General features: G+C 49.6%; 1 protein-coding gene across 3 annotated transcripts; it reads left to right on the top strand.

Annotated features, from left to right (window-relative positions):
• The first annotated feature begins 22,268 nt into the window (after positions 1-22,268).
• Positions 22,269-66,942, top strand: MAP3K14 (mitogen-activated protein kinase kinase kinase 14). 3 transcript variants are annotated; one of them, XM_070389979.1, is made up of 16 exons: positions 22,269-22,374; positions 44,819-45,094; positions 46,234-46,303; positions 48,173-48,383; positions 48,487-49,098; positions 50,225-50,362; positions 56,627-56,756; positions 56,986-57,117; positions 57,577-57,681; positions 59,410-59,573; positions 60,078-60,228; positions 61,656-62,030; positions 62,194-62,300; positions 62,741-62,885; positions 63,858-63,958; positions 64,329-66,940. In XM_070389979.1, the coding sequence occupies exons 2-16, from the start codon at positions 44,839-44,841 to the stop codon at positions 64,491-64,493; spliced, it is 2,862 nt and encodes a 953-aa protein (XP_070246080.1). In that variant the 5' UTR covers positions 22,269-22,374; positions 44,819-44,838; the 3' UTR covers positions 64,494-66,940. The 3 variants fall into 3 exon arrangements, with proteins under 3 accessions (XP_070246080.1, XP_070246082.1, XP_070246081.1); XM_070389981.1 differs by lacking the exon at positions 64,329-66,940 and adding an exon at positions 64,096-64,319; XM_070389980.1 differs by lacking the exon at positions 22,269-22,374 and adding an exon at positions 37,400-37,543 and having other exon boundaries at positions 64,329-66,942.
• Positions 66,943-70,821: the final 3,879 nt, after the last annotated feature.

Raw genomic sequence — 70,821 nt, 5'->3', positions numbered from 1 at the left:
TGAAAAGGGAGGACAAGAGGTAGCCAGGTCATATAGAAACTGGCTTTACATTTGGGTGACCCTGAGCACAAATAAGAAATGGGGGCTAGGGGAACAGGGCCCCTCATCTCCATGAAATGCAAACCCAAGGCAGGACTTTTGGGATGTTCAAGGATTTGTGGGATGTTCAGGATTTGTGGGATGCAGAAGATTGAAACAATAATTTAGTGCCTGGTACCCTGGGTAGGTACTCAAGAAATATATGTTGAATGGATAAACGAGTCGGGTCATGTGTGTAGGAGACAAGAACAGAAAGGAAAGCAGGACCAAGGAGTACCAACAGCCACATCTGCCATGCTAAATGTGGACCAAGATGGAAGATCCCAGGGTAATACTAATAGCTAACCCTGAAAGAGTACTTCCCACGTGCCCCAAGGACACTGCTCTAAATGTCAAACCCGCAGTTCTGTTACAATTACCTCTGTTGTACAGGGGGCTTCCCAGGTGCTGCTAGTGATAAAGAACCTGACTGCCAGTGCAGGAGACATAAGAGATGCAGGCTCGATCCCTGGGTTGGGAAAACCCCCTAGAGTAAGAATGGAAACCCACTGCAGTATTCTTGCCTAGAGAATGGACAGAGGAGCCTGATGGGCTAGTCTATAGGGTCACAAAGATTCGGACATGACTGAAGCAACTTAGCACGTGTGCACTGTTTTATAGACAAACTGAGACACAGAGAAATCAAGAAGCTGGCTCAAGTTTTCATAAACCTAAGCATTTCAACCTCTGTGGCCATGTCGCTAACCACTGTGATCCCCTGCCTCTCAGTTGACTCTAGAGAGGGAATACCCTCAACTTTCAGGTAATGTGCTGATTTTTTGATCAGGTATTGTGTTTGTGGCTTTTCTGAAGTTTGTTTAGCTCACAGGCTCTCCTTAAGACTCCTTCACTGGTCTCACCTTTTTGTTGACATTGTCACCTGTCTCTTCAGCAGCTCCAAGCTGTTTGCCAATTTGGTTCAAAATCAAAACAATATCAGCAGTTAGGAAAGAGGCGGAGATGGAGAAACGGAACAGAATGAGGCTCTGTTTTGGAGATCACAGTCAAAGGACTTCCTAATAGTTCAGATGTGGGAGTGAGAATAAAAATTATACCCCCTGGGACTTCCCTGGTGGTTCAATGGTTAAGAGTCCGCCTGCCAATGCAAGACACACGGGTTCAATGCCTAGTCGGGAAGATCCCACATATTGTGAGGCACCTAAGCCCATGCAACCACAACTACTGAGCCAACACTCTAGAGCCCACGCTCTACAAGAGAAGTCACCACAATGAGAAGCCCATGCACCACAACTAGAGAAAGCCCACACAGCAATGAAGACCCACTGCAGCCAAAAATAAATAAGTAAATAAATAATTTTTTAAAAATTACACCCTCCTCACTACAAATCAAATAACGATGTATACAAAGTGAAGGATATAATGACTGCAAAAGCCACCAGTGATGCCCTAAAGCAAAGGAAATAGAGGAAGGGAAGGAAGAGAGCTGGTGATTAAGAGCTTGCAGATTGAACCAGCCCTGAGGTGGTACCTGTTGCCTGGAGCTTCATGCCACCCTGAGCCAGTACAGGGTTCCAGCTGAAACCCCCAGCCGGTGCTCTTGCTGTGGGCACCAGGGACAGCCGGAGTTATGCTTATCACTTGGATAGAGTTGTCATCGAGTCCCTGTGGCAGATGCTGCGAGGTACCATCCAAATCCCCAGCTGTTGGGAAGGCCAACCAGAAGATGCCTTCAGCTGTCAGCCCTCTTTGGGCATCACCTCAACTGAAGGGAACAGTCTCCCCCAAGGTCACACCTCCTTCCAAAGGCCTCCGGTCTCCAGTAACCACTCACCGTTCCACATGATGTTATACAAGCCAGGACCCCTGGCCCGGCTGGCGATGAGGCTGAAGGGCTCTGGGCTCCCTGTGAGGCTGGTTGAGGCTTTCACTGAGACTCTGTCACATCTCAACCTCTCCCTCTGCCCCGTCTGGCTTCTGTTCCTTCCTTTTCACAGGTATTGATCCCCCAAACCCTCCTAATAATCTTTCTGCATGAGATCCAGCCCCTGGCCCCATCTTAGACTCTGCTTCCTGGGGAACTTAACATGCAGCAATCACTTTTACTCTCAGTGGTGTCCTAGTTAGAATACTAAATTGTACGGTCACCCTAGCTCCATGAGACCAACAGGTCACAACTCTTTGTAGTTACTTAATTAGTGACACTAGATTGGAAGCCTCCTGCAGCAGCCAATGTAGAATCATGCAGAATCCAGGACTTGTCATAGCAGGCACTCAATAAGTATTTGTTGAATGGATGGATTAAGGACCTTATCTGAGCGTTTAAAGACCAGGAGAGCTGGGGGGAAGGGGAGGGAGAACGAAGCTGCTCTGAGCCCCTAAAACACAGAGTGGCATCAGAACACATGCACCCACCACCTTCCAACAAAGGTTCGTACAGTCAAAGCTTGCTTTTTCCAGTAGTCATGTCATGTAATCATGTAAAGAAGGCTGAGTACTGAAGAAATGATGCTTTTGAACTGTGGTGTTGGAGAAGACTCTTAAGAGTCCCTTGGACTGCAAGGAGATCAAACCAGTCATTCCTAAAGGAAATCAACCCTGAATACTCATTGAAAGGACTGAGGCTGAAGCTGAAGCTCCAGTACTTTGGCCACCTGATGCAAAGAGCCAACTCATTGGAAAAGACCCTGATGTTGGGAAAGATTGAGGGCAGGAGGAGAAGAGAATGACAGAAGATGAGATGGTTGGATGGCATCATTGATTCAATGGACATGAGTCTGAGCAAACCCCAGGAGATTCTGAAGGACAGTGGAAGCCTGGTATGCCGCAGTCCATGGGATCGCAGAGTCGGACACAACTGAGCAACTGAACAACAACAAGATGACAAGTACTGAATCATAAAAGTGGCCCTGGGTTCAGGGGTCCATTGCTTCCTGGGTAAAGGTCATGTTTGAAGCTGACCCTCTAAAGACAGTGGCCTCAGATTGGTAGCCTGTTCCACACCAGGTAGGCAGAGCGCTGGATGCTGGGTCAGAAGAGAACCTGCCTAGTAGATTGCCCCGCCCCTTGCACAGCAGGCAGCCACCCACCCTCCTGGATGTGGTTCTCAGGAAACCCAGGTCTCCAAAGCTGGAGGTGTCCCGGCCAAGCTGCCTCTCCACCCGCCCTGTCGCTTCCCATTCTTATCTCCTGTTAGTCAGAGGGGCCTTGGCAGCCGCGGGAAGCTCACACACAAAGCAGAATTCCAGGAACTCCAGGCTGAGCAGAGTCCTGGCTGTTTTCTCAGTTCCTTTTTGCTTCTTCTTAAAGGTCTCTGGTTAAGCCCTGTGACCTTCCAGGCAGAATCCTGGTTGATGGTCTTTGTGTTGCCTCCCTCCCTCCCCCACAATTACACTTCTCTTCAGCAGCTTCTGAGAATCCTAGAAGGTCACCCTGCTGGAAAGACCGCATATAGATAGTGAAAGAGGAAGCTGAGAGGCTCCTAAGGAGGCGGCCTCCATCTAACTGATTCCCACCTGCCCAGGCTGCATCTCCCCAGCATCCCCAGCCTCCAGAAATGCAGCCACTAATTAGGTACTAAGTAATACTGGGCACTGGAACAAAAACACCTTCACTCTTGCATGCCTGACCCTTTCTATAAGTGATGATGTAAAAAGGTGGGACAGAAAAGGGTAGAGGGGAGGATTGCTGATAACAATAAAAAGGCTGGGATATGAAAGGAAAAGGCAGAGAGGACTTTCCCTGGCGGTCCAGTGGTTAAGAATCTGCCTTCCAATGCAGGGGATGGGAGTTTGATCCCTGGTCTGGGAACTGACATCCTACATACCGTGGAGCAACTTAAGCCCACATGCCACAACTACAGAGAGGCCTTCACTGCAACAAAGAGCCTGCATCCTGCAACTAAAACCCCACATGATGCAACTAAGACCTACCTGATGCAGCCAAAAGTAAATAAATACATATTTTAAAAAAGAGAGTTCCGCAGCCTACCCCAGCAGCACAAAGGAAAATGGAGATTTTTTCCAGAAGGATGAAGACTACCGAAACTGAGGGTATGAGTGCCAAGTGATGGGAAGATTAGGTATAGGTGACTTTGGGCAAAGAGAGAATGACCTGAATTGCTTTGAGGTTTTGCTGCTGCTGCTGCTAAGTCACTTCAGTCCTGTCCGACTCTGTGCGACCCCATAGACGGCAGCCCACCAAGCTCCGCTGTCCCTGGGATTCTCCAGGCAAGAACACTGGAGTAGGTTGCCATTTCCTTCTCCAATGCATGAAAGTGAAAAGTGAAAGTGAAGCCGCTCAGTCATGTCCGACTCCTAGCGACCCCATGGGCTGCAGCTCACCAGGCCCCTCCGTCCATAGGATTTTCCAGGCAAGAGTACTGGAGTGGGTTGCCATTGCCTTCTCCTTGGAGGTTTTAGGCAGAGACAATTCTAGCTTGTGATTCGTCCTATGATTTTGGTGATGCAACAGTTCAGAGCAAGTGTATATACGTGCATTATAACCCCTTTTCCTTGTCCCATCCCTACTCTTCCCTCTCTGGAGCCACAGAAAAAAACTCTGGGTAGGAGGGACTCATCCTGTCTTGGCATGAAATGTCCATATATTTATTGATTCATTTCTTCCTTCAGCAGATTTTTTTTTTTTAAGCGACTGTTTCAGATCTTGATGAAACTACTGGAACCAAGGTAGATGCAGTGTCTGCCCTCATGTCCAATGGGGACAATTAAATGATTTCACATGGGACTTTCCAGATGGTCCAGTGATTAAGACTCCACCCTCCAAATGCAGGGGGCTCAGGTTTGATCCATGATCAGGAAACTAGATCCCACATGCTGCAACTAAGAATTCTCATGCTGCAACTAAAGATCCCGAATGCCACAACTAAGACCTGGTGGATCTTCTCACAAAAAAATAAGTAAAAAATTTTAAATACACGTAACATAAAAAGGAGTACGTCAAGGCTGTATATTGTCCCCCTGCTTATTTAACTTATACGCAGAGTACATCATGAGAAACGCTGGGCTGGAAGAAGCACAAGATGGAATCAAGATTGCTGGGAGAAATATCAATAACCTCAGATATGCAGATGACACCACCCTTACGGCAGAAAGTGAAGAGGAACGAAAAAGCCTCTTGATGAAAGTGAAAGAGGAGAGTGAAAAAGTTGGCTTAAAGCTCAACATTCAGAAAACGAAGATCATGGCATCTGGTCCCATCACTTCATGGGAAATAGATGTGGAAACAGTGTCAGACTTTATTTTTTTGAGCTCCAAAATCACTGCAGATGGTGACTGCAGCCATGAAATTAGAAGATGCTTACTCCTTGGAAGGAAAGTTATGACCAAACTAGATAGCATATTGAAAAGCAGAGACATTACTTTGCAAACAAAGGTCTATCTAGTCAAAGCTATGTTTTTTCCTGTGGTCATGTGTGGATGTGAGAGTTGGACTGTGAAGAAAGCCGAGCGCCAAAGAATTGATGCTTTTGAGCTGTGGTGTTGTAGAAGACTCTTGAGAGTCCCTTGGACTGCAAGGAGATCCAACCAGTCCATTCTGAAAGAGATCAGCCCTGGGTTTTCTTTGGAAGGAATGCTGCTAAAGCTGAAACTCCAGTACTTAGGCCACCTCATGCAAAGAGTTGACTCATTGGAAAAGACTCTGATGCTGGGAGGGATTGGGGGCAGGAGGAGAAGGGGACGCCAGAGGATGAGATGGCTGAATGGCATCACTGACTCGATGGACATGAGTCTGAGTGAACTCTGGGAGTTGGTGATGGACAGGGAGGCCTGTCGTGCTGCGATTCATGGGATCGCAAAGAGTCGAACACGACTGAGCGACTGAACTGAACTGAACATAAAATTTAAAACAACAACAACAAAAAATACATTCCACAATAGTGTAGGTTAAAGTGCCATGTGGACAGAAAAAAGAGAGAGTGCTAAGGAAGCACAGATAAGGGAAACATCAGAGGGACCTGTGAGTGAGGGATGAAGTCAAGTCTAACCCAACCTAGGGGATGACAATGAGTTCATCAAATGACAATGCCTCAGACTCAGAGAAACTGTCTCCAAGATCATACATCTAGTGATGCTCCCTAGCTGAATCTCATCTCTATTAACTGTGTTTGAATCCTGACTTTGCCACTTTCTAGCAAAGTGTCCTCAGGTAAGTTACTTAATTCCTCAGTTTCCCCATCTGTAAAATTGGGATAATAAGATCCCTGCCTCATTCGACTGTTTGGAAAAGTAAATGTATTAGCAATTCCTAAAGTGTGGTCCAGGGAGCCCTGCAAGTCCTCAGGATTTTGTCTGGGGGTCCAGGAAGTCAAAACTGTTTTCATAGTAATAGTAAAACATTATTTACCTTTATTGCTCTCCAGTGCTTTCCAGAGACCATATTATGTATGACAAGATTGAATGCAGAAGATGTGTGAATTCAGCCATTTTTGATTAAATTAGATGTTACAAAGAATCACAAAAATATTTTTTAGAAAAGAATGTCACCCTTTTTACTAAATAATTTTTTATTTTGGAAAATAACAGTTATTTTTGCAAAGAATGTTATTTATAGCAACATGCAATGGGTTTGTTATTAGTATTTTTAATGAATGCAATTTAAATTTTTCTCAGTTTCAATTTCTAATACCTTGCATGCGTGCTAAATCACTTCAGTCATGTCCAACTCTTTGTGACCCCATGGACTGCAGCCTGCCAGCCTCCTATGTCCACAGGATTCTCTAGGCAAGAATGCTGGAGTGGGTTGCCATTCCCCCCTTGAGGAGATCTTCCTGACCCAGGGAATGAACTCACATCTCCTGCGGCTTCTGCATTGCGGTGAATTCTTTACCGCTGAACAACTAGAGAAGCCCATTATCAGTAAACACTCCAGCGGTGTGCTGGGGTCGGCTTGCACTGGCTTGGGACTGTACTGGGACTTGTTGACTGTGCACATTTCTCCCCATTTCACATTTAGTTATTTCTGGGGGAATCTTAAAACGGGCCACAGTGGAAGAATTTACACCATGGGAATTGGCAAATACTACAAATCAGGATTTTTCTCCCAGAGAACCAGTTATTAAGCATCACACCACGAGATACAATCCACAGAACTAAAAGCTTTTTGGAGGTTCTCAAAAATTTTTGAGTCAGCAAAAAAGCTTGAGAACCACTGAGTTAAGTACTCACAAAATACTTAAATCAGTACCCAGTACAAGATAGGTCTGCAGTAATTAATTATCAATAATTACTCTCCACCAAATCCCAAAGTTCAAGGATTTAAGCGTTAATGGATGGCCTTATTTTTTTGTTTCTTTTTTTTTAACTTTATTTACTGTGACACGCAGGCTCACTGGTTGCAGCAGGTTTAGTTGCTCCTCAGCACGTGAGATGCGAGTTCCCCCCTCCAGGGACTGGACCCGTGTCCCCTGCATCACAAGACGGATTCTTCACCACTGGACAATCAGTTCAGTTTAGTCGCTCAGTCATGTCCGACTCCTTACGATCCCATGAATTGCAGCACGACAGGCCTCCCTGTCCATCACCAACTCCCGGAGTTCACCCAGACTCACTTCCATGGAGTCAGTGATGCCATTCAGCCATCTCATCCTCTGGCGTCCCCTTCTCCTCCTGCCCCAAATCTCTCCCAGCTTCAGAGTCTTTTCCAATGAGTCAACTCGTCGCACGAGGTGGCCAAAGTACTGGAGTTTCAGCTTTAGCATCATTCCTTCCAAAGAAAACCCAGGGCTGATCTCTTTCAGAATGGACTGGTTGGATCTCCTTGCAGTCCAAGGGACTCTCAAGAGTCTTCTCCAACACCACAGCTCAAAAGCATCAACTCTTGGGTGCTCAGCCTTCTTCACAGCCCAACTCTCACATCCACACATGACCACAGGAAAAACCATAGCCTTGACTAGATGAACCTTTTTTGGCAAAGTAATGTCTCTGCTTTTGAATATGCTATTTAGCTTGGTCATAACTTGCCTTCCAAGGAGTAAGTAAATCTTTTAATTTCATGGCTGCAGTCACCACCTGCAGTGATTTTGGAGCCCAAAAAATAAAGTCTGACACTGTTTCCACTGTTTCCCCATCTATTTCCCATGAAGTGATGGGACCAGATGCCATGATCTTCATTTTCTGAATGTTGAGCTTTAAGCCAACTTTTTCTCTCTCCTCTTTCACTTTCATCAAGAGGCTTTTTCGTTCCTCTTCACTTTCTGCCCTAAGGGTGGTGTCATCTGCATATCTGAGGTTATTGGTATTTCTCCCGGCAATCTTGATTCCAGCTTGTGCTTCTTCCAGCCCAGCGTTTCTCATGATGTACTCTGCATATAAGTTAAATAAGCAGGGTGACAATATACACCCTTGACGTACTCCTTTTCCTATTTGGAACCAGTTTGTTGTTTCATGTCTAGTTCTAATTGTTGCTTCCTGACCTGCATATAGGTTTCTCAAGAGGCAGGTCAGGTGCTCTGGTATTCCCATTTCTTTCAGAATTTTCCACAGTTTATTGTGATCCACACAGTCAAAGGCTTTGGCATAGTCAATAAAGCAGAAATAGATGTTTTTCTGGAACTCTCTTGCTTTTTCGATGATGCAGCGGATGTTGGCAATTTGATCTCTGGTTCGTCTGCCTTTTCTAAAACCAGCTTGAACATCTGGAAGTTCACGGTTCACGTATTGCTGAAGCCTGGCTTGGAGAATTTTGAGCATTACTTTACCAGTATGTGAGATGAGTGCAATTGTGCGGTAGTTTGAGCATTCTTTGGCATTGCCTTTCTTTGGGATTGGAATGAAAACTGACCTTTTCCAGTCCTGTGGCCACTGCTGAGTTTTCCAAATTTGCTGGCATATTGAGTGCAGCCCTTTCACAGCATCATCTTTCAGGATTTGAAATAGCTCCACTGGAATTCCATCACAACCAGGGAAGTCCCTTTTGTTTTTCAGTTTCCAAGCTCCTAGGTGCTCCTTTGGGGCCCATATCTCTGCTTGCCCCCACCCCCAACCTCACCCCTCCAGGTGACTGTGGTCCCTCTCAGCTCCCTCAAGAAAGGTTCTCTGCTCCAGGGCCTTGAGGCACCACCCACCCTCTGACTACAGCTGACAACTCTGCCAGAGGCTTTCTACCACCTACTCAGCACACAGAGCCCATTTGTGAAATATACTCTTGTTTACATTTGCAACCACCAAGCTAATTGTCTGTGTCTTTTGCTAACAAACTGTGGGTGATCACAGGCCCACTGGTGTTTGTAGGGATTGTGCAGAAGGTTCTGGCTTTGAGATCTCCTCAAAGGCCTACTTGGGTTTGGTCATTTCCTCATCTTATGCTTTAAGAGCATTATCGAGCAAGTCTCAACCAGATTAAGAAAATCCGACTAAGGGTGCTGTCTGAATCCCCCTGGCAAAGGCATTTCTAAATATCTCCAGAGCAGGCAATGACAAAGAGGCCAGGCATCTGGGGAATTCAAGTGGAAGAGCTTTTGTGAGCGAAAGCAAGTTGGAAACAGTTCATCCAAAAAAAAACAAACAATACAAAACCAAAAACCCTTTCATGACCAGAAGCTCAATGAAATCTAAGCATAAGAATTACCAAGCAGGAACTTCCCAGGTAGTCCAGTGGTTAAGGCTCTGTGCTGCCAATGCAGGGGATGTGGGTTCAATCCCTAGTGGGGGGACTAAGATCCCACATGCCATGATTAAAAAAAAAATTACCAAGCAAGTAGTAAATGATAAACAAATAAGCTGTCTAGGAAGAAATATGGAGGCATGACCATTTCAACACCAAAGATGAGTGAGGATACAAAAATAAACATCGAGTACAGTATAGAAAGCCTCATCTTTTCGCCTTGCTTTGTTTCCATCAGTGCTTCCCAACCTGTCATTTGAATATCACCATCATGGTTTCCCTCCCTCCTCTGAAGTCCCACCTATGTTATTATTTATTTAGCATTCTTCTCTAAATTGACTCACCTTTTTTTTTAACTTAAATTATTTTGAAAGGAACCTTCATACTTTGATTGTAGATGGAAAATATATGTAAAACTATAGCAAATAAGACCAAATATTGTTATTTTAAAATTCTAGCTAAGCTCTGGGATCTGCCAAAGTCTCTAAATCAAGACCAACACTCGCTGTCTTAAAGAGATTAGCAAGTATTAGAGAGTGCATTAAAGACATATTGACACTAAAGTGAGGCTTTCTCACCAAAGTGAGATTCTTCTTGACTTCATTAGAAGAATTGAAAGGAAGTGTGATCCACTTCTAGGAATTTATCCTGTGGCTTTCTGCACTACAGAATGTCACTCCCTGACGTAAGAACTGGATCTGTTGTGCTCACTACTCTACACACACACACACACACACACACACACACACCATGCCAAGAGCTGATCTGGTGCTACAAGAGCTCAGGAAACATTTGTGGAATGCATGGATAGATTAATATGCAAAATGAAATTGGTACAAAGATATTTATTGCAACAATTCTTCTAATAGGAAGTGGGTTGGAAACAAGTAAGTCCATCAATAGGGGGCCAGGTAAATTACATACCAGCTGTACAATAGGATAGAATGAAGCATGTACGATATGGAACTCACTGATACGTGAAGTGAAATAAAGTAAGAGCTGTTGTGTATAGCATGGTTCCATTTATTTTTTAAAAAGAGGACACATGAATTTATGTATTTGTAGATGCATGAAACACATCTGGAAAAATACACAAGAAACTGATTTGGGGAGTTATTTTTGTTTTGTTTTTTTAATATTTTCTTTTTCTTATTCTTTTTTTTTTTTTTTTTTAGTTTATTTTTTGGCCCTACCACATCAGCATGTGGGATCTTAGTTCCCCAACCAGGGATTGAACCTCAAGCTCCCCGCATTGGAAGTTTGGAGTTTTAACTGCTGGATTGCCAGGGAAGTCCCCAAACTGTGCATTTTTGAATGGTTGCTTCAAAAGAGGGAAATCTGGGGGCAGAGGTGGGAGAAGCACACACTTCTGAAATTTGTACATAGTACACATATCAACTATTCAAGGGATAGATAAACCTGAAGAACGAACTGGAAAGAAAACAGCTTTCTCTGCATGGGATCCAGTGACGCTGAGAGCTGTGAGCCACCATGCATTGTCCAGGTCACCACTGGAGAATCATGTGCCCACTTTGGGTCTATAGGAAAGCTTTACCCGGGTGGCACAGATTTCATGAAAGCACTCTCATCTGCTCAGACATCTGCCCTAACCTCTGAATCTTAATGCCTGGGTTTCTCCTACACCTAATTTGAGCATATTTTATCTTGATTGGCTAAAGCATATCTTGGCCTTGACTGGTCCATCAGCAATGGAGTCATGCAGTCCTTGACTGACATTTGCAGCATCTTTTCCAGCTCATGAAGTCACTCAACTCCTTTCCAGGCAAGGTTCCCTTTCTCAGGAAATAGGAGTGGCACTCTCGGCTGACTTGGGCTACAGACCTGTCTTTCTTTACTGTTTCCATGCGTTACACAATCTCTCATAAGCAAATGCTCATCATACATTTAGGCTTTTGACACAGTGTGATTCCAGTCTGGGACTATTTTTCACCATTGGGAATTCTCAAGTGGGATAAATTTTTACCAACCTGGGAAAATGGTTGTAGGACAGTTTCATAAGGTCATCAGGAACTCAAGGCCCACATAGCTTTCGGCTCTCCCGTCAGAGAATGGAGTTTTCACATTTACGCTCAAACTCTGGCTGCTATACCTCCTAGCAGTGAGTATGCATTCTGGACTGAAGAAGGATGATAAAACAAAGGGTATGCGCCAGCTGCCCTGGTCCTCTTTACCAAGTTTTCCCAGGAACCCCACCCAGAGACTTCCATGTACATCTCACTGGCCAGCATTCTGTCGCATGAACTTCCTGGCTGCAAGGGAGTCCAGGAAGCATTTAAAATGAAGCAGGTCGCCACTATGAACAGAATTAGAATTTCAATTTTAAAGAACGACAGACAAGACAACCTGTGAGTGAAAGATAGTGCTATTATTATTATTATTATTATTTTGACTGTGCTAGGTCTTCATTGCAGTGTGAAGGCTATTAGTTGCATCACATAGGCTTTCTCTGATAGCTCAGTTGGTAAAGAATCCACCTGCAATGCAGGAGACCCCAGTTCAATTCCTGGGTCAGGAAGATTCCCTGGAGAAGGGATAGGCTACCCACTCCAGTATTGGGCTTCCCTTGTGGCTCAGTTGGCAAAGAACCCACCTGCAATGTGGGAGACCTGGGTTCAATCCCTGGGTTGGGAAGATCCCCTGGAGAAGAGAAAGGCTACTCACTCAAGTATTCTGGTCTAGAGAATTTCATGGACTTACTTAACTGCAATAGGCTTTCTCTAGTTGTGGCACACGGGCTCTAGAGCATGTGGGCTCAATGGCACGTGGGCTTAGTTGCCCCACAGCCGGTGGGATCTTAATCTCCTAATCAGGGATCCAAACCATGTCCCCTGCACTGGAAGGTGGATTCTTAACCACTGGACCACCAAGGAAGTCCCTAAAAGGTATCATTTTAAACTGACATTATATTAGTTATTATTTCTTGTGTGGCTCAGATGATAAAGAATCTGCCTGAAATGCGGGAGATCCGGGTTCGATCCCTGGATCAGGAAGATTCCCCTGGAGAAGGGAATAGCTACCCACCCCCGTATTCTTGCCTTGAGAATTCCATGGACAGAGGAGCCGGGCAGGATACAGTCCTTGGGGTTGCAAAGAATCAGACACAACTGAGTGATTAACACACTTCACTGCACTACATTAGTTTATTAGTAGGCTCAGTTTATCCATCCTGGTAGATAAGGGGAGGGAAGGCAGAATGGTATAGAGTCGAAATTGAATAAGGAATATATTGAGGGGAACAGCGGGGGAATAAAGTTAGAAGATGGAACCGGGGAAGCCACTAGGAACAGATTTGAAGTGGTGGACAATGGGGAGTCACAGCAGGTTCCGGATCTGAGGAATGGTTTTTGAGCCAATTCAGTTCAACACATATTTACTGAAGACCAATGCATTGCAGTGATGAAAAGCTGCCCTCTTAACAGACAGCCTCAGGGTGCTGTGTGTTAAGAGCTGAGGCAGACACTGAACTGGGAACTGCAGTGAGTGGAGAGGAAGCATTTCATCAGGGCCTTGAAGGATGGGTGTGATTTGACCCACAGAGGCAGGAGAGACGCGTTTCTGTAGGCACGACAGCCTTGGGTCTAGACGCACAAGATGCAGGATGGTCTGGGACAATGGGAGTAGTACAGAAGGGTGTCTGCCGGGAAGTGGGGAAAATTAAGAGCAAAAAAAGGTATGTGGGGGCTGGATTGCAAGGACTGAGAGCCAGATAACACGAGTATACTTATCAGTAGGCAATGGAAAGTTTTGAGCGATAGAGAATCACAATAGACAATAGGAAGGATCATAATAGAAATGACAGGAAGCGAGAGGAAATGGTGGGACATCACGGGGGTGCTGGCGGAAAAGGGGGCCGAAGGGAGGCCACAGGCAGGGCATTATGGAGGCAGGATCCACGTGACTCGAGTGAGCAGGCGAGAGGAGGAGAGGACACTCCTGAGAGGGATGGTGATGTCATCAACAGAACGAGATGCACAAGGCCCAGGTTTGGGGGACTACTTACAGGCAGAGCTTCTCTGATAGCTCAGTAGGTAAGGAATCCGCCTGCAATGCAGGAGACCCCAGTTTGATTCCTGGGTCAGGAAGATATGCTGGAGAAGGGATGGACTACCAGAGAAGGGATAGGCTTCCCACTCCAGTATTCTGGCCTGGAGAATTCCATGGACTCCATCGTCCATGCAGTCACAAAGAGTCGGACATGACTGAGTGACTTTCACTTTCTTTCACTTTTAGAGGCAGCAAGAAGTTGGAAATGCTCTCTGGGCCCCTCGAAATTCCAGTTTGTGGCTCAGGATCAAGGTCAGAGCTGAAGGTGTTCATGTGGAAGTGAACAATCAAAAAGGACAGGGCTAGATGCCCCTCAGATAAAATTAACTGGCCAAAGTTAACACTCCTCTTCCTCCCAGAACCTGTCTCCTCCTACGGCTCCTGACTTCAGCAGTATCAGCACGGATTAGCCGCCCCCATCTTCCATCCACACCTGAGGATCCGACTTACATTCTCAATTCTGAATCTCTCTGTATTTTGCTAGTCTCTCCTTACTCCCCATCCCCTTGCATTGTGGGAGTCCAGCCCCCATCGCCTGTCACCTGGTTTATGACAAAGCCTCTCCCACTGGCCTCCTAGTTTGTAGCCTGCTCCACCACCCCAACCCTTTCACACTGCAGAGAAACATCTCTAAAATTGTGTTCCAGAAATGTCTTTTCCCCAGTCCAGCCTAAGGACACATGGCTGTCTGAAGTTCAGATTGCAGTCTGAGGGGCCAGCCTGAGGCTCTCTCTCTCTTCATCCTTTGCATTCCACACCCAATTCCTCAATGCGCCTTGATGTGCCCCTTGGCTCCATGCCTTTGTACTTGTTATTCCTTCCACCTGAATGTTCTTCCCACTTCATTCACCTGGCTCACTGCTAGTGAACTTGGCAGCAGTCAGCTCCAGTGTCACCTCCTCCAGGAAGCTCTCTAAGCCTTCCTTGATCTCTTCTAAATGTTCTTTCTTCACCCAGGACTTCCTCCACCCTCCACATTGTATTGCAACCTTGTCTGTCTCCTCTTTGAGGGCAGGCCTCATGACTCATACATCCCTCACTGTCATCAAAGGCTTTAATCAAGTGCCTCGCACACACAAGGCACTCAATTAATGCTTGTGGAATGATGGAATCAAGTCAGGAATAGATGAGATCTCCAAAGGAGAAAGTACAGAGAGGTAGGGGGTTTAGCACTGAAACTTGGGGTGTGTCTCAATCTTTAGGAATGGGATAAAGAGGGGATTCCACCAGACTGAGATCCTGCGAGTCACAGCACAGCCAAAAAATAAAAGAATGAGAGAAAGAAATAGAGGCAGAAAGTACAGTATCTGTGAAACCTCAGGAAGAGAATGGGCAGAAAAAATACCATTTTTATTGTCTCCATAGTTTTGCCTTTTTCAGAATGTCATATAGTTGGGATCATATAATATGTAATCTTTTCATAGTCTTTCTCTTAATAATATGCATTTAAGTCTTGTAAGTAATATGCATATAAATACATAAGTAATGTGCATTTAAGTCTTTTCATGTCAGATAGTTCATTTTAGCACTGAATAGTATTTCATTATCTGGATGTATCATAATTATATTTATTTATTACTATGGAGATAGTAAAAACATTAGTGGCTGCCAAGCTTTTGAGGGGTGGTGGGGTGGGAAGAGGGAGGAATGAACAGAGCACAGAGGATTTTTAGGGCAGTAAAAATACTCTGTATGATAAAATAATGATGAATCATACACTTGTCCAAACCCACAGAATGTACAACAGCCAGAGTGAACTCTAATGGAAACTGTGGACTTTGGGTGATTACAATGTGTCGTGTAGGTTCATTGACTGTAAGAACAGAGGTACCACTTGGGTGGCTGATGTTGATAACGGGGAGGCTATGCATGTGTGGGGGCAGGAAGTAGATGGGAAATCTCTGCACCTTCTGTTCAGTTTCGCTGTGAACTTCAAATTGTTCTAAAAAATTGAAGTCTTTTTAAAATACCAGTGATTGCTGGGAACATTTTCTCCTCTAACTCCCCTTCACCCTGCAAATCTCAGCTTAGCTTCTCAGGGATGCCTTCTCTGAATCCCTTTCACTAAGTCAGTCCCCACCTCATCGTCTCCCATTCCACCCCTATGGTGGTCTAGGCTGTTGCCCTCCCAATCCAGTCCTCACCTTCTCTGCTCTGCACTGCAGGTGACTGACCCTTGTAGGGTCTGAGCAGGAGACCAGAGGGTGGAAGGTGAAAGGAAAGGAGAATCTTCGCCTGGCTCAGTCCTGAGCAGTATCTGTGGAAGTGGATTGCATCTCTTCTGTGGTTTCAACTTCTTCCAAGTATCCCTGGCCACCAGCCACTGATTACACTGCTTTCTTTCAAGCCAGGGCTCATAGTGGATTCCTGGTTACCTCGTCATCTCCTCCTGGGCTTCTCAACTCTTCCATTCTCTGTATAACCAATTCCTTGTAGTAAATTCCATGTTTAAAAATTCAGAGTGAGTTCTGCTTCCCTGGCTGGCCCCTACCTGATGCAGTATACTCTGTCCATCCTCTCAACATCCTCATCATCTGAAATGACTTCAGTCCTCATCCGTAGTCACTTGTTCAAGGCCTGCACCCATGCCCCCCACCCACACACACACACACATACACTAGACAGGAAGCTCCCTGAGGGCAGGGCAGGGTCAGGTCTGAAGGTCCCAAACTCCCTCCCCAGGGCCTGATACAGTAGGTGCTCAGAGCATCACAGCAGCAGCTGGCTGCAGATGGGAGCCACAAGAAGTCATCTAACTCTGATGCAATTAGTGAGGGTCTCTGGTGGCTCAGACAGTAAAGCATCTGCCTACAATGTGGGAGACCCCGGGTTCTATCCCTAGGTCAGGAAGATCGTCTGGAGAAGGAAATGGCAACCCACTCCAGTACTCTTGCCTGGAAAATCCCATGGACGGAGGGGCCTGGTGGGCTACAGTCCACGGGGTCCCAAAGAGTCGGACACAGCTGAGCGACTTCACTCTCTCTCTCCAGACAGAAAGGGTGGTGGGCAGAAAGCAACCCGCAGGCAGTACATGCCTTTGGGAGATGAAGTGGACACCAGGAGTACTGAGAAGTGTGGTGGCTAAGAGGGTAAAGGAGGCTGGGGAAGGTTTTTTTTTTCTTTTTTCTTCTTTGTTGGCCTGTTTTTAGGTTGGGTTGAGAAGAAAAAGCCAAAGGGGAGGAACTGAAGGGAAGGAGGTGCATGGATATTGGGGTGGCACACATGACCTTCGGGGTCTCTCAGGAAGATTAAATCTACCGGAAGGGTTAAGGGTGATGTTAAGGTGAGTTAGAAGGGGATAACCAATCAGGAAGTGAGAAAAATTTGAGTCAAGCCTTAGCCCAAGGTTCCCAAAGAAGCCTAGGAAGGTTCCAAGTTCAGGAAGGGTCTTGCGGATGCCCAGGACCTGCTCTTGGGGACGTCATTTTTGCCCCGTGTTCGAGAATCCCCCCACCCCAGGCTCCATCCTTCGTGGAAATGGACACTTCTCTCCTCAGCCACGTCGCCAGGGCTCCTCCTCTTGTCCCATAGCTCTATGGCTTGCCGTGCCCTCTTCCATGTCCCCTTTGAAGCAGAATGTTTAAGGGGCAATCAGAGTCCAGAACCCACATACAATGGTGTGCTGGGAAACGTTGAACAGTCAGCTTGGGGGTAGGTAGCCTTGGTTTATATTGTCTGCCAATTCCCAAGGTGTAAATATTTACATCGTGTCTGATTTCAAGCAACGTGAATTCCTGATGGCAGCACAGGAAGAGAGTCTCAGCACAGCACCGTCTGCATCCATTCCCGGTCCTGCCTCCCTGGCCCCCCTTATACCTCTGGACTGTGTGGCAGCGATGGGGCAGATTCATGCCTGGGAGGACGACATCACCATGGCTGCAGCCGCGGCCAGGCCCGATGGCAAAAGAAAACTGCGTCTCCTTCAGGAACATCCACTGCCACCCCCTAGTCCCCTCTGATCTCAGCCTCATATGCGAATTCTTCTCAAGCATAACTTCAGGATCTCCCAAAAATGTGGGGCCTGAGATCCACAGACACACAGATGATTCACTGGCCAGTTTCTCACTAGACGTGGCTGGACACCATGAACTATGCTGACTAAGGCAATAAAAACAAGAATATAATTTCCTTTCTTCCAAAGCAAACAGAAATGGAGAAATGATTCAAGAATGGCACTCTCTCCCTGATGCACAAAATTCACTCAGTCTTCATCACTCTTCTACAGAAATGATTGGGCAATTTACTTCTTAAAGCCCACGGTGTCTTTGTAGAGTCCCGCATGCAGGAGAGCAGGAGCTCTGGGTCGAATATGGCTTGAAAGCCAGATCTTCTATTACTGGAGTGTTACTGTTCTCTGAGCCTCAGTTTGTTCATCTGTGAAGTGGGGGTGGTAATAACAATAACCTATTCTATGAGGTTAAGGGTTCTCAACTGGGGGTAATTTTGCTCTCTTTGGGACATTTGTCAATGCCTGAAGACATTTTTTGTTGTCACAACTGGGTGTAGGAGGGTTGTGTTACTGGCATCAAGTGGGCAGAGGCCAGAAGAGCTTTTTTTCTTTTTTTAAACAAGGGATATAATCTCCCTTTTTATTTTTTAATTTATCTATTTTTATTTTAACCGCACTGGGTCTTCACTGAGGTGCATGGGCTCTCTAGCTATGGTGCTATGGCTCAGTAGTTGCTGCAAGTATACCTCTAATTGTGTCATGCAGGCTTAGTTGCCCCACAGCATGTGGGATCTTAGTTCCCTGCTGCTACTGCTAAGTCGCTTCAGTCGTGTCCGACTCTGTGTGACCCCATAGACGGCAGCCCACCAGGCTCCCCCGTCCCTGGGATTCTCCAGGCAAGAACACTGGAGTGGGTTGCCATTTCCTTCTCCAATGCAAGAAAGTGAAAAGTGAAAGTGAAGTTGCTCAGTCATGTCCAACTCTAGCGACCCCATGGACTGCAGCCCACCAGGCTCCTCTGTCCACGGGATTTTCCAGGCAAGAGTACTGGAGTGGGGTGCCATTGCCTTCTCCCTGACCAGGGATCAAACCTGAGTCCACCTTGCATTGCAAGGTGGATTCTTAATCACTGGCCCTCTGGGGAAGTTCCCAGAAATGCTGTTAAACATCTTATAATATATATGATGCCCCCCTCCACAACAAAGAATTATCCAATCCAAAATGTCAGGAGTGCCAGGTTGGGAAACCCTGGACAGGAGTGAATATTTAGCGAGGTTATTATGCATACAAAGCATTTAGAGGGACTTCCCTGGTGGTCCAGTGGCTAAGACTGCTGCTGCTGCTGCTAAGTCGCTTCAGTCGTGTCCGACTCTGTATGACTCCATAGATGGCAGCCCACCAGGCTCCCCCGTCCCTGGGATTCTCCAGGCAAGAACACTGGAGTGGGTTGCCATTTCCTTCTCCAATGCATGAAAGTGAAAAGTGAAAGTGAAGGCACTCAGTCATGTCTGACTCCTAGCGACCCCATGGACTGCAGCCTACCAGGCTTCTCTGTCCATGGGATTTTCCAGGCAAAAGTACTGGAGTGGGGTGCCATTGCCTTTTCCAGTGGCTAAGACTACACACTCCTATTGCAAGGGGCCCGGGTTCAATCCCTGATCAGAGAACTAGATTCCACACACTGCAGCTAAAGATCCTGGCACAATAAAAAAAAAAAAAATTTTTTTAAGCTTTTTAAAGCACTTATAAATAGCTGGTTTATTTTCTGTAAGCTCTCATAAAACAGAAGCTGTTATTCGTTTTGGAAAAGCAGTCTTGCCCTTCCATTTCCAGACTTGAAACGGAGGTGAGATGTGGAAATCCTTGACTGCTGAGAATCCAGCTCACTGCTCCAGGTGTGAGTCACCCCACAAATACCAGTTTATTTTATTTCGGGCAGAGCTGAGACTACACAAGTGACTTGGGGCTAGAAACCTTCCCAGGTTGTCGTGACTTAGCTGGCTGGGCTGGAAGGAAGTCATTTTACCCTGAAGCACTCCTTCCAAAAGATGCCAGCATTTCAAGGCCTGGAGTCTCTGTGGAGCTCAGAGTGGATGTTAGGCTGTATCTTACCTCAGCCCACACACAGTGGATCTTGGAAAGGCCTGAGGAAACTAGCTGAAAAAAACCACCAGGCCCTGCTTGCCCCAAATATCTCCCTCACTAGCCTGTAGAGGCTCGCTCTCTCCTGCAACCTAATGTGAAATTCCTTCTTGGAAGTTGCAACTCTGGATCAAGACATTCACTCACTCCCACTAATACACATTAGTGTTAGTGGATAGATTTTGCTGTTGTTGTTCAATTGTGTCCAACTTTTTGCCACTGTTGAGTTTTTGAAAGTTTCTGGATAGATTTAAAGATAGATCATCTTGATTGCGGTGGGGGGGGGGTGGGCGATGGCTGAGGGGAGGGCATCCCACCGACCCAGAGAAGTGTCAAGGGAAGCTGGGTAGAGTACATGGGCACTGGGTGTCATAAAGAAGGAACAGTGAAAGAGGCAGAAGGCTAAGGCGGGCCAGGGAATGTCTGCAAACTCTGGCCCTGTGCCCATGTCTTTCCTGAGAAGCGATATGCCCAGAGGCAAACAGGTGGTGGAAGAGGCAAGCTCTGATTCCAGGCTTGCTGATAGCAACCATCTGGCCAAGCTCCGCCTTTCCCCAAGTCACTGAAATGAAAACCCTGGGGTTGGAAGCAGCTTTAAGGGCCCCCCAGCTTCTTCTTTGCCCAACATCTCCCACACCAGTCAGTAGCAGAGCCAGTTTATGCAACAGAGACTATCCAACTCTGAAGCATGGGCTCTATTGGGACCATAACCCCAAATGTCTCAGTAGCCAGGCAGATGACATAGGTTAAGTGGTTGAGAGCAAGACTGGGGGAGGGAGGTGGGGGTGTGCTGTGAGGAACTCCAGGCTCTGCTCTAAGGCATGCAAATTCAATTTTAAGAAAACATTGCACCAGCCAAACAAAACTAATCTATGGCCTGAGTGAGTGGATGAGGCCCTGAGGTTAAGTTTTCTGCCTGAATAAATGGTCTTTCGTATTCCCCACAACCAAGATGTCTGCTAGAGGCAGATCTCCAGAAACATACATCAAGCTATGAACGACTGTCCAAAAAGTGGTCCTGAGACTTCTCTGGCACCTCCATGGTTAAGATTCCGCACTTCCAATGCAGGGGGAGCACGGGTTTGACCCCTGGTCAAGTAACTAAGATACCCCATGCTGCGTGGTACAGGCTAAAAAAGCAAAACCTGAGCAGGTCTTTGCTCCAAGGCTTCCAGAGATGCTGCTGCTGCTGCTGCTAAGTGGCTTCAGTCGTGTCCAACTCTGTGCGACCCCGTAGACGGCAGCCCGTCAGGCTCCACCGTCTAGAGATGGGGTAATCCTTATTTCTCCAGGCGGCCTTGAATGGGGCCTGCTTACCTCTACCACTAGAGCCGCTTACCTCACTTGCCTGCCCTAGACCACTGATGGGGGGGAGTGCCCAGGTACCGTCATATCTTTTATTTTGCGAACTATTTTTTAAGTGTGGAATTTTTTTCTTTATCATAAATAAAAAACAAGCTCACCGTGGAAACACTGGAAAATTTGGAAATGCAAAAGTTAGAAAATAAAAAATAGCCATACCTCCCTAAACCAACTCCCCAACCCCTTGGCCGCCCCATCCCCATTCAGAGAAGCACTGTTGACACCTTGGTGCATATTCAGACTCCAAGACCTTTTTATACATAAGTAAAGCTCTAGTCTTCTTTCTGGCTCCATAACCTGTAAACCCAGAGAAGAGAGGCTTCACGCAGCGCTCACACCAGGTTACTTCTCTGACTGTGGGACGGGATTGCACCACGCCAGCCGCACGCTCTCACCAGATAAGGGTTTCAACACACAGGTGTAACCTGTATAAGCCTTTAGCTCCCCAAGCTTCTCGAAGGCAGGCACTATAACCTATCTTAGCCTCAGAGACGCTACAGTGTCAGGTTCACAGTAAGTGCTCAATAAAATGTTTCTAAATACACAGCCCCGCCCCGCCTCTCTCCCCCCAACAGCCAACACACCTGCCTCAGCCGCCAAGGCTTGGAGCAAAGAGGAAACACAACCAAAACCTGGGGAGACTGCGCCTCGCGGTCTCCTAGGTAACCAGGTCTTAGGCTGGGGAGTGCCCACGCATGCGCACACTGGCCCTTCCTTCCCGTAACCTCCAGAGGAACGCAACCGGTAAGACTGCCAGAAGCCGAGCGCGCATGTGTGGTTCCACCAACACCCCAACCGCCTCCGCCTTCTGTCAATCCGTCGGCCCAGCCATTTCTTTGCTATAAACACTGTCCGGAAATAGTGCCCATTTCTGGAAACAGGGCCTCGTTAACCAATCGTTGCTTGGGGCGGTAGGAAGGAACTGGATGGGACGCGCCGTCTCATTGGAAGATTGGGGGAGTGGGCGGGGCCAGAAGCTAGGTGCGGCCAAAGCAAGGAGGCGCGAAGCGAGGCAAATTTTCTGCCGCGGGTGGAGGCGTGGCCCCGGGGGCGGCCGGGAAGGCGGCGAGGGGGCGGGGTCCGGGGTGGGGCGGGGCGACCGTGGGCCCAGAGAGCAGCGGTCCGCGACAGGCGGCGGGAGATCGAGGGCGAGGCGAGCGCGACACTCGCTGGTGGGGGAGATCGGCGCTCGGCCGGTAGGTGACTAGAGCGAGTCCCGGGGCGAGGGGCAGAGAGGACGGGTCATTCCTCAACCCGGGGCCGGGCTGCGGCCTGGCTCGCCGCATCGGAATGGTGGGGTCGGCGGCGCGGCCCGGGGACCCACTCGCGCCGGTCCTCGGCTGTGGCAGCTGGCCGCCGGTGCGCCCTCCGTCACGCCGCCAGGGCCACGGTCGCACGCCGGGCTCGCCCTGCACACCCGCAGGCCCCACGCTCTCCCGAAGCGCGCTCAAGGGCCCCTTCCTTCCCTTTCCCCGACATCCCCTGTTTCCCCGCGCCAGGCTGCCCCACCGCCCAGGCCTGCCCGTCCTGCTCGGTTCCCTGGATGTTCTCCAGAATGAGGGCTTACTTCGGCACTGGGCTTAAGGTGCCGAACGCCCCAGCTTGCCGGGTCCCTGCGTCCTCCCACCTGTCCAGGCAGTGAAACCCTCAGGTCTTTCCTGGGAAGTTCTCGGGGTCACACCCCGAGCCTGGGAGAAGAGATGGAGCCTCCGATTAGCACCCAGCGGGGCAGTGCTGGCTGGTCGCAGCATCCTTTCTCTCCCTGACCCCTCGATAATTCTTGCCACTCCACTCAGGACTTCCTCTGTCGGCTCAGATAAAATATCCCATCTTGGAAGTCCATCGTGGCCCTGGCAGCCTGCAGCCAGAGGCACCAGGCAGAAGGAGGCCCCTTGTAAAGAGCCCCACTTGCCCAGGATCCTCCTCTGTGCCGGGTAACTTAAGAAAAAGCAGTTTGTTTCCTAATTGAAGTTAAAATGTGGCTCCCAGTCCTAAAGGGTGGACTGGGGAATGAGTGGAGAAAAGAGACAGAAATCTGTGATATAAATTGTTTTAACTGGAGGACAATGAATGCCGTCCCTTGATGATGAATTCAAAAAGCAAGTGAAGTTAAATGGTGAGAGGTGGGATCTGATACAAAATAGCCTTCTGAAGTTTATTCCAGGAATAAATGTTGAAAACCCCCTGACTAGAAACATGGTCTCTCTGAAAGATTAGGAGATAGTATCTTAACATTAGTGATGTGTTTTTTTTTACTTAGTATCTTCATACCTGTAACCTTTTTCCTTCAGATATGTGTGTAATAAGATAGATAATATTGTCCTGTTTTAGAGGTGAGGCACCTGAGGCAGGTGTGTGTTTGGCAGGGACTGGAGGTGGATAAATGGCTCTTACCCAGTGCCTCACAGTTGAGACTCAGGGTGACGACTGTAATCTGGGCCACTGGAGTCTTTCCCCAGCTCCTTCCTTGAAGCAGAACCACGTTATGGAACTTGGTGCAGGACACGGGGAGAAATATTTGGTGTGGTATTTATGCTCTTAACATGAGAGAACAGGTGCTTGTCTCACTTACAAAGTGTTTGGATTTACTCTTGGTGTTTTTAAGTGATGTCAAAGTCCGTTCCTTTGGTGCAGTGATGCCAGACCTCTGAGATTTTCAGATGCCTTGAGGACATCCTCTTTTATTTTGAAGGGTGTGGTAGTGAACTTCTCAGAAGGCCTCAAAATAAAAGTACTCATCTCTGACTTTAATTTTAGAAATCTATACCCAGGTACGTGTTCCAGCTCTTTGGTGAGACCAGACAGCAGTAAGCCACCAAGCTTCAGTCCCCTTCTGACTGTGTTCAGGTTATAAGGAGTAGTTCTGAAAGGGGGTTTTTCGCCCCTGGTGCTGTCTGTTAGAGTTTGTGGGAGCAAGCGGCACCACAGACAGAGACCCTGCCAAATGAACCCTCATCTATTAAACAAAAATGTCTGCTTGGCCATTTCGCCTCCACAGACGGAGGTTTGGTTCCTCATTTTGTTTCTCCTATTGAACACTGACTCCATTGTGATCTGCTTGGAGTGTTTGTGTATCACTGAATGTTGAGAAGCGGGCTTGCCCTGATTGGTTGTCCACCTCCAGGCAACTGTTGTGGGTTTTGTTTGGTGCGTGGTAACGGTTCATCCTGGCCAGCGTCTGGTGTGAGATCTGTAGAGACGGGAGATGGGTAAAGACTGACCCAGGGCTGTTCTCCTCGTTGTTGGCCCCCTCTTAAGAGTGTCCCATCACTTTGGCCTGCGATGTCACTTTTAGTTTCCTATTTTTTTTCCTGTCTCAAGGGACAGCACATGAGCTTTCCTAACAGGCCTGCCTCCCTTGATGAAGAGCTGAGAGATTCATGTTGGTTGACCTAACAGATGGTCTTTCTGGGAGGGTAGTTAAGAAATCTTAAAACCAAGTTCGGCCCTAAATTAAAAGTGTAAGTTAGCTTGATACACACACAGGGAGCCTCTTTCTATCAATGGCTTCCATCATCTGAGAGCTGTTTTTTTTTTTCCTGGCAAAAGGTTAAAATGCAACTAAAATTCTGCTTTCATGATTAATAAGTCACTACCGCAGTTGTATCTGATGCTTCCTGTTTGCCCCATTTTAGTATTTCAGTTAAACTGGAAACATCTGAGCCTTATGGGCACTTTGGAAGACACCAGTGTGAAAGTGGTGGGGGGTGGGGGGACAGTTCCCTGTCAGTGGATTTGGGAAGCTTTAAGGATAAGCCAGCTCCCCCTGGCCTCCGCACGCTGAGATCCCTGGGCAGGGAAAGTAGTAGGGGTTGAGCACCTTCAAGGGGAAGGTGAGCTTTTAAATTGATGCACGTGTGAAGGCTCTGCATTTGCTGGGTGGTGCTGACTGAAATGTTGAAAGCAGTCAATTAGAAATGGAAGGCCAAACACAGGGCAGATCGAGTAGTAGAACATTTCAGTTGAGCTGAGCGAAGCACTGAACATCTGTTGGCTTTGGGGTCTTCAGTTCTGGCCTTGTCTTAACTACCTGAGTGACCATGCAGAGAAGAGTCACTTTTCTCAGTGGCCTGTGTGCCCTTCATTGTATTCTAGGTTAAAGGATCCCCTTCTCATGGTGGCCAAGGCAGAGGATGGGGGCGGAGGTGTAGATTGGGAGTTTGGGACCATCAGATACAAACTCTTACATAAAGATTGGATAAACAACAAGGTCCTTCTGTATAGCACAGGGAGCTATATTCAATATCCTGTAATAAATGTTAATGGGAAAAAATACATATATATGTATATATAAAATTGTATCACTTTTCTGTATACTAGAAACTGACACAACATTGTAAATCAACTATACTTCAGTAAAAAGATCCCCTTCTCTTCTTGCTATTTTATATCATTTAATCTCTTATCCTACTGGTGTGAATCCCTTGAGATTATATGGCATTGAGAGTAACGATCCTTGTGGCCATTCTCTGTGTTTCCTCACAGTCCTACAAAGGAAGGCAGGGACCAGGATCAGGAACATGAAGCCTAGTAAGGAGAGAGCAAGTGGACAAGATTACTTAGGAAATCAGTGTCACGTCCAGAATCGAAACCCACATTTCTTGACGTCTAGTTCAGTGCTTTTTCTACTAACTTACATATAAAAGGATAAGTTGGGATTTTTTTTGTTTGTTTCCAAAACATGTCCATCTTGAATATAACTGAACCAGGGTAGCTGCTTTATTTTTCTATTTATGTACACAAGGATTAACTCAGAAGTGTTATCAAGTAATTAAGAGTTGATACTTATTATCCATAATAATTATTACGAAAAGTCTGAAAGATAAAGAGCACATCCTCTGGTCAAGTCTGCTGATCCCTATTTTACAGAGGCAGAAATTAAAGCAGAGGGGTCAAGCAACCTGCCCAGAGCGGTAGAGCCAGTCCATGGCATCTTTGTGCCCTGTGTGGGGGTTCAGGCTGCCGGGTCAGAGAGAGACCCAGGTCGGGTCCAAGTCTGCCGCCGTCTGCCTGTGTGACACCAGGCAAATCAGTTCACTTCTCTAAGCGTCCGGCGCCCCATCTGTAAACATTTCGTGGCGTTGTTTTGAGTAGAAAATGAGAGAATATATATAAAGTGCTGAGCTCGGCACGGAATAAGCCAGAGGACACAATGGGTGTAAATGTGGCTGGTGGTTGTAGTGGTAATCGCAGTACTGGTAGTTGGCGATTACCACTTTGACTGGACCTGTTTTCTGGAAGATGATGTCAGGAAGGGTCAGGCTGCCTGACTGGGCCTGTCATTTTCTCAGCAGGACCACCACTGGGACATTTCTTCCATCTGGAGGTTCTAGCTGTCATGTTCTCCCTGTCTTACACTAAATTCTGCCCTCATCACCCTCCAAAGGAACCTAACAAGGCTCCAGCTCTGCCTGCTCAGAGCTGGCAAGCCTACGCCTGGGGCACCCTCGGCCGCCACCCAGGGGCAGGTACAGCTGGGCCTTCTGGGGCCCTCCTGTGTCCCCCATACAGTGAAGCGAGTCTCAGCCTTAACTCTGGAGGGGAAAAAAGGAAAATACTGTGTACAATATAAGTCAACAAACACTTGTTCCTCTCTGTTCGGGAGACTAAAAGGGAAGCCTGGGTCCTGTGGGGCAAGGTTCCCACCACCGTGTGGCACCCTGCCCTTTGTCATCTTTTCGCTGGTCTGGGGGCCCTCAATCCGCAGTCAGCGACTCTCAGATTTCCCTTTAAATCACCCAAGGGAAAAAAAAAGCAAAAAAACAGTTTCACATTACATTTTAAATTCTTTTTCTCCCCCCCTTTCTTAATAGAAAACAAAAATGCAAGCTCCCACCAGGCTGACGTCCCCTTTAAATAACATCTTGTTTTCTCTTGGGGAAGCTGTCTTCATGGCCAAAGAGTCATTTCTAAAGTGAACCTAGTTTTTAGAAAAAATAGATCACCGGATGTCAAGCCTCGTGTGGAGCTAACAGTTCAGATGAAAATGAAACCAGCAGGCCTGGAGTGGCAACTCCACACTTGACTTCAGACTGGAGGTGAGAGGCAGAGTGTGTCTGAGCCCAGGTCGGCAACTGGTTGGCCCCACAGACTGCATTTGATAGGTGCCTTAGTCATTTTCCAGGCAGCTTTGCTTAGGTGAGCAGAGCACTTTCTCTGGAAGGTGAGTCACACTTGCAGGGGTGTAGGTGACATGCGATTTATTCCCCAGCTCAGTCACAGGAAGTCTTGAGCAGACCTTGTGGAGAAGCTGTCTGCCAAAGCTCATGTTCATTTCAGTCCAGGGGCTTTGGAGGCAGGGGGATAAGGAAGCCAGCTAGGGGCTCCCAGGGCTTGCCAAACGACAGAAAAATAGCTCCCCCAGCAGGGGGGTCATGTGGACCCGGCAGAGAGCCCAGATCAGCAGTGTCACCACGCTCTTGAGCCCAACCACCTTGAGGGTGGAAAATGGCCCATTTCCAATGACAGTCAACAAAGAAGCCCTAGGAGAGCTTTGGCTCCAGGGAGCTGGGAAACCCCTTGGCAAAAAGCAGAAAGATACAAACCACAACTTTGGTGTGAAAGGCCTTTCGGGGAACCCTTTTCTACCTGCTTTCCTTTTTACCACCTGAGTTGGAGGCTCTGAAGAGCTCCAGGGATTAGAAAGGCTGGATTGGACCTTGGCTTTCTGGAAACTTGCGAATTCTGAGCCTGCCACACTTCTGGAGCCAGTGTTTCAATTCAGAAAGATGCTGCAAAGGAAACTCCTGAGCCATCTCTTCCACGCAGTTTCTGGTTGCCGGACTTTCTGCCGACCCTCTTACCATTAAAGCCATGACCAGGTATCCTTCAAGGCACGGGGTTTGTTTCAGACTCTCTGTTCTAGACCAATACAGTTGGTGTTGAACTTATTGCTGAGGGTCAGAGACCTCTCAGTGTCCAGGTGGGCTTGACTTTATTGAAACCACAGGGGAAGAGCTAGTGTTACCTTGTTTCATTTATCCATCGCAGACTCCTCTCCAGCCCCCTCCCCACACCTCTTCCATCTAGACTAGCCAGCAGTCACTTTGGGTGGGCATGGCTAAATGACCTTAGGCCTGAACCTCTCTGTCAAGAAAGAGCTGTTGGGCTTCCCTGGTGGCTCAGTGGTAAAGAATGCACCTGCCAATGCAGGAGACACGGGTTTGATCCCTGATTTGGGAAGATCCCACATGCCACATGGCAACTAAGCCTGTGTGCCACAACTATTGAGCCTATGCTCTAGAGCCCAGGAGCCACAATTGCTGAAGCCTGTGCACCCAAGAGCCCATGCTCCATAGCAGGAGAAGCCACTGCAGTGAGAAGCCCGAGCATCACAACCAGATAATAGCCCCTGTTCACCGAAACTAGAGAAAAGCCCGTGCAGCAACGAAGACCCAGCACAGCCATATAAATAAATAAAAGTATAAAAATATGTATTTTTTAAAAAAGAAAGAAATGTTTTGAGTTACAGCCTGGAAGTGATCATAACCGTTTACACACTTCTCTGTTTAACAAAAGAGAAAATGGTGAACTCAGGAAGTTAAGTGAGTTGCCCAGGGCCACACAGCTAGTTAATTGCAGGATCTGAGCTAAAGTCCAGGCTCTTTGTGCCGTGCTGTGCTGCCATTGAGCGAAGGAGATACTCCCGGAGCAGGGGTTACTCCTCCTTCATATCCCCACCCAACCCCATCACACTCAGCCTTTCTTCTAGCTCTGCCAGGCCTGGGGAGGGTGGAGCCAGAGCAATAGCCACCCTGAGTCTAAGAAAAAGTAAACAGAAAGCTATTTATTTGACACTCTCTTGTACCATGAGGTTCGTGTAACCACAGGAGGTGAAGGTTGATAAGAAAATACAATTCTGGGCAGGGTTACCTGGAAGTTTCAAAGGTTGTCTCTGCCTGTAGGGCACTGACCTACCTCACCAGGCAGTGTCTTACCCAGAGGTGGGCCTTCAGTAGCTATGAATGATTGATTATGAGGCTGCAAACCCACCGGGTGCCAAGAAGGTCTTCTGTATCTTTTTCCTGTCATGGCCCATGGCATACAAGTGGCCCAAAGACCCAGAGTAGTTGGGCATCATTCCCTCTGGATCCATCCAGGTCCTCTCAGTGAAGAGGCTCTCCCTTGTGGGCAGAGCTTGATGTCACATCTGACTAATGTCCCCTCTAAGTCCAAAGAGTTGTCCTGTCTGAGATCCACCACTGTGCTCTGCCGTCTTTGACATTTCCTTTTACCAGACCAGAATTAGTCCCGTCACTACTAGGGAGAGCTGGGAGGCTTGGGACAAAGGGAGGCTTTGCCAGCTTCAAATGAGGATGCTCTTGCCAATTAAGATTAGAAATGGACTTCTCTAGCCCAAGAAATTAGGTTGGATGAACCAGATAACTTGAGCCCACGCTCAGCAGTCCCAACTGGGAGATGCTGTACTTTGAGAGGCAGGAATAGATTTACAAAGATGAATATAAGGGACTTCCCTGGTGGTTCAGTGGTTAAGTTTCCATGCTTCCACTGCAGAGGGCACAGGTTCAATACCTGGTCAAGGAACCAAAATCCTGTACTCCCCGTCATGTGGCCAAAAGAAAAAAAAAAAAAAAGATGAATGTAAAAGGCAGAGATTTGTGTGTGACCTCCCGTCTAACACATGTATGCAAATCTGAGCCCAGATGCATGCCATCCAGTTCAGAAGGGTCATCGTCTCGGGAATTGGAAATCATGTGTTTCTCTCGATGAGCATGTAGGAGTGAGCGTACATTCTCAGTTGCTCAGTTGTGTCTGACTCTTGTGACCCCTTGGACTGTAGCCTGCCAGGCTCCTCCGACCTTGGAGTTTTCCCAGGCAAGAATGCTGGAGTGGGTTGCCATTTCCTTCTCCAGCATTTAGGAGAAAGGATGACAAAGGTGGCTCAGTAGCCAGCTTGCAGGACTCCTCCTTGCTGGGGTGCAGGCATAATACAGCCACCATGCTGTGTGCATGGAGCTGACTTCTTCCCTCCAGCTCACCAGGCGACTGCACCGCCTGGGGTCTCAGAGCCTATGGCACCCTCTGTCCTGCAGGAGTACATCAGGGATCCTTTCTCCCAGTCAGAGCTCACCAGGGGGACCAAATCCACTGGCTCTGCTAGGCACTAGCATCTGAAAACAAGGACAGCTGAGATGCTGTCCCTCATCAAGGTCACTGTGGTGGCAGAAAGATGGACATAAAGGCAGATACATTGTGTGTGTGTTCAGTCACCAGGTCACGTCCAACTCCTTGCAACCCCATGGACTGCAGCATGAAAGGCCTCCCCATCCCTCACCATCTAGCAGAGTTTGCCCAAGTTCATGTACATTGACTCAGTGATGCCATCCAACCATCTCATTCTCTGTCACCCTTTTCTCCTTCTGCCTTCAGTCTTTCCCAATGTCAGGGTCTTTTTCAGTGAGTTGACTCTTCACTTCAGGTGACCAAAGTATTGGAGCTTCAACTTCAGCATCAGTCCTTCCAATGAGTATTCAGAGTGGATTGACTGGTTTGATCTGCTTGCTGTCCGAGGGACTCTTAAGAGTCTTCTCCAGCACCATAGTTCAAGACTATCAATTCTTTAGCACTCAGCCTTCTTTTGTTGAGGTGCTGCCCCTCGACAAGCTTGCCATGGTGGCGGAAAGATGGACATAAAGGCAGACATATTACACATGCCAAATTACGAACCATGGTTGTGGGAGCTGGAGGGGGCTAAGTAAGTCCCCTCGGATGGTGGCTCCCCTGCCCCAGCTCCCGTGGGGAGGAGCCCCGCCTTCCCATCCAGCGTGTCTGGGCAGGCACACCCACAGTATTGCTCTCATCGTGGGCCCTTGTATCTCTTGGAATAGGAGCTTGAGAGCAGTCTGGAAACTTCAGCACTCCAGGGGAAAGGAGCACAATGGTGGAGGTATAGGCTGTCTTGTAGAAATGTGCTGGAACGTAGCTCAGAGCCAAAGCAGACAGCGAGTAAGTAAAAGGTGAAAAGTGAAGTCACTCAGTCATGTCCGACTCTTTGTGACCCCATGGAGTGTAGCCTACCACGCTTCTCCGTCCATGGGATTTTCCAGGCAAGGGTACTGGAGTGGGTTGCCATTGCCTTCTCCAGAGGCTCTTCCTGACCCAGGGATCGAAACTGGGTCTCCTGCGTTGTAGGCAGACACTTAACCATCTGAGCCACCAGGAAACAGCAGGCCGTTAAAGACACAGCTGACTTATCCTAGCCTTCCAGGCTGGGGTGGAGAGGACAGTGGCTGCGCTTACCAATCCCATATGCTTGGGGCCACTCAGACAGAGGCGTAGGCAGATGGTCTGAGGCCTGACCCATGACAGTGGGTCTCAGTGACTGGGTTCCAACAGTGAGAACTCGAGACCATTTCTGCCTTGGTCACCCTCGTGTCTGCTCTGGCCAGCGCAGCACCTGGAGCGTGGTAGCCACTGGCTGTTTGTTGTGCGTGGAGGTGCAAAACTAGAATCCACGCTCCTCTTTCTGGGTCGTGCTGGCTGTGCATGGAAGTGCAAAACTAGAATCCACGCTCCTCTTTCTGGGTCGTGCTGGCCTGAGAGAGGCTAAGCCGCCACAGGCTGGCTCCTGGTGCCCCCTCCTTTACCAAGGAATTGATCTGGGATCCGCTGGGAATATTCCCTGTCTTAGTGTGGGTCCCAAGCCCCTTCCTCTGTCCTGGGGGAGGACAAAGAATGTGACCCCATGTTAGAAAGAGACATGTCCTCGAGGGACATGTCCATTCAGGCCAGTCTGTCAAAGGATGTGTAGGACAGCATCTGAAACGAGGCCATGGTCAGGGTTCAAGGCCATGGTCTGGTGCCACTGCCAAAGGGACCTTGTCCTTCCTTTCATATACCCCCGTGCGTTGGAAGCCTTCTGTGGAAAGCCAAGTTGTTTGGGTTTCTTGTTTATTCTGAAGTTCCTCAAACTAGTTCCTCAATTTCAGAACCAGTCACCAATAACTACAATGAACTTGAAGCCTCTTCCCTGCCGAAGAGGCTGAGCCCATCTCTTTCCAACTCCCCAACCAAACAGGTAGACCCTGCCTGAAGCCAGTCCCACCTGTGAAAAGCAGAGTTACCAACCAACCGAGGTGGGAGGGGTTGTGTTGCAGTGGAAATTGACCACAGCCCAGGGAACTGCTCCTTTCTCAGAACTCAATCTGAAAAGTTAAATAACAAGTTTTTCACAAGCAGACCTTGCTCACGGTGATGACCTTAAGGCTTGGCAAGATCCAGAAGTGTGTTTTGACTCATCAAAGAAAGCCGGTTGTGTTTGGTTTGATTTTGGTGTGGAGGGCAGTTTATGGCCCTGTCATCAGAAACTGGTCATGATGGAGTGGTTCACACTGCAGCTGCCACTTCATCAGGGCACTCAGTTACACCAGATATCCCAACCTGCAGATTGCAGTGACTCTATGAAATTTTTTTGACATAACATACATTAAAAATTGCTTCCTACATATTGGATAAAACAAAGTACGCATGTGGTCAGGGTTTTTCTCAATACTACACCCTCCATCCTCCTGCATACCAGTCCCATAATTGTCTCTGGATCAGTGATGCTTCCAGTGGCATCTTTTCTATATGCTGTTGGCTCTCCTCATGCAAAAGATTTGAAAGTTGAATTGAAAATGTCCTTATAATATGTTTAAGGTTTATACAATATCCGATATCAGGAAACTGGGGACCAAGTAATAACCACATTTATGAATTTAGTAATTGATGCTCAAGGCTTTGCTATTAAAAATAAAGACAAACAAATGATAAACTAGGCTCAGGAAACCTGGAGCCAGGCTTTATAAAATGAACGATGAATTTGAACTTTGTCGTAGAATTGGCCCCTGGGATGGGCCCAGCTGAGGTAAGCACGGGTGGGCTAAGGAACACAGGCCTGCCACAAGCTTGGAGTCTTTGTTCCCCATTGCCATTTTAAAGTTGCTTTTTCCAGAACATAGGCCGGCTGTGCTTATGCTTCCTAATTGAGATGCTTCCTCCTGGGTCAGTCCCTGGGTTTCTCACTAACAAACATTTGGCTTGTGGCAGCTTCTCCATTTGGGTCCCGGTTTTTAAAACTTGGATCATTTGAAAGTGGATATAGTGTCATGGTTAAGAATATGGACTTTGACGTGAAAGAGACCCTTGTGCACATCCTGCTTCTGCCACTTCCTTGCAGTGTGACCTTGGGCAGATCACCTGATCTGCTGAGCCTCAGTTTATCCCTCTGTACAAGGGGAATGATTGTAGAGGTATTGTGAGGATTCAAGGAGTAATACACATGCATACATAGCAAACATTACCTAATATACCTAATACATAGCAAGCAATCTTAGCTGCCATTATTATTTTTATTATTATTGACAACCAGCATGTAATTCTGTGCAGACATACAGCAGCAGGTTGTTGAAAACACCCAAAGATGTCCACAGGAGGACTGATTTCAGCTCTAGCTGCTGAGGAATCCTGGGCTCTGGTTCATCATGCACAGGCAGGTCATTGTTGAGTCCATTCAGAGCCGAGGCCTTGCCAACAGATGTAAGCAGCCAAAGAGGGGCCGGTGTTTTCCTCTCAGGTCCAGTTCTGCGGTTTCCCACTCTTTTTTTAAAATTTTTACTGGGGTATGGCTCATTTACAATGTTGTGTTGGTTCCTGCTGTACAGCAAAGTGAATCAGTTATACATATGCTCTTTTTTTACACGCATATCCACTTTTTTTTCCAATTTTTTTCTCGTATAGATCATTACAGAGTGCTGAGTAGTTCTCTGTGCTATGTAGCAGGTCCTTATTAATTATTCACATTTATAGTGGTGTGTATATGTCAGTCCCAAACTTCCAATTTATCCTTTTCCCCACTGGTAATCATAAGTTTGTTTTTTACATCTGTGACTCTTATTTTTGTTTTGGAAATACGTTCATTTGTACCGTTTGTTTCCCATTCTTTATGGGGCCACACGTGCCCACGAGCATGCCTTACATCTGGCATCTTCACCACTGCGTTAAGCTTGTCATTGGATGGTTATAAAGCAAAAGCAGGGAAGCGCTGGCCATCAGAGCTGGGGACCCATCTGTGAGCATCCTCCTGCTTCTTGAGTCACTGCAAATGAAACTCACAGTCCCCAGGGGAGAACAAGAAAGGGGGTGAAACGAAAACCAAAACCAGGAGGGACGAGCTTACCCATCTCCAGCTTCTGTGTTCACAGCCCTGCAGCCAGAACTCACTGATCAGCCCCAGGGGTTCTGGCAAGGTTTCCTCTGTGTGTGTGTGTGTGTGGGTGTGTGTGCAGGTGGGGGAAGCAACCATCCAGTACTTATGAAGCCCCAGTTACAAATGTGGACCCGATGCCTCCTAAATTCTCATTCCATATCGAGAGACCCTCTTTTAGTTTTAGCTTGGTTTCACCATAAAAGTAATACCCCAGAGAGAGCATCTCTAGAGGGACATGTAAGAAATAGGTAATGGGATCCCCTCAGAAGAATGGGAGAAGGGTGGGAGGGACTTATATTTCTCATTGTATATCTTTTCTGTATTTTATTTTTGCCACTTGGAAACATCTGTTAAAAAAATGAAGACTGAGGGAATTCCCTGGCAATCTAGTGGTTAGGGCTCTGCACTTTCACTACCAAGGGTCCAGGTTCTATCCCTGGTCAGAAAACTAAGATCCCACAAGCAGCATGGCATGACCAAAAAAGAAAAATGAAGACTGAGAAAAGCAGTACCTACTCACTGCAAAAAAAAAAAAAAAGTGAAAATATTAGAAAAATATAAAGAATATTAAAACACCACCAAGAGAGAACCATTGCTGCATATCTGTGCTAAGTGTCTACATTTTTATAAATGTTGATAAAATATACAGACACATGCTAGGTGGGATCATGTTGTCGTTCAGCATTTTTATAAATGTTGATAAAATACACAGACACATGCTAGGTGGGATCATGTTGTCGTTCAGTCGCTCAGTTGTGTCCAACTCTTTGTGACCCCATGGACTGTAGCACACCAGGCTTCCTTGTCCTTCACCATCTCCCGGAGTTCGCTCAAACTCATGTCCATTGAATCGGTGATGTCATCCAACCATCTCATGCTCTGTCTTCCCCTTCTCTTTCTGCCTTCAATCTTTCCCAGTATCAGGGTCTTTTCCAATGAGTCGGCTCTTCGAATCAGGTGGCCAAAGTATTGGAACTTCAGCTTCAGCATCAGTCCTTCCAATGAATATTCAGGGTTGATTTCCTTTAGGATTGACTAAGGAAATCAGGTTTGATTTCCTTGCTGTCCAAGAGACTTTCAAGAGTTTATAATTCTGTATCCTTTTTCTGTTAACATTGTATCCCATAAGCATTTTTCCATATAGCCAGATATTATTTGTAGATGTTTTTAATGGCTGTGCCATGACTTATTTAATATTATCCTCTCGTGTAATTAGACATTGTTATCTGAGTGTTTTACTGTTATAAAGATACACTGAACATCTTTGTACATCTTTTCCTGTATTTCTACATACATGCTCCATACCTCCTAGATTGCAGTTCTGGAGTTGTGTGCACAAATGGCTATCTTCCCTTGGTGTATGATGATTTATCATACTTAGAGTTCTTTTATCTAGATTACTTCATATGATGAGTAAAGGGAATAAGGGTGAGGAGAATTAAGGAGGCCGGGTGCCAACGGAAGGGACGCTGGACGTGGAAGGCCTGAGCTTCGCCTGGGAAGGGTAAGCAGGATGGGCAGTGCAGCCCACACAAGGACGAGGTGCACACGGAGACTGTAGATCTGAGTAGCCAGCAGGGTCTGGAGAGCTCAGACTGGCCAAAGCCAAACCCTTTGTTTAGGGAAACAGTGGTGAGAGATTATGGACCACAGAGTTGGGACCGGGCCGTAAGCCATGCATAGCCGACAGATGTCTTTCAGCTTGAGGTTATCTTAAGGACATGATGATTTGAGATTAGCTTGGCCTCAGTGTGGGATGGGAGGGGTCAGGGAGAAGCTGAACGTGAGTAAGGCCTGTGGTAATAGAACAGGTGTGCGGTGATTTCGTGCCTTAAACACTGGAAAGGGCCTGGAGACAGCAGTGTTTCAGCACACGTGGGGCTAGTTAACATTGACATGTGGTAGGAACTGGGGATGGGCATAAATATTATTCCACACACTTCATCTACCCGGCAGTGTGACCTATGGAATTGGCAGCGAGACTGAGTTTTGTGGGCATGGCAGATTTCTTTTTCATAACTGACCTGTAAGATTTTAATGATTAATGTACATTCACATTTCATTTCCTCTTTAATGGGAAATGCTTAGGCAGAAATTGCTCTCCTGGGAAGCAGACCGCAAGCTGGCGAGGAGGCAGGTTTTGAGATTCCTGCAGCTGAGTTTCATTCCTTCCTGCAATGTCTTGTTTCTAGGTCCCAATGCCCACTTCATCTCTCTGCCAAAGGGAAATTCGCCATCCCTACAGAGGCGTGTAACTTGTGACTTTATCGGCCCGGGCTGGGCAGGTGAGGGAGTGGGTTCTGTCCCAGTGGAGGGTTTTCATTTAATGCCCAGTCTCCACCATCTGCCCCTACCCTGTAGGCTCCTCCACCTGGAACCCTGCCCCTGAATTAGACTGCTCTCGCTCTGCCGAGAGTTTCACCCCTAGGGGTAGATCAGGATCAAGCACAGTCCTATGGTCTGGTACCTGAACTCCATCTGCAGCCTCATCTCCTGCAGCTCCCGACAAGCTTTGCTCACCAGCAACCTCAAGCTGTTAACTCCTACAGAGACTCATTTTGTTCCTTAACTTTTGCCGCCCCCTCGATTTGGAATGTTGTTTAGTCACTCAGTCCTGTCAATCTCTTTGTGACCCCATGGACTGTAGCCCACCAGACTCCTCTGTCCATGGGATTTCCAAGGCAAGAATACTGGAGTGGGTTGCCATTTCCTTCTCCACGGGATCTTCCTGACCCAGGGATCAAACCCCCATCTCCTGCTTGGAACACCCACTCCTTTTTCTTGAGAACTTATTGCTCACCCCTTGAGACCCACTCCGGGTATCCCCTGCTTTAGGAAGCCTTTCCTGATCTCCAACAGGCGGGGCTACTGTCTGTCCATGTGTTCCCACTGCATCTCGGTGTGTCCGTGCCCGTCGTCGCATCACTGTTGTAAGGAGCTACTTGTCTCTTTCCCCAGGAGACTGTAAGCTCCTCAAGGGGCTGTGTCTTCTTCCTCAGCATACACCCCGCACTCAGCACTGGCTCCACACCCAGCAGACCAGTACATGTTCAAAGAACGCTGTCAGAAGATCCTGCAATTCTCTGTAATGTGACAGGACACTCTAAAGGCAAGACCTTCCTCATTCAGAAAGCTTCAACGTGCCTCTGGATTTAGAGGTGCTTTCTTGTGGGCATATAAGTGATTGTTATATCTTTCTGTTTTAAGTATTTTGTCTGCTATTAATAATACATGTTTTAGTGAGTATTGGCCTGGCATATCTCTTTTCATCTTTTGTTCGCAATCTTTCTGTATAATTTTGTTTTGTCTCTTTTAGTTAGCATCTAGCTGGATCTTTTAAAATCCCGATTGTCTGACTTTTAATGTGAAGCGATCTTCATCTATGCGAGTGTATTGTGATTAATGATGTATTGATACTTTGGCTTGTTTTTGCCACCATAACTTGTGTTCTCATTTTATACTTACTGTTCTTTTTCTTTGCTTCTTTTTTCCTTCTCTCCCTGCCTTTTGTTAGAGTAATCAAGTTTTCTATTTTTCCTTCTTTACACTTTTGCTTTGGAAACTGACTTGTATTACTATTCTTATAGTTAGTTACTCTTAAATTTTAGCATACATACTTAGTTATAGTTTTTTTCTAATGAAATGTAAAATATTCATATGTAAATTTCACAAAATAGCAAAGCTTATATCACTCTACCCACTGGACAACCCACCCCACACTTCTTTCTTATCTATATTATCTAAAACTTAATGTAGTTTTGTTTTGAAGTAAATAGAACTAGAGAGAAGTTTATGTGTTTAAAAAAAAAAAAAATTTTTTTTGTGCCTTGCAGCTTGTAGGACCTTGGTTCTTTGACCAGGGATTGAACCTGGGCTGCGACAGTAAAAGCACTGGGTCCTAACTTCTGGGCCACCAGGAAATTCCCTAAAACTTAATGTTTTAAAGTGGTTTAAACTGATTTTTTTTTTTAACATTCAATTGTTGATTAAATTGACCAACATCGTATCAATTTCTGTGCCTACCATTGTTTCTTGCATCCCATTTCTTCTCTGGTTTACTTTTCTGCTTCCAAAAGCACATCCTTCAGTGGTTCTTTCAGTGAAGGTGGTACTGTCTTTCCTGGAACTCTTGTTTTTTTGTGCGTGTATTGTGTGGGTTTTTGTTTTTTTTTAATCGTTTTAAGAAAATGAAATGACCTGTTAAACCTTATCTAGTTAAAAATGGTAACATTTCCAGGAACATGTACTGGTGTAACTCCACCAGAAGTTTGACCAATTTACTGCTGAGCCAGCCCTTAGTGATGAGATCCCTCATTTTTAGTTCTTGTGCTTCCTGCCTACACAGACTAATAAATTATTACCAACAGTGAGCAGACCCTGCGGGTAAAATAGGGGTAGTAATATGGACATGGGTAGTAATATTGCTCAATTCCTAGAGTTGCAGGTACCTTTGCCAACAAGTTGTTATCCTGGAAAGAAAATGAGGATGCTTAGGTTCCCGAGGAAGGGCCAGGAGTGTCCTGGTTTTAGCTTTAAAAACATGTTGATGCTCTAGTTGTATAAATTGGGCCTCATTTGTTTCTGCAGGTAGCTTACCTCTCAGAGCCTTAGTTTCATCTGAAAAATATCATCAACCCTGCAGGGTGGTTGTTCATCAATTACATGGATAAAGCACCTAACACGTGCCCAGCACAGAGACCTTTAATGAATGGTGGTGACTATTACAGCCCTTGACACTTAGGAGACTCTCACTGATGATCTGCTGAGTGAATGCAGGAGCATGCTAGCAAAGGGTTCGTTGAGGAGACAGGTTATAAAAGGTGAGATCTGGCAGATAGCAGTAATAAAGGAAGAAGATGCTGTTTACAGAAGCAGCAAAGTGAGCAGAGGAAAAATATCAAAGCTTACCCATTGCTGCTCAGGCAAGTGAAAGGATCAGTGTGACTGAAACAGAGACTGAAGGTAGGGGCTTGGAGAGGGTCGGCAGGGCAGGAAGGGGGCCTGGGGAACGCATGGGGATCTCTGGGTCTGCCTGGCCAGCTCGCTGTGCCTGGCACTTGCCCTTGGTTCCCCTTCCTGCACACCCCTTGTTCTTGATAGGCAGAGGCTGGCCCAGTGTGGCCTAGTAGCCAGGCAAGCTGAAGGCTTAAAAGAGGAAGCAGCAGAAAGAGATTGGTTTTCAACTAATATCTTATTAAGGAAGTTGAGTCATTCTACTTCTGCTATTTGTCTCCTCTGGGCATTCAGAGAAGGACAAGTTTTTGCTTCCAGATGAAATATCATGAGAGGGATTTGCCCTGGTCTGCTCTGGCCCCTCAGTGAACATTTTGTAGATGGCCCTATATTTCTGTTTGATATACAGCAAACCAAAGCTTAAAGTGTTGAATGCCTTAGGTAAGGTTTGATGGCTTGGCTGTATGGTGCTGAAACAGAGAAGTCCCATTGTCTCAGTGATGGTGGTCGTGAGCTTGGTCACGGGTAAGGGAATGAACTTTGATTTAGCATCGTCTCTTGGCCAAGCAAGCTGACTGGAGAGGCAACAGCATGAGTCCAGCTGCACCTCTGCAGTTTGTCACCGTGTGACTGTTTTGGCAGGCTACTGAACTTCTCTAAACCTCAGTTTTCATTCTGAAATTGACACTAATAATGACGGTGCTTAGGAAATATTAACTATCAGTCTGAATCGAGGTCATCCAGCCGTCAAAAAATCCTGACAAATCAGTGGCATTTGGGGAACTAGAAGGAACCTCAAATGATTTCCTGGGTCAGAGTCTTCAAACTCTTTTCCTTGAAGACCTAGGATGCTGGAGAGGTCCTTGGTGGATGGAGGCAAGCTGAGTGTGTGGGGCCCTTGCCCACCTTCAGCAGAGCAGCTGTCTCTAATTTGAGTTACGTGTCAGTTGCACGTTTCCAGGTCTTTTATATTGTGAAGGTTGAGGTATGATTTCTTTTAATAAAAATGGTCCTGTGGCTTTTTAATAAAAAGCTTCCACAGCTAGAACTCGTATCTTCTGGTCCCCAATCTGGTGTTTTTACTGTCCTTACTAAAACAGGGAACTGAAATATGATACATTTTAGAAAGGTCGTCACCACTGAAGATCAAATTTTAAACATTACTCTGTGCCTCCCAGTTTAATCAAGCAATCATTTCATCTAAACCCCATCCCCATCCCAGAATCCTAGGAAGAGAAAGTATGCTGTCAGAGAAAGCATTGCTGTAATGGTCTCAGGCAGGAGCTGTCTAATAGCACTTTCTACAGTGATAGAGGTATTCTGTGTGAACTCTCCTATATGGTAGCTAGGATAACTGAAGAATTGATTTTTAAATTTTAGTTTAAATGAATTGATTTGAATGTCACCCACTGTACAGCACAGGGAACTCTGCCCAATGCTATGTGACAGCCTGAATGGGAAGAAGTTTGTGGGAGAATGGATACATGTATATGTATGGCTGAGTCCCTTTGCTGTCCATGTGAAACTATCACAACATTGTTAATCAGCTATACTCCAATACAAAGAGCCCGCCAGGCTCCTCTGTCCATGGGATTCTCTAGGTAAGAATACTGGAGTGGGTTGCCATTCCCTTCTCCAGGGGATCTTTCCCACCCAGGGATCAAACCCAGGTCTCCTACATTGCAGGCAGATTCTTTACCATCTGAGCCACCAGGAAAGCCTCCAATACAAAATAAAAGAAAAATAAATGTAAATAGCCATGTGGCCAGTGGCTGCCGTATTGACAGCACAGCCTGACAGTATAGAGCAGGGGTTGGATGGCAGTCCCTGGCCACTGGGCATTAGAGTCATCCAGAGAACTTGTCAGAAGTACAGATTCTGGGCCCAATGCCCACTGACTGACTCAGTAGACATAGGGCAAGTACATTTGAGAACCCATCTAGTTATTGTAACTTAGGTAGGATAGCACTGCCTTGGTGAGCTCTTCCTTGGCATAGAAGAATTGAGCCAGAATCAGGCGTTTAGCCCTGGCCTTGGTCTTCTGGGGAGACTAGAACAACCTTCTGAGGAATGTTAGACCCTTGGGAAATATGGTGAAACCTATGGACCTCTTCCCTGGAGAAACACCAATAAAGTTCCTAGGGTTCCCAGACCTCCCTGAAGCCATCCTTGAACCCACGTTGAGAACTCCTCAGCTTGGACAGAAGATCTTTACTAAGCTGGAGAGGGAACTGAGCTGGAGCCCAGGAGCCTTGTCTACCCAGATGTGTCACACACATGTGCCCAGGGGTTGACCTGGTGCTCTCCCCATCATTCCTACCCCCAGGCCCCTCCGGGGGGTCATGGAAGCCCCACAGAAGAAAGGACAGGCAGTGTACGTGGATCAGGCCCTACAAGAATACTGACTTAATTCTGCCCCTTTCCCTTCCCCTTGTGTGTTCATGGCCTGTGAGTGAGCTGAGCGGGTGTGGCTGTTGCCACTGCTCACATCCTCGGCTCTGACACACGGAGCAGAGGGAAGAGTACATCTAAGGCCTGAGTGGAGCTGTGGAGAGTGTCCAGCTGAGTAATGAATCAGGATTTTGACTTGCCTTCAAAGGCAGAAACACAGCAGGCTCCCACTTTAGTCCTCACTTCCCGCGAGCTGCAGGAGCGAGAGAAGGGGCAGAGCTGCAGGGCTCCGGGCTGGGGCAGCAAGCCGGGACCCAAAGCCCAGAGATGGGCAGGCCCACCCAACCAGCAGTCCCAGGCTTAGTGCAGAACCCCACTTTTTGTAGATCAGAACCCACGTGGAAGTGGGGAGGGAGTGAGGAAACGAGCGTGTGTATATGTCGAGCGCTGCTGTCCGGCCAGAGTGTCCTGAGAATAGCCTCTTGAACTTGGAGACAGTCGATGAGAGTCTGAGTCATGGTCATGTGGCACTGGAAAGGCAGACACAGGAGAAGCTGTACAACTCCCGGGCCATGATTTCGTGCCCCCGGGAGGCAAGGGTCAGCCTGTTTTCCCCGTGCCCTTCACAGGTTCAGCAGCCAGCTGCTGGGTTAGCTTCTCAGGCTCCCTTGTTCCTCTCTCTCCCTGTCAGGCTGCTGGGTGAGTCATCAGGGCGCTGCAGAGGAGGCAGCCCTGACCTCGGCTGCCTTGGCCTCGGTTTCTCTGGGACGGGGTGCCTAGAGTGCTCGCAGAGGAAGGACCAGGGCCCCTGGCCAGCTGCCCACCCAGCCACCAAGGTGAAAGGACAGCTTGTTGGGGAGGGGCGCCCCACAGCCTGTCTGGAGGAGCGCCAGCTCCGGGTGAGCCATGTCAGGCAGGAAAGGCCACATGAGCCCGAGTGCAGCTTAGCTCTAAACAGCCGGGTGCCTCAGAACAAGACTGACCACTGGCCATTCCTCTTGCTGTCTGGTGAAACTCTCTCTTCATCCCAAGATGCTCGGCATCATCCTTGATTCCCTCCTGCAGCCAGCACCCCCTGTGCCCTGCTCTGCTGCACACCAGGGACACGACCTCTGCCCTCAGGAGCCTTCTGCCCAGGGAGGCCCATGACATCCCCCCTTGCCTGCAGCCCAGGGACTGGGGAGTGGACAGCACAGCCCAATAGGCCCAGCTCCACACAGCCCCATGCAGACTGGTGATCTCCGGCAAGTCTCCGCCTAATTAGGCCTCCATAAAAATGAGGAGATTGAAGCAGTGTTCCTGTAGGCATACCTCTAATACTGTTAGGTTTGGAGTGCTGGGGGCTATTTGTAAGGTCTCATTTCTCTTATAAAGAGGCCCTGGATCAAGTCCTTTTGGAGAGGGACAGGGGCTGCAGGGGTGTGGAGTGGGATGAAAGCACCCTTACAAGTAGAACAGCCAGCTTGGAGGGCTTTCACCTAACTGAAGTCAGAGCACCCCTTAGACTTAAGGTCATCAAGAAACTGAGGCCATCCATTCAGCCGCCGGAGCATCCAGCCTGCAGGACCACACCCGCACCCAGGCTGAAAGCTGGAACCACTCTGAGTTCAAAGCTAGCAGGCCCTTGAAGGCAGAGATGTGGGCATCAAATTCATAGCAACCGACAAACCTTCCCCCACCCCCACACCCCAGTCAAGCTGCCTCAGCCTTTCGTGTGTGCTGTGGTGAGCCAGATGCTGTAGGCAGGAGGTCTCAGCCTAGAGTTTCCCAGTGTCCCACTGTCTCTCGGAAGCTTCCAGCCTGATCAGGCAAAAGGGCAGAAGTATAGAGGCCTGGCTTCCCACGGTCTGTCTTCATCCCTCAAGAGCAGATGGAGGCGTGGTTCAGGATGAATGGAGCTACTGCAGAGAAGACCTCATCTGTTAGCAGCAGCTGAGGACCAAGCTGCCATCAAAGAGCATTTATGAAAGTATCTGCAATCAGTGCCTTCTTAGGCTTTGTCGCAAACAAGTCATGACCCAGTAGGGCACTGCCCTTGGGAGTTGAGAGCCCCAGTCTTTAAAAAACTTCCCAACTGCTAACAATCTCAGGGCAGCGCTGTTCTCTTTTGTGACCACTCCAGCCCGCGTGCTCTTTGCACAGATTGTCACAACAGTACATTCTCTCTCCCATCTGGCTCTGTGGGAACGCAGAGCTGGGGGAGACGGAGCCCAGAGAGAGATGAATTCTTGTGCTTTGTCCTCATATTTCTAGAGGTGTCAGTTGGTGGTGGGGTGTGTGGGCTGTAATAGAAATTCCATTACTAATGTTACCTGAAAGAAAAACGATCCCCAAAAGAGGTTTTCAGCAAGTGAATTTGGACATTACAGAAGGAAGCCTGTCAGTCCCTTCTGGAAAGCCACAAACAGATGCAGCTCAGGAAAGGAGCCAAGTTCTGGTGTTGCTGCTTGCATGGTTTTTAGGTTTTACAAGATTTCATATGTGTCTCTATATAATGTGTACATATATAAATAGACATACACAAATCTATATATATACACGCATGCGTGTATATATATACACACACACACACACGCACATGCACTCATATGTACATGCATACCTCTACCTGTAACTTGGGAACAAAACTAAACCTCGATTCTCTCCTCTTGGAGAAGAGCCCTCAATGGGTGGCACAGGCATGTCTCTAAGAAGGCAAGGCTTGTGCAGAATCGGTGAGGTGACTAATGGCTTTGGAGTATGGGATCCACCCCCCTGTTCTGCGGAAGCAAAGTTCACCACAAAACAAACAGCAGAAGACGACTCAGCCATTATTTACAAAGGCAAGAAAGAACCAACCCAGACATTGATCCACAGATGTCCCAGAGGAGGCAGACTAGAGTTCTCCTTGTGGAGTGGAGGGGAAGAACTGGTAGGGCCGGGGGGCTCACCCACATGAGACTGTGGCAAGGTTGCCATTGGGATCATTTGGAGGATAAATACATGTGGCCTGAGGGGGCAAAGGCCCTCTGCCCCCTGCTTTTCTCCTCCCACTGCAGCCTGCCCTGGGGTCTGGGGGTGACCTGCTCTGCGTGTGGTCTCTCTCGCAGGGTGAGCGTGAGCCTGGGAGATGGCAGTGATGGAAATGGCCTGCCCAGGCGCCCCCGGCTCCACGGTCGGGCAGCAGAAGGAGTTCGCCAAAGCCAAGGAGAAGACACAGGCGATGGGGAAGAAGCAGAGCTCCGTCCACAAGCTGGAGGCCGTGGAGAAGAGCCCTGTGTTCTGTGGGAAGTGGGAGATCCTGAACGACGTGATCACCAAAGGCACAGCCAAGGACGGCTCGGAGGCTGGGCCAGCTGCCATCTCCATCATCGCCCAGGCCGAATGTAAGAGCCCCGGGCTTCAGGGCAGGGGTGGGTGGCGGAGAGAGAGGTGGGGCACAGCATTTGGACAAGGGTTATTGGCCATAGGTAGGGCTTGGCTCAGGGTCCCCTTGTGGAAGAGGGAGGTCAGGGCGACCACCATAGGAGACACTCACAAGATAGGACCGGAGGTTAAGCCAGCAATCAGTGTGCCATGGGAGCCAGGACAGTGCCAGGGAGGGACACACAGGAAGGGAGAGGTGGCCGACGAGGCATTGCCCATGGTGACCAGAGCAGGGGAAGGTAGCTGGGAGGCAGGGATACATGGGCTCCAAGGTGCTAGGGAGTCTGCAGGATCATCAGGCAGTCCCTCTGCCTTCTCCTGGGACCTCGGGCAGCCTGAGCATCTCTGGAGAGGCCCAGACAGGAAAGACCAGGTCTCCCAGAAAGCTGCTCTGGGGCATTAGGCTCTTCACCTCTTCCACCTCAAGGCGGCCCCCACCCCAAAGGATGAACACCTGCCGTCAGGCCTGCAGGGTGGGGTGAGGCCTGGTCTGGTCCTTCTGCTTCCGCTCACAAGACCTCAAGATGGCTCAGAATGATGGCTGCCACCAGAGCCTGAGAAACTCCCAAGGGGGCGGGAAGGGCCAGGAACCCCCTCCCTCCCCACACCTCCACCCCAGGAAGTTTCTGGGGTGGAGCCTGGTGAGACCGACAGCTGGTGACAGTATTTTCCCACGTACATCCATCCTTCCCCGCATCTTCCGCTTCCTTCTGGCTGGTCCTTGACGAGAGATGAGAGAGTAAAAATTAAAGCAAAGTGAGTGGCATGGTTATGGTAGTTCAACCCACACACGTATGTAATAGTATATACTGAGCCGTGTGCGAGGCACTGTGTCGAGGGTTTTATATGGACCATCTCACTTACACCTCACAGTGTGTGAAGTGGGGTGGGCGCCCTTAAACGATTCCGTGTTGTAAGCACACCCAGTGCCCTTGACCCCCAGGCTGGGAGGGCAGGGTGAGGTCACCGCTGTGAGAGGTGGTGAGCCGCGGGAAAGAGGAGTGGCCAGGAGGGCATCTGCAAAGTGCCGCTCTCCTAAGTGCCGAATCCTCTTCTTTCTCCTTTCTGCTCGTCCAACCCCTTTTCCTTTAATTAAAAGGTGAGAACAGCCAAGAGTTCAGCCCCACCTTTTCAGAACGGATCTTCATCGCTGGTTCGAAACAGTACAGGTAAGACGGTCAGCCTGAGAGGGGCGCCCCGAGCTGACACAACGGCAGTGTCCCCACCCCAGCTGCTCGCCCCAGCCGCTCCCAAATGACCCCTGGCTCCCGCCTTCAGCACCTGTGGTTCGGCTCTTGGAACCCACCCAGGCTTCCTGGCTGAGCCGCTCTCCCAGCCAAATAAGCTTTTCAAAAGCTGCTCCCAGCGTGTGGATGACTGCCTCTGGGTCACATCAGCTTGACGTTTTATTTGTATTCTCCACGGAGCCCTTGATGCTCCCCTCGGTTCCCATCAGTAGGGAGGTGCTGGGAACAGGAGGCACCTTGCCGCTGGTGCGTGACCACAAGTGCAGGCCCAGAGAAGCCACTTGGTGAGAAACCTCACATGTCCTTCCCTCTATGAGACACACCCAGGGAGGGATGAGGGCTTGGAAACAGGCAGGGGCAGACTCGCAGCTCACTGGCCCTGTGGAAAGGAGGCTGAGTGAGGCTCCCCAGCCCCAAAGACTGGTTCTTGGCAACTGGAGGTTGAACCTGGACATAGGTCCTCCTCTCTCCCCAGGCAGACTTCCTTTATCACTGGAGTTTGGGAACCACTAGTGATGAAAAGGTTCTAGGAGGGCACCTGGCCTTGAACCAAGAAATGCTCCCTGTTTGGTCAGATTCCTTATGCCAGCCCGATGCCTTTTGACCCAGGGTTGGAGGTTTCTGATGGACTCACTTCTTTCCACTGCCTGAGAAACCGCAGGCCCCTAGCAATCCCCAGAACTGGGGTGAGTTGGCCTCCTTCGTGGGGGCAGGAGACGAGGCCATGGGAGAGCAGCTGAGGCCGTGGTTGGCTTCACAGCTGTTTGGCAGCAGCCCTTTCAGAAGGGCCCCCGGGACCTTGATATCCAGAGGGGCGAGAGCCGAGTTAGAGCCATGGTGATGCTCAGCCTCCAGCTGTCAGAGCAGGGCGGGTTCCCCTGGTACCGGGCACCAGCCCGGGCAAGGTGTCTGTTTATGCCGCTCCTCACATTCCTGGGGGAGCCCGGTGGGCCCAGGGCTGGTTGGGGTGGAGGTGACCAACATCAACTGTCCTTGCTCCAGAGGCCACAGAAACCAACTCAGAGCTGAGAATGCCTGCCATGGGGTGTGGCCTTCTGAGCCACATGCCCCCTTCTGGGCCCTCTCCGTGGGCAGTCCCCCTAGTCTCTCTCCATCCACATCAAAAGAGCAATGTGCAGCCTCTCACCTTAGTAATAACCACTGTTTATCAGAGGCTTGCCTTGGCACCAGGCACCGAGGTAGCCTTTTTGGTTTTTTTAGTAATTATTTATTTATTTTTGGCTGTGCCGAGTCCTCAATGCTACACGGCCTTTTCTCTAGTTGCAGCAAGCAGGGGGCTGCTCTCTAGTTGCAATGCACAGGCTTCTCATTGCAGCAGCTTCTCCTGGTGTGGAGCACGGGCTCTAGGGCGCTAGGGCTTCAGTAGTTGTGGCCTGTGAGCTCAGTAGCTGTGGTTCCCGGGCTCCAGAGGGCAGGCTCTGTAGTTGCTCTATAGTTGCACTATAGCATGTGGGATCCTCCCGGACCAGGGATCAAACCCACGTCTCCCGCACCAGCAGGTGGACTTTACACCACTCAGCCACCAGGGAATCCCCCCAGCTAGCCTTTTTAAATGAGCTGTTTCATTTAAACCCCATCTCCGCCCCACCTGGCAGAAAAGACTACCTCCTCTTTACCAGTGAGGGCCCGGACCGTCCTTGGGGCTCAGGAACTGTCCCGCGTTCCTGCAAGTCCTGACTAAGCTGGGATGTGACCTCGGGTCTCTGTGAGTCCATCGCAGTTACCTGCACCTCCTCACACCCAGACGGCGTGTCTGTGTCTATCTGACAGCCAGTCCGAGAGTCTTGATCAGATCCCCAACAATGTGGCCCACTCGACTGAGGGCAAAATGGCCCGTGTGTGCTGGAAGGGGAAGCGCCGCAGCAAAGCCCGGAAGAAACGCAAGAAGAAGAGCTCCAAGTCCCCGGCTCAGGCGGGGGTGGCCTTGGCCAAACCCCTCCCCAGGACCCCCGAGCAGGAGAGCTGCACGGTCCCAGTGCAGGTGAGGCCTCCCCCGACCCCAGTCCCCGTGCCCGGCTCAGGGCTTGCAGAAGAACTGCACCATGACCGCAGCTCCGTGTCCTAATGCTGTGTTTCCCCTGCAGGAAGATGAGCCTCCACTGGGTCCCCCATATGTTAGAAATGCCCCGCAGTTCACCAAGCCTCTGAAGGAGCCGGGCCTTGGTCAGCTCTGGTTTAAGAAGCTTGGGGAGGGCCTGCGGCCAACGCTGCCTCGACCAGAACTCCACAAACTGATCAGCCCCCTGCAGTGTCTGAACCACGTGTGGAAAGTCCACCACCCACAGGACGCCAGCCCCCTGCCCCAGCCCTTCCCCTACAGCAGGCTGCCTCACCCCTTCCCATTCCACCCTCTCCAGCCCTGGAAGCCTCACCCGCTAGAGTCCTTCTTCCTTGGCAAGCTGACAAACTGTGTAGACGACCAGCAGCCCCTGCCTGGCCCTCACCTGGGCAGACTGGCCTGTGCAGATAGCCAGAAGCCCCTGCCCAGCCCTCACCTGAAGCCCAGCTTCCCGTCTCGTGGCTCAAGGGACAAGCTGTCCGTGGAGGAGTACCTGGTACATGCCTTGCAAGGCAGCGTGAGCTCCGGCCAGGCCCACAGCCTGGCCAGCCTGGCCAAGACCTGGTCAGTGGGGGGCTCCAGGCCCCAGGCGCCCAGCCCCGAAACTGAGGACAGCGAGGGGGTCCTACTCATCGAGGCAAGTAGTCCCCAAACACATGGACACATGCCATCACCACCCCCTCCACCTCCGCCTCCAGGGCCGCCCATCTTCTCTTCCCCCTTTCCTTCACCTTCCTCCTCTTGTTGTTCAGTCGCTAAGTCATGTCTGACTCTTTGTGACCCCATGACTGCAGCACACCAGGCTTCCCTGTCCTTCACCATCTCCCAGAGTTTGCTCAAACTCATGTTCATTGAGTCAATGATGCCATCCAACCATCTCACCCTCTGTCGTCCCCTTCTCCTCCTGCCCTCAATCTTTCCCAGCATCAGGGTCTTTTCTAATGAGTCAGTTCTTTGCATCAGGTGGCCAAAGTATTGGAGCTTCAGCATCAGTCCTTCCAATGAATATTCAGGGTTGATTTCCTGGTATTGACTGGTTTGATCTCTTTCTTGTCCAGAAGACTCACAAAAGTCTTCTCCAACACCACAGTTTGAAAGTATCAATTCTTCGGCTCTCTGCCTTCTTTATGGTCCAGCTCTCACATCCGTACGTGACCACTAGAAAAACCATAGCTTTGACTATATAGGCCTTTGTCGGCAAAGTGATGTCTCTGCTTTTTAACATGCTGTCTAGGTTTGTCATAGCTTTGTTTCTCCCTCTCTAGTTTATTGGATAACTTTGTAACATTACATGATTTTCCCAAACTTAGATTTCTGGCTGTTAATCCCATCCATCTCTGACATTATCCCTTGTCCTCTGCCCCTCTTCATTGTCCTTCCCTTTCTTTTACCTTTTAGCTGAAGTCATGTTTTTTCACGGTCAAGGTCGTTGACAATTTCATTTCTGTCCCACAACCACAAATCTGGGGAGGAGGTTTTTTCATTGCAAGGATCAGATTGCCTCAGGCAGACCATGAAGCTCTCCTTTGCCTTCGCCTGATTCCTATCACCCCCTCTCTGGTAGTCCTGTCCCCCCACACCCCACCCCACCCTCTGCTGACCCCAAGCCCTGCCTGAGACCAGTTGGTGTCTTCTGTTGCGAGGGCTCAGCTCAGCCCAGCAGCCTGGCACGGGCCACCAGCTGGCAAGCCTTCCTCACTGTAACCTTCATCCCTCCACTGCCCTGGCCACTGAAACCGGCCTCTCTCTCCTGCCAACTCCAGAAACTCAAGCCGGTGGATTATGAGTACCGAGAGGAGGTCCACTGGGCCACGCGCCAGCCCTGCCTGGGCAGAGGCTCCTTTGGAGAGGTCCACAGGATGGAGGACAAGCAGACCGGCTTCCAGTGTGCCGTCAAAAAGGTATGCTGGGCTCCGAAGCTGAGGAGGGCAGCGGCCCGAGGCCCATCGCCTTCCCTTTGCCTTCTTTCAGGGTTAGTCATGGGTCTGACTCTCTTTAACGGAGCCTGGCTATCCTGGCTACCCTGGGTCAGCTGGCACTGGAAGGGGAGACAGTCCTGGTCACATGTCCCCGCCTGTGAGCCGCACTTGGTGTGTGTGTCTATGTGAGAGGGAGCGTGAGGCTGTGTGTGCAGCCTGGGCCCCTCCTGATGCCAGGCCCCTTGGGCAAGTCAAAACCAGGAAGATCATTGGATTGTCACAAAATTCATACTGAGCTGAAACTCTTAAACTTCACAGCGGATAGCAAGGTAATAGCAAGAGCACAGTCTCCCCCTAACAGGAGCCTCCCTAAGAGAAGCCCCCTGACAGGAGCCCTTTGGGAGCCAGATCTGACTCTGCCTCCTGTTGACTGGATGTAATCAGTCCTGGGAGATGGACAATATGAGGCAATGAGACTTAGTGAGAGCCCCAGGTAAATGGCAACCCACCCCTGAACTCTTGCCTGAGAATCCCATGGACAGAGGAGCCTGGTAGGCTGCAGTCCATGGGGTTGCAAAGAGTCAGACACGACTGAGCGACTTCACTTCACTCACTTCATACTTTATCACTGGAGAAGAAAATGGCAACCCACTCCAATATTCTTGCCTGGAGAACCCCATGGACAACAGGGTCGCAGAGAGTTGGACACGACTGAAGTGACTAAGCACGCAAGTTTATCCAACTACAGAGTTTGGCTTTGACCCTCTCCTCAGGAAGGGGCAGGGGAGGAAGACTCGAGCTTCTAGGATTCTAATTAGAGGCAGGGGCCTGAGTCACATCTCCTACTCCCTCATCTCCGTGATGTTAGAACTGGAGACCAGAGAGGGTCTGCACCTTGCCCACAGCCCCACAACCGGGCCTGGACCCGAGGCCTCCTTCTGTCAAATCACACTGTCCAGGCCCAGCAAACCTTGGAGGGTGTCAGCCCTCCTCTCCTTCTCCTCCTTTCTTCTACCCCGACTCTTCCCCTCACCTTAATTGGAAACCACCTTGCCCTTGACCTTAAATTCAGCTAAGAATAAGGGCTAGCCCCAAAGACTTCCTAAGGTGGAAATCAGAAACATTTCTATGGGCCATTTCCTTGGCCCATGGGCAGCGTGAAATAAGCTAATTCAAAGATGGACCTTGTTTTCAGATGGCTTTTTTTCAGCACACTCTGATTCCCCGAAGGAAGGGGACCAAATAGCCAGAACAGGCAGGTACAGCCTGCTCGGGCCCCATGCAGAGTGGACACTGCTGGCACCACTGTCTTGGGTGCCTGCAACTTTAAGGGGTGAGGGGATTGCGATGTGAACAGGGCTGGCTTCCATGGCTGGTGCATGACCAGGTGTTACAGCTGGAGAGTCTGGGCCTCGGGGCAATGGGTTGAGAGCGGGGACTATCCTTAGGTATTACCCCAAACTTCAGACACACTGTGTCAAATAAGCCGGCTCCACCCCTGCCCACCCCACCACTGACCGAAGCACGTGCTTAGTTCTTGCCAGCATGGGTCATCATCTCCCGCTGGGATGCCAGGGCCACGTGCCTGACCGCCTCAGCTGCAGTCCCCTCCCCAGGCCACCAGAGAAGGCTCAGCTGTCCCTCCTGAGAGGCGGGTGGGAGGAGGGCAAGAGAGTGTGAAGTATCCTGGAGATGAACGCCTGTGCTGGGGAGCTTAGTCACCAGGCTTCTCAGCTGTTGCGCTGCTGAGGTTCTCAGAGTCCCAGGCAACAAGGTAAACAACCCTAATATAGTAGAAGAGGACAGGGACTCCACTCCTCACCTCCCCAGGGCAGCCAGACAAGCTCCAAGCACAACGCACGGACTTGCCAGGCCCAGACCTGCTGCTCAAGCCCCCCAAAGCCGGCCCCTCGGACCTCTGCCTCCCCCCAATCCAGGACCTCAGCAGGGTTGGCTTTGGGTGGCCCACACAGCTGCCTTTGGTCAGGCACACCACCCCTCCTTTCTCTCCAGGGGAGGGGAGTAAGGAAGGTTTCCTTTAGCATTTTCATCTGGAAGATCTGAGAAACAGATCTCTGCCAGGAGGGTAGGGGTGGAGGGTGAGGGCCAAGGATCAGAGGTCAAAGTGCACACAGGGTCAGAGCAAGTCTGCATACCCTCTGATGCTCCCCAGGGAGGATCCAGGATGTGGAGCATCACATGATGATGTCAGCACCCCGCTGGCCCCAGGTCAGATGCTAATTGGTTGCACACCCAGGCTTTAATGTCGAGTTTTGGGGGTTTTTTTAAGATTTTTTTTTTATCTTACTTTTACTTTCAAATTAATAGAAACTCATTATAAAAGAATGGTACCCCAAAAACCAAAAGTCTCTCTGTCCCCCAGTCCTCTTCTGAGGTAACCACCCTTTGATATGCGGATATAAACATGTAGTTATGACTTTTATTAAAATGAGGCTGCGCTCATTTGTTCTGTACCATGTTTTTCCATGCAGCAGTGGATCATGGACAGATTTCCTCACTGGTCATATACACCTGTCTAGTGCCTTTTAACAGTCAGTGTAGAAGCTCTAATCCTAGTCGGTTCATTCATAAGACCCATGACCTCCTGGAACTGTATCCCACAAGTGGCGCGGATGGGCCCACACACACTTTTTATTTACCAGATTTTCACAGGGCTCTGTGGCCCACAGAGGGTTAAGAACTGTTCGTTTGAGCACATCTGGCTGGAGCGTGGAGCTCTAGGAGCCTCTTGTTGCTCTGCCCTGATCTGGATTAGAGTGGCTTTGGCCAAGTCCAGCCAGCTGTTGTTACCAAGCCCCTGCTCTGTGCCGGATGCTAGGCCCGGGCTGGGGACAGAGGTGTGGGGCCCACACGCCTGACCTGAAGGAGCTCGGATTGTAATGGGGGTGGACACTCACATGGTGGAAGGATGGTAGAAGCAGCCATCAGCCGAGCACGTGGGTAAAGTCAGCCAGGACGAGTGTTGAGGAAATCAGGACAAGGACCAAGAGGAGACTGTCTCCATGATGATGAGGAAGTAAAGGACAAGACTGTATGCCTCTCACATATTATTGTTCCTGGGATCTTTAAAAGAACTTATAGAATTGCTTTTATTCCCTATATTTACTGATGAAATGAATATGAATACTAAAGAAAACCAGAGGGAGTGTTCAAGAAGGAAAGAGAGACCCCTGGTATAAAGCGTGTGGGCAGTTAAGCAGAGGGAAATGGCCTGTGGATTTGGCGGTTAGGTGACTGCTGACCATGCTTCCACCTGGGCATGCATGGTCTTGAACTTCAGTAAAAAAAAAAATGTCCAGGATGTAAAAGCTAATACCCCTAGAACGGCCTTCAGCAAGGTAGGGAGCTGGCAGCTCTGCAGTGAGGCTTACCCCCCCAAGACCTCAGCTCTGCCCCTTCTTATCCCGTGACCTTGAACAGGTCACCGGTCTGATCTTCAGCTTCTTTGTCTATAAAATGAGATGATATCACCTCCGAAGCTATTGTAAGATGCAAACAATGAATAAAGTTCTGAGCATAGTCCCTGGAATCTGTTAAGTGGGCATTAAATATTAGTTCTCATTAACATCCTCATCAGAGTCCAGCCCTCACTGCACAGATGAGGACACTGAAGTCCAGAGAGAAAAGGTGGCCAGATGGGCAGCTGGCCTGGATTAGAAGGGCAACCTTTCTCCCTTGAGAGCATCCTTTCAGCCTGCTCTCCCTGGGGCTGGCCCAGACTTCTAACACACCTTGTGTTTTGAAGTGTCCCTTCCAACTCCCTTTGATCAGAGTGGTTGGGAAGGGTTTTAATATCACTGGGGTGCTCTGAAAGACTTACGGATTTCTTCAGAATTAAAGCCTAAGCTTCCAGACTTCCTTGGTTCACAGCCCTTCATGTCATTTTTTCAAGGTGCCCCTAAAGCAAGTTTCATCTGTTAAATAATTGGGTCAAGTAATAAGTCTTTATCCTAACAATCTAGTAACTATTTGCATAACAACACACATAAATTGAAAGATAAATTTCCTTCTTAAACAACCATAATTACTAATGGAATGTGTATCCTGTTGGGCACGCACTTCTCCACCTTTGAAATCACTGGACACCATCCCCTTCACATCCTGCTCCACACTATCCCCCTAAAGAACCTTTTTGTCACAGCAGCCTCCAAAAACCCACCTTCCTAAAGATACATCCTCAAAAGAATGCAGTGCAGCTATTGAAACCGAAGTATCTTAAGCTAGTAGTCTAGGTGGCGTCCCCAGATGTCACCATCACTGCTCCCCTTGTGAGTTCTCTGTGGTGTGCGCTTCACCTCACAGTTTGGGAACAACAGGGTGAGAGACATTTGCTAATACAAGTCCTGTCGACAGATTAGTCCCAATTCAGGTTCAGAGCTGGAAACACTGACAGAGAGTCAAAGTTCGTGCAAGATGATCAACCAGATATTCTGCAAGTAATCAGAAGAGAGATTTTTCCACTGACAGGCAAAAGTCCAAAAGCCGCACGAGTCAGCAGGTCTCCGAAGACTGCCAGACCCTGACCGACTGCTCCCTGGCTAGTGTTGTTAGCACTCGCGCCCCCTGGTGGCACTTCTCAGGGCTAACAGGCAAGCCAACTGCAGCCGAAAGGAAAAACAAGTCTCTATTATAGGAAGTATAAGCATTTATTTTTTGGGCTCCAAAATCACTGCAGATGGTGACTGCAGCCATGAAATTAAAAGACGCTTACTCCTTGGAAGGAAAATTATGACCAACCTAGATAGCATATTCAAAAGCAGAGACATTACTTTGCCAACAAAGGTCCGTCTAGTCAAGCCTATGGTTTTTCCAGTGCCTTTGCCAACAAAGGTCCATCTAGTCAAGCCTATGGTTTTTCCAGTGGTCATGTATGGATGTGAGAGTTGGACTGTGAAGAAGGCTGAGCGCCCAAGAATTGATGCTTTTGAGCTGTGGTGAAGACTTCTTGAGAGTCCCTTGGACTGCAAGGAGATCCAACCAATCCATTCTAAAGGAGATCAGCCCTGGGTGTTCTTTGGAAGGAATGATGCTAAAGCTGAAACTCCAGTACTTTGGCCACCTCATGCGAAGAGTTGACTCATTGGAAAAGACTCTGATGCTGGGAGGGATTGGGTGCAGGAGGAAAAGGGGACAACAGAGGATGAGATGGCTGGATGGCATCACTGACTCGATGGACATGAGTTTGAGTGAACTCCAGGAGTTGGTGAGGGACAGGGAGGCCTGGCATGCTGTGATTCATGGGGTCGCAAAGAGTCGGACACGACTGAGCAACTGAACTGAACTGAACTGAAGCATTTATTGAGCGGCTCTCATTTGAGCTGGAGGGAGAAGGCAGGAGCTGCCATACCTGAGCACCCACTGAGGCCTAGTGCTGGTTATCACCCCTCCAAACTCCTACCCTACACAGGAGCAGAGGCCACTGCCCCCACTATTCACATATGGAGACACATAGCTTAGAGGAAGTGATCCACCTTTGGAAACGGCCGAGCCAGGGTCTCAGCCCAGGATGCTTGTATCTAAGGCCTATTTCTTCCCTCCATGTCACGCTGGTCCCTGCAGAGGAGTGGGTGGTCCCCAGCCTGCCAGTCCATTGCAGACAGGGCCTGGGCCAAGCCCCTCCCCGTAGGAGAATCCTCTCCTATGCCCAGATCCTGGGGAAACAGCTGCAAACAGAATAAACAAGCACTGTCGCATCTACATGGACATTTTAGCCTCAGGGGGAAAGGCAAACAATTATCAGCAAATAATAAGTGCTTAGAAGGATGCTGAGGATCCAGAGGCACTGACAGAGCCAGAATCTTGGCTCTACCAGCTCTGGGTACAGAAACATTTTAAGACGTGGATGTTGATAAACAAAAGGTCCCATAACCTAGAAACTGTCCAGACATTTGAGCTGGGGGAAAGAAAGTTCTGTGTTCAGCAGATCTGAGGGTGAGCAGCATGCCAGGGGCCTGGATAAGGATTGTCGTTTTTGTATGACTGTTTCCATAAACATCAGCACTGTAGAACTTTAGTCAAGTACTAGGCATTGACCCTGAGCGCCCCAGGGTTCACACTTTAGTTTCTAAGTGTCCAGCAGGCCCTTCAGGGCCCTGCCTGGCCTCGGAATCATCACCGGGCCCATCCATGGTCTCCATGTAGGGAGCTCCAAGGGTCCAGATAGGAACCCAGGGAACCAGCCCTGGACCTTCAACTTGACTCCCACCCACCGCTGGGCCCTTCCAGGTGCGAGTTGAAGTATTTCGGGCAGAGGAGTTGATGGCATGTGCGGGATTGACCTCCCCCAGAATCGTCCCTTTGTATGGAGCTGTGAAGGAAGGGCCTTGGGTCAACATCTTCATGGAACTGCTGGAAGGTAAGGAGCCAGGGGCCACTCTTTCTACCTCCAAAGTCAGAGCCAAGGGTTTCTCCAAGTCTTGCCCAGGTTAATCTTGGTCCCCAGTCAATCCATTTTTAAACTCTTGACCTCATGACATCAGCAAGAAAGGCCTGCTTTCTACCACCTGCCGTTTGAAGTCTCTTGCCCTTGGCTGATTTGGAGGCCTGGAAAAGCTCCATGTAAAGACCAGCCATTGATCTCCTAGGTGGTTCGCTAGGCCAGCTCATAAAGCAGAAAGGCTGTCTGCCAGAGGACCGGGCCCTTTACTACCTGGGCCAGGCGCTGGAAGGGCTGGAATACCTCCATACCCGCAGGATTCTACATGGAGATGTGAAAGGTAAGGCTCAGGGCATGCATGGCCCTGGTCCCTATTGGGCTCTTTCCTCACCCCATCATGCCTGCTTCCTCCCAGATCTTCTGTACCTCCGTCAAGGTGGGTGGGCTGAGCCAGCAGGAGAGGAGAATGTGTTCTCCCAGCCCTCAGCCTGGCACTGTGATTTCCAGTGGGTGATGCCCACAGAAAACACTAATCAAGCTCCTACTTACTGGTGACCATGGGAGGGAAGGGCAGCAAGGCTGAGTGGCCATATCCCCCTACCCTCTGAGAGCCTGCCTGCTGCCTGCCTCCAGCCTGAACTGATCCCCGCCCCCCCCTCCCTCCATGACTAATGAAACTAATCAGAAGCTGCAGCTGCCACGTAGGGTCAGCCAGAAAACTGCCCCGCCGGAGGTTCATATTGGGCCGGGGCCCTCGGTGACTCACCTGTTCCTCTTCTTCCCCGGGGTGGCCTGGCAGCCGACAACGTGCTCCTGTCCAGTGATGGGAGCCGCGCAGCCCTCTGCGACTTTGGCCACGCTGTGTGCCTTCAGCCCAACGGCCTGGGGAAGTCTTTGCTCACAGGTATGCCCTGCCCCCTACCCCTTCCCCCAAAGATAACAGCTGGGCAGCCTTCACGAAGCGTTAGCCCTGCGCCTCTTCCTGTACCTTCCTTAATGGCAATCAGAGATGTGAGCACTTTATGTCCATGAAGACTCTTAAGCCCCACAACCACCCTAGGTTATGAGGCTTTTGTTGTTAAGCTTAAATGCAATCATGCATGTCAGGTGCTTGCTTCTGATGTTCTTGTTACACAGAGGAGGGAACAAAAGAGGCTGGGTGCCACACCCAAGGTCCAAGGTCTGCTGTCCCCAAACCCCCGGGGCTCCAGGCCCCTTGGCCAGCCTTTCCCGGGGAGCTGTGCTCCAAGCCTGTGAGCTCAGCCCTCCCTCGCCTCTGAGAGCACGGTTTTGCAAAGCAGAATGAGATGGCTGACCAAAGGGCCTATGCTTTCTAGCTGGAGAAATGCCTGTTTTTAACTTATATTTTTCTGATTATTAATCTGTGTCTGCAGTAAAATATTGGATAACTACAGTGTTAAGTGGTTTGGAAGGGGAGTAAAAGTTCTTACCATTCCTCTTGCCCAGAGAGATAATCATGAATATTTTAGATAATTCCCTCCAGGTCTTTCCTTATTCATAATTTTTTGATACTTTGCTGTATATAGTTAAGGTCATCATAACACACTTTTTGTGCCCTGCTTTTTTATTTATAGCGTTAGCATAAAATTATTTCATTTTGACCAAAGGAAAAGCAATCTTTTAGAAGTGATTCTTTGTTGTCAAAGGACTCTTGATAATTCTGAAGATGTAATTTGAACACAGATACCTGTTTTCCACTTTGAAATAACTATAGTGTTATTATTATATTATAAAATATCTTTTATATCTTATACATATTATATTATATATAAATATCATATATTAACAGTATATTATTAATATTATACAATATATAATTATATAATATATTAATATAATATATATTATTATATAATATATACATTTATATCTTTTCTAATACCTTTCACAGAAAGTAGAGCTAAACAAAAATAAGAAACACAAACCACCAGAAAAATAATACTCCTCACATCTGGCATCAGTCTTTCTAGTCTTTTATGCATATGTTTTTTTTCCTTTTTTTTTAAGTTACTAAAATTTCAGGAACATCATACTATTAATCCCTCCCCCCTTTTAGAAGGCATTTTGAGAGTTTGATCCAAAGGGCAGAGCCAGTGGGTTTTTTAATTAATTAATTTGTTTGTTTATTTTTTGGCTGTGCTGGGTCTTCGTCACTGCATAGACTTTCTCCATTTGCAATGAGCAGGAGCCACTCTTCTTAGCTGTGTGCGGGCTGGGCTTCCCATTGTGGTGACATCTCTTGTGGAGCACAGGCGCCGAAGTGCAGGCTTCTATAATTGTGGTGCACAGGCTTAGTTGCTCCATGGTCTATGGAATCTTCCTGGACTGGGGATCAAACTGTGTCCCCTGCACTGGTAGGCAGACTCTCAACCACTGGACCACTACAGACGTCCAGAGCCCTTGTTTTAGATGATATATTCTTTGTTCCTGTCCCCAGCACAATCCCCACCTTGGCTTATCCCCAGCAAGTTGGACCTGGAGGCTTTATCTCTACTTACAGTACTTTGAGACAGAGTCAAGGTATATCAGGAACTGATTGGGGTGGTCATAGCCGAGGCTTCCGCCCATCAGAGCTCACAGTTGCCTTTTCTGCCTCACCTCACCTCTGCAGGGGACTACATCCCCGGGACAGAGACCCACATGGCGCCAGAGGTGGTGATGGGCAAGCCCTGTGATGCCAAGGTGGACGTCTGGAGCAGCTGTTGTATGATGCTGCACATGCTCAACGGCTGCCACCCCTGGACCCAGTACTTCCGAGGACCGCTGTGCCTCAAGGTCCGTGAGAGCCCCTGGGACGGCCAGCAGGCCACGGGCCCAGGCTGCGGGCTTGGTGGCGCCTCCCGTGTTGGCCGCTCTTTAGTGGCGGCAGGAGCAAGCAAGGGCCTCAGCAGAAATGTGGGATCCTGACTTAAATACTTGGCTACCCAAATTTAGGGTCCGAGGGCAGATCCTGGGTGAAGGGTCTTCTTGAGTTCATGGTTCAGGGCTCTCTTGTGTCCACACCCCAGGCCACCCCCGCCTGTCCTCCTGAGGGTTGTGGGGGTTGTGGGTGCCTGGGGGTTATGGGCGCCTCGCCTCCTGCTCTGTTCTGCCCTACCTAACCCCCTTTTCCCTTCTTCTTGGAAAAGTCCCAGCCCTCACTCTAGACCAGGCCATTCTAGTCCTTTTGACTGACCCCAGCACAGCAGGACAGGGGAGAGTGGGGAGGAGCAAGAAAAGGAAGTGAGGGGCAGGAAGTGATGGGGAGGCGAGTCTCATATGTTGCCTTTTGACTCCCAGATTGCCAGTGAGCCTCCACCTGTGAGGGAGATCCCGCCCTCCTGTGCCCCGCTCACGGCCCAGGCCATCCAGGAGGGGCTCAGGAAAGAGCCGGTCCACCGAGCATCTGCAGTGGAGCTGGGGGGGAAGGTCAGCCTGGCACTGCAGCACGGTAAGAGCCCCGCGCTGGCTGCAGGGAGTGAGAGGCGGTGGGGTCGTGTGGTGGTCAAGAACAGGATACTCAACATCTCAGAGCCTTGGCTTCCCCATCTAGAGCATGGGCATGACACCAACCTCAGGCCTGTTAGGAAGACTGAGGTCATGTGAGCCCAAGTGCTTAGTACTGTACCTTGATGCAGAGGCCATGCTCAGGAGATGGGGGAAAGAACTCACAACATAGAAAGGGGGCTTGAACTCATTAGTATCAGAGAGTGTGAAATAAAGCCAGGTATCACTTTCTAGCCATTTGTGTGGGAGAAAGTCAGAAAGCTGGCGGTGCCAACTATAGGTGGGGATATGGGACAGTGGCCCATAGGCTCTGCTGGAGGGCACCCGGCAGCACTCAGACAGATGTCTGCAGACCTGGGACCCTGCACCCTACTCCAGGGCACACTGCCAAAGGAACTCTGCCCAGATCCATGAGGGACGCACCTGGGGGTGTACACTGCAGTGTCATTTGTGAGAGGGAGAGATGGGCGCAGTTGGGTGTCCCTCCTTGGGAACACGAAGAGGCCAGTGGTGGGAGTGGGATGGGGTCGGGTGGGGTGCGGGATGCTCCACGCAGCACCCACAGCAGTACAAGCGCCTCAGTGTTCACAGGGCAGCCTGGCTGGATCTTAAAACTGTAGTGCCTGGTGAAGCAGGGACCCACAGAGCAAGGCCTAGAATACAGTGCCGTTGTGTAAATTAAAAATCGATAAATAAAAACAACACACACTTAGCAAGAATTCAGTGAAACCTAAAGTGACATATTGCACTTTTGATGTCTACTGAAGATAGAACATCAGCGGGGTGCGAGGGAGGGAAGTGGCAGGGCTTGAAAGGCAGTGAGGAGAACGAATAGGGATTGAGTAAAACAGGAGAGAGGCCTTGCCTGGCCCGCACCCCAAACGTAGATGGTAGTTAAATGGCCCCCCATTTAAAATGGCTGAACTTCCTCCCCACTCCCGAGAAATAGTGCCCCCTCAGGAAGCACTGACTGTCAAGAAGGGAAGGGTGAGATACAGAGGGTCAGCGAGGCCCATTCTCCTGGAAGCTATGAGTGGGCATTACCCCAGAGCTATTTTTAAATCTTCCCTTTGTAATATTAACATTACAATTAATATTAACAAAGCCCTTCTCTGGAGCCAATTCTATAATTTTTAAATTTGCAACTGTTACCTGGAAGGAAAATAGAATAAAAGAAATACTGTTCTATTTTCATGAGAGGACCCCCCTTAAGGAAGAAGCCTCCTGTGAAGACCACGCAGCGCCCTCTGAAATCGTGTCCTGGCTGGGCGAGGGACCACCCTCCCTGCCCACTTCTGCCACTCCTCTGCTCAGAAAAGGCCACCGGCCTGGCCTGTTCCCTCCTCACCGCGTGTGCTCTCTGTTTTGTAGTGGGAGGTCTGAGGAGTCCCTGGAGAGGAGAGTACAAAGAACCAAGACATCCACTGCCACTCCAAGACCACCCACCACCAAGCCAAGGCCACCGTCAGCGGACCCTGCATGCCCCGCCAGGGGAGCTCTCACCAGGGGCCCCAGGGCTGCAGCCAGCTAAGGACGCAGCAGGCGGGGCCCCTAAGCTCCAGCCTCCTCCACCTCCAGACCCCCCAGAGCAGAGCAAGTCTCCCAGCCTGCACTGGGGCAAGGAGGAGTCTGGGACATGGGACCCACTGCCCCTGTCCTCCCTGGATCCTGCCCCCGCCAGGAACCCCACCTCACCCGAGCGAAAGGCAACCTTTCCTGAACAGGAGCTACAGCAGCTGGAGATAGGTATGGGCAGCTGCGGCCTCCAGGGCCTTGGACACAGGCCTGGGCGCTGCCCCAAGGCCTTGGCTTCATCCTCTCCATAGCCAGCCCCCGCCCTGGGCTCAGCGATCTGTGCAGCAAGCCCAGACCCCTCCGGTTCACAGCCATCTTCTGCTTCTCTCTGCAGAGTTATTTCTGAACAGCCTGTCCCAGCCGTTCTCCCTGGAGGAGCAGGAGCAGATCCTCTCGTGCCTCAGCGTCGACAGCCTCTCCCTGTCAGATGACAGTGAGAAGGTGAGTGGGCCACAGACCAGGAGCCCGGGCACAGGGCTGGTGGCTTTGTGTCCACCCCGTGGAGGTGTTCAGTGCAGGCAGAGGGTAAAGGGCAGGTGATAGGGTCGCCCCTTTCTTATGGGAGGAGTCCTCGTTGGGGCTGGGGGGTCCTGGTTTCTCAGAATGAAACAGTCCATCTCCAGCACACCTGGGAATGCAGGACTGGTTTGGCGACTAAGATAGTGAGGGGAAAGGCTGGGCTTTAGTCCCCATAGAGAATAATCGTCACCTTCCTCCAGCCCTGGGGCCCCTCAAGAATTCAGCCCCGTGCTGAGTCCCAGCAGTGACCAGTAGAGCCACGCTCCAGCCCGAGCCAGGAGCACTCCCTCACCAAAGCAGACCAAGGCCAGAGAAGGTTCCCTGAGCCCAGGGACCTGAGTCTGTGCCCACTCTCGTTTCAGAACCCGTCCAAGGCTTCTCAGAGCTCGCGGGACACACTGAGTTCCGGCGTGCATTCGTGGAGCAGCCAGGCAGAGGCCCGCAGCTCCAGCTGGAACATGGTGCTGGCCCGGGGGCGGCCCACTGACACACCAAGCTATTTCAACGGTACAGTCCCCTGACCTCTGCCTGGGACTGGGGAGTCTGAGGGGCGGGCACAGTGGGGAAGGGAGAGGAGGAAGCTACCTGGCACCCAGAATTTGAGGTGCCTGGCCACTGAGTCAGTTTAGAGTAAACTAAACTCGGAGCCTGTCCTTACCGAGCAGTGAAGGACCATGGCCCCTCATGGGCAGCTGATGGAGTCCCAGAAGCCTCGCTGCGGGTGGAGAGCAGTCTCTCCTGGCTTGGAGTAAAAGCCTGAATTTCTGAAGGGAAAGGGAAGAACAGGAGCCCATGAGCATTTTAATCAAGAACGCAGCAAGAGGTACTTGCCCAGTGGTCCAGAGGTTAAGACTGCCTTCCATGCAGGGGGTGCAGGTTCAATCCCTGGGCAGGAAACTGAGATCTCACGTGCCGTGGGGTGTGGCCAAAAAATAGAAGAAAAAAGAGCTTAGCAATAGGTTTCCTGAGATCCTCCTCTGGGATTTGAAGTCAGAGGGTAAGAAAGACAGCACATGTGGAACTTCTTTGTTTTCAAGTGTGGTTGCAGAGGTCATTCTGTGATTTTAATAGCACAAGGGTTTAATTAGCACACAGTTCCCTGGCCTTTCCAGGGCCAGTGTGACTCATGGCATCAAGCCCCATGCCTGGCCAGAGGCTGTCCCACCTCAGGGAACATTACCATCTAAGTTGCCCACAAACCAATTTAAGAATCTTTGTTTCCAGTTCCTTTCTGCTTTTTGTGTGTAAGTTGGAATACTGCTTCCACACAGGAGCCAAGCTTAGCCCTTTGCATTGTGCAGGCCAGATTTCCGGTACTGACAGAACATGGCCATGAAGAGCTAGCAGGGGTATAACATTACAGCCCTTCCATCCTAAAGCCGCCTCTGCAGCTTCTTCAGCCACCCTGCTTCCCCCTCCCTAGGGCACCTTAGGGAGCTTGCAGCCACTCTCCTTATGGTCACCTTGCCTGACTTCTAGGTGTGAAAGTCCAAATACAGTCTCTCAATGGCGAACACCTGCACATCCGGGAGTTCCACCGGGTCAAGGTGGGAGACATCGCAACAGGCATCAGCAGCCAGGTGAGGGGGCGGGTACCTGCTGAGGGGCAGACTCTCAGAATCCAGTGTGCCCAGCTCAGTCCTCCGGGAAGGAAGCTTTTGAATAAGTAGAAATGGCACCAGAGGGAATAGTTGGCCCTGTAATGTCTGCCCCCCAGGGTCCCAGGGCAAGACTGGCAGTGGTGACTGAGGGGTCCTCAGGATCCCCACCCACTTGGGCTGGGTGAGATTCTTCAAGTCTTCCAGAATGAAAGGCAGGTAATACTCCAAGGCTGCCCGCTGCGTTGTAGGGAAGTGTCTCCCAGTGCAGCAGGAAGCCATCAGCTCTGCTCTGCTGGGACCCTTCAGCACCCCAGCCGCTCTCAGGCCCCCTGATTTGCTCTGCCCCCAGATCCCAGCTGCAGCCTTCAGCTTGGTGACCAAGGACGGGCAGCCCGTGCGCTACGACATGGAGGTGCCGGACTCAGGCATCGACCTGCAGTGCACCCTGGCCCCAGACGGCAGCTTCGCTTGGAGCTGGAGGGTCAAGCACGGCCAGCTGGAGAACAGGCCCTAAGCAGCCTTCCACCACTGGCTCCAGTCGGCCAGAAGTGGCCTTCCTTCTCGGTGCTCAGTGCTGCTCTGAGACACAGGCTCTGCCTGCTCCCGGAGCTCTGCCAGCCCGTGGCTCAGTGGTGGGACCAGGGGCTGGCAGCAGTAAGGTGGCGCCAGCAGGACACCTCCCAGGATCCTCCACCCGGGTCCTGCCTGAGCCCACCGGAGAGGAGGAGGAAGAAAGGAGGCCTCTTCCCACGAGGAACAAAGAGGGTCTTCTCTGCCTCGGTCCCGACAAGCTGGCCTGACCCAGTTAGGATCAGTGACCACCTGCTGGCAGTCAGGGGAGAGCGGCTTCCGGCCCAGGTCAGGAGAGGTGGGTGAGCTGTCCCTCAGTTTCCAGGCAGGTGTGAGCATCTAACGACCCCCGAACCAGGCCCAGGCCAGGACTGGGGCGGCAGGTGTGCCTCCCCTCGCGTTCATGGAGGGGCCCCTCTGACCCCCTTGTCCAGCTTTGCCTGGCCATCAACCCCTCTTCTAGCACTAGGAGCTTTTCAGGCCAGGGAGGGAGAGACGCCTGACATGGGGGTCTCCCTGGGAGAGAATGCCACTTCTCAGGGTGCCACAACTCAGGCCCTGAGCTGAGGTCAGCTTCAGAAGAACCAGAGAAGGCATTCAAGTGACACGGTTCTCAGCCCCCAAGCACGTGCCCCTTTGCCACCAGCCACCAGTCTGCCCCAGAGCAGCAGGCCCTGAGCCCAGCCGCAGGCCCAGCACTGCCCCTGCCCAGCTGGCACTCAGCTCGCTCAGCTGTGGAAGTGGAGGGTGACATGAGACCTACCTGACAGGAACGCTCTGAGGACAGAGCACGATCGACTCCGCAGAAAGCACCCGACGCAGGCGCTCCTGTTACCCAGGCCCCGGCCCTCCACACCCTCACACAAGCCTCCCGGGACACTCACTCACCCTGCCAGCCCTGGTCTCCAGGGCACCGCCTGCTGCACTTTGCACTCTGATGACCTCAAAGCACTTTCATGGCTGCCCTCCAGGAGGGCAGGCCAGCGGTTCTGCATGGGCACAAGCAAGCCAGGAGATGGGGGGAAGGGACTGAGCTCTTGACCCTTCTTCATGCATGTGACCCCTCAAACGTCCTCCAGATTTCCTTAAGATGTGCCCCCCGAGGCCAGCCTCTTCTTTCGGGGGGCAGCTGATCAGGACTCATGTAGCATTAATCAACTGTGAATTGCTGTGGGGTAAGGGGGTATCCCTGAGATCCCACCTGGGGAGAAGCTCATCCCCACGTTTTGCCAGGTGACCTTTGCCCAGCTATCCACAATTTAGCCATTACTCCTCCCCAAGGAGAGACTCCCGGCCCCAGGATGTGAAGAACTGCAGCCTTTGCACTGCAGAGTTGACATGGTAGAAAACTTTGCAAGCAATAAAGTTTGAGATAATGACAAGTGTGTTTGGGCTGTGGTTGTCTCCACTCCCGCCTGCCTGTGCCTGAACCTCACATCCTACCAGCTGCTTCCCTCTGGCTTCTTGATGGGATCTTATCTAGTCTTGCCCCACCCTGGACAAAGACTGTTTTCAGCCCTTTCCCACCACTCCTCCCAGTGACACTTCCAGTCCTACCTCTGGGCTATCCATTCAGACCAGTTAGACAAGATGCCCCACGTGGTGACAGCTGGGAAGTCCCTGGCCGAACGGTGCCAGACTGAGGGGAGAAGGAGCAGGGTGCCAAGGGCTGGGTACTGACCAAGCAGGGGTAGTGGAGGCAAACTGCATGCCCAGAACCAAGACTGTCCCAGTCACTCCTCTGTCCCTGAGGCCTGGCTCCCAGGGAACTGGACTGGGAGTGGGCCTGAACTGCCAGCCTTTCCAGCCACCTGGGTGTCTGCACATGCTCAGAGATGACTTTCCCAAAGTACATTCCCTCGCGCTGGGACAGAACCTGAGGATGGACGTCGTTGGCACACAGGGTGCCTCGTCTAACCTGGCTCTACAACAGGAATCTATGTCCAAGTTCGGATGCACAGATACATGTGTACACTTTGGGGCAAAGGTGGCAAGCTCAGCAGGTTCTTGGAGGATCCTGGGCACGCAGAAGGTGCAGCGGCCTTCTGCCAGTATGCGCAGGGCAGATCAAAGCTCAGCCCAGCAGACCTCAGGCTTACCAGTCTCCATCGTCTACCCATCTGGGCCGGCAGCAGAGAGCAGCGCCTCCTGGATGTCTCTCAAGGAGGAGCTCCGGCTGCGGGGCAAGGAGGAGCCCCCTTCTCTGGAAGACTCCTCCACCAACTGCCAAGCCCAGCCACACGCCGGGGGTAGCGTCACAGAGGCCGCGACATCACAGGCACCGGCGCCCCCCACCCCACCCCACCGCACTCCCCGCATCTCTCCCGCTCCCCACAGCCTGTCACCAAAGAGCGCACTGGAGGCGGAGGGGCAGCAGCCACCAGCCCGCTCCCCGCCTCCGGTACAGAGTCCAGAGTCTCGGTCAGCATGGGGGTGACAGGTGGGAGCGGGCGGGCGCGCGGCGGGGCAGGGGCGGGGCCGGGCGGGAAAAATGAAAGTGAGGTAGGGGCTCGGGGGGCGGGGATCGGCCGAGGCGGGCGGGCGCCGGAGAGGAAGGTCGACCCCCAGCCAGACCCCCGCGGTCCCCGCGGATGATGGGCGGTGCTACCCTGGCCACCACGCCCAGCGTTGGCCCTGCGCAGCGCACGACTCTGTGTGTGTGTGTGTGTGTGTGCGCGCGTGTACAGATACACGTGCACACTGAGGGGTAAGGGCGTTCTGGACACACAGAGTAGAGGCCCTGTGCCCAGGAAGCGATATATGAATTACCCCAAACTGCAGAGGAAACACCCCCGCTCCAAATCAAATCAAGTGTTTCCGTGGTTGGTGCTTGAGGCTTTTGCAGAGAAAAGCAGTGTGCTTCAACAGATATTTACTGATCCTCTTCGTCGTGCTTTGCACTTCTCTCTGTGCCCTTGAACAAAGATGGTTTCCCTTCAGGGCCTTGGATCTCCCAGGTGTCTAACAAGGGGGCCCAGATTTCCCCCACCCCCGGATTGGCGGCTTTCTTCTCAGAACTTTCTCTCCCAGGACGACTTGGGCCAGCCTTCAAAACGTGCCAAAAATCAACAACCAGAGAACAGCTTTCCCCTCAACAAACAAACGGATGCAGAGATCTTAAATCACTCCTGCAATGTTTATTGCATCCCCTTCTCTTTTTTCTTTTTTTTTATCTTAGAGAACTGTGTTTTATTGTATTTTTAATTGAAGTATTGTTGATTTACAATGTGTTAATTTCAGGTGTACAACACAATGATTCAGTAAGATATACATATATATATATTCTTTTTCAGATCCTTTTATAGGTTATTGCAAAATATTGAGTATAGTTCCCTGTGCTCTACAGCTGCTTGGTTATCTATTTTAATATATAGCAGTGTGCATGTTATTCCTACCCACCCACCCCCTTGAAACTGAAAGTGTTAGTTGCTCAGTCCTTTTCAGTTCTTTGCAACCCCGTGGACTGTAGCCTACCAGGTTCCTCTGTCCTTTGGATTCTCCAAGCCAGAATACTGGAATGGGCTGCCATTTCCTTCTCCAGGGCATCTTCCCAACCCAGGAATCAAACTCAGGTTTCTTGCATTGCAGGCAGGCTTTTTACCACCTGAGCCATCAGGGAAGTTGCTTTCCCCTTCGGTAACAATGCGTTTTCTGTGTCTGAGAGTCTCTGTTTTGTAAATAAGTTCATTTGTTTGTTTGTTTTTAGTTTCCACATATAAGTCATATCATATTTGTCTTCCTCCGTCTGGCTTCTTCAGTAGTATAATAATCTCTAGGTCCATCCATGTTCCCTGGAGAAGGGAACGACTAAGAATACTGGAGTGGTCCAGTATTCTGGCCTGGAGAATTCCATGGACTGTATAGTCCATGGGGTCGTGAAGAGTCGGACACGACTAAGAGATTTTCACTCACTCACTTCATCCATGTTACTGTGAATGGTATTATTTCATTCTTTTTTATGACTGAATAATATTCCAGTGTGTGTGTGTGTGTGTGTATCACACCATCTTTATCCATTCATCTGTTGATGAACATTTAGGTTGCATCCATGTCTTGACTATTGTGAATGCTGTAATGAACATTGGGGTGCAGGTATCATTTCAAAATAGAGTTTTCTCCAGACATTCTCCAGTGGAATTGTAAGATCTTGTGGTAACTCTGTTTAGTTTTTAAAGGGATCTCCATACTGGTCTCAATGGTGACTGCACCAATTTACATTCCCACAAACAGCATAGGAGGGGTTTTTTTTTCTTCACACTCTCTCTAGCGTTTATTATTTGTCAGCACTTACTCTTACTCTGTGCTAGGCCCTGAGTCTAATGAGTCAACTAAAAATTAAAATTTGGGTTAGACAGCCAGGTATGTCACAGAGATAATGACAATGGAGATTTGAGTTGGGCTGTCAGGCATGAGTAGGATTTTTATCAGGAGAGAGACTTTCTGAGTATCAGAAACAGCATGTGCAAAGGCACTGAGGCACAAAAGTTCCCTCCACGCTCCAGGGCCTCTTGAGCTTGGGGCAAGGCAGGGAACTGGATACCAGGAGATGAAAAAAGGCAGAGATCAGACTATGCAGGATCTTTGAGGCCACCCTAGAGTCTGGATGTGAGCAGGTGTGATGCAACAGGCTTGTTCTGCAGTCATTGAAATGCCCGGGTTGGAGCCGGGGTCAGGGTGAATGTGGATCAGTAGCCTATGTTGTATTACATCAGCTAAAGGCCTAGAGAAATTTCAGCCAGCACAGTGGGTAGCACCATGGGGTTTGGAGCCGATCTGACTTGTGTTCAGGTCATGGTGCTATTCTTAAGAGCTGTGTGACTTGAGCAAACTTCCTCATATATGAGAGGAGAGTCATGGCCACCTGTGCAGTGTGTGACCCTGAGGGTTGAATGCATGCAAAGCACTCAAGCACCGAGTGTTGAGGGGATCATGAGTCCTGGGTTTGTGTTGACTTTGGTGTCGGAAGAGGGGAGAGGCAGTGGGGATGGAGAAACGATGTGCACTGGGTCATTAATAGTGGTGGGAAGGTCAGGAGCTGGGGACATGAGGAGGTTGCAAGTGACCCAGGTCTCTAACTGGGATGATAGGATAAATGAAGAAACCAGGGAGAGGAGTTTATTAAGAGATGAGAGATTGGAAAGGAAGATGGGTCAAACATGCAGAACTGTGTTGGCCATCCTAGAGTCTGGACACCAAGGTATGAACTTGATGCCCAAAATGGGAGATAATCTGAAGGGTTTCGCGGGGTGAGAGGAATAAGGAAACCATTCTCTTTTTTTAAATAATTTTGTTTATGTATTTATTTTTGGCTGCACCGAGTCTTCATTGCTATGCAGAGACTTTCTCTAACTGTGGCAAGCAGGGGCTACTCTCCAGTGGTGGTACACGGGCTTCCCCTTGTGGCGGCTTCTCTTGTTGCAGAGCATGGTCTCCAGAGCGTGGGCTCAGTAGTTGTGGCGCATGGGCTTTGTTGCTCCATGGCAGATGGGATCTTCCCAGACCAGGGATCGAACTTATATCCCCTGCATTGACAGGCAGATTCTTAACCACTGGACCACCAGCGAAATCCCAGGAAACCATTCTTTGCACAGACTTTTGCTGAGAATCCACCTGTGCCTGACTCTGTGTAGAGGATCAGAGATTCAAAGTAAGCAAATCACACACCCAACCCACCTCTTAACTGAAGCTGTGCACTTAGATAGAGGTCTGCTGTGGGGGGGCCTGGGGGTAGAGAGGAAGGGAGCAACTGGAGGAAGACTCCTCAGCTTAGCACCTTGAGGTAGAGTCTGGGAGGTCTTTAGGAAGAGGTGAGCCCCTAGCTCACCTAGTCATGACAATAGGAAAGGGGAATTCTATTCAAACTACTCAACTCAGGCTTTGACAAGGAATCCATAGGGTTTTAAACAAAGTGAAGTTGAGGCCTCCTGAGGGGAAAATGTGTAATCAGTGACTGCAGTTTAAGTCTAGAACTCAGGAGAAGTGGGAGTAAGAAATAGAAATTGGAGGGTCAAGTGAGAGTATGAAATAGAGATTGGAGGGTCTCCTGTGGTACAGCCACAGGCTTGAAAGCTCCAAGGGGCAGAGATTGTGTATGTTCATCACTATGTCCTCTGCCCTTAGCACAATCCCTGGACAATAGCTGGCCTCAGCATTTTTTAAATATATTTATTTGGCTACACCAGGCCTTCAATCTTCACAAAGACCTTCAATCTTTGTCGTGGCATGTGGAATCTTTAGTTGCAGCATGCCAACTCTGAGTTGTGGCAATGTGG

The sequence above is a fragment of the Bos mutus genome, chromosome 19 (assembly GCF_027580195.1).
Source record: "Bos mutus isolate GX-2022 chromosome 19, NWIPB_WYAK_1.1, whole genome shotgun sequence".
Classification (NCBI taxonomy): Eukaryota; Metazoa; Chordata; class Mammalia; order Artiodactyla; family Bovidae; genus Bos; species Bos mutus.
The sequence above is the reverse complement of the archived record's forward strand: the minus strand, read 5'-3'. Positions and strand labels throughout refer to the sequence as shown.

Coding starts and splice junctions, on each gene's coding strand:
- MAP3K14 (XM_070389980.1), top strand. CDS start 44,839: ATGGCAGTGATGGAAATGGCCTGCCCAGGCGCCCCCGGCTCCACGGTC. Junction 57,118..57,576: donor TCTACATGGAGATGTGAAAG/GTAAGGCTCAGG, acceptor GTGGCCTGGCAG/CCGACAACGTGCTCCTGTCC. Junction 63,959..64,328: donor CAACAGGCATCAGCAGCCAG/GTGAGGGGGCGG, acceptor CTCTGCCCCCAG/ATCCCAGCTGCAGCCTTCAG.